Consider the following 72,089-nt stretch of genomic DNA (forward strand, 5'->3'; position numbering starts at 1 on the left):
CTCCACCCTATCCCCATAACCCAGTAACCCCACCCAACACTAAGGACAATTTTGGACACTAAGGGCAATTTATCATGGCCAATCCACCTAACCTGCACATCTTTGGACTGTGGGAGGAAACCGGAGCACCCGGAGGAAACCCACGCACACACGGGGAGGATGTGCAGACTCCGCACAGACAGTGACCCAATCGAACCTGGGACCCTGGAGCTGTGAAGCAATTGTGCTATCCACAATGTGACCGTGCTGCCCTGCCTGCTATATAACACCTGCTATACAGAGATTTTCTTTTAGAAAGAAAGATCTTGTGCCACTGCTTTGAGGAAAAGATCTGACTCCTGTCAGAACCATGCAGAAACTCTGGCTGTATGACTGTAACTTAAGAATCTGCTTCTGCTCTCCTAATAAGACAAGTCAGAACTGCTTTAAAAGACTGAAAATTTCGACATATCTTTAACTGAACTGCAGAGAGCAATCTGCTTGAATTCTTTTCACAGCTTCATCTAAAACTAACTGACCCGCTTTCCCTGCAAAAAAAAAAGCCTTAGCTCCACCCAGTAATGACATTGTGTAAAAATCGTTGAGCTGTCAATCAGAGGCTAGTTAAAGGCACTGGACTGTGAAATTGAATTAAAACAAATGATTTCAAAAGTCTTGAGCTTTCTAGGAAGGCTCAGATACGTGAAATACATGCAGTGTTAAAGCATGGGGCTGAGTGCGTTGCTGTGAAGAAAGGAAAGTATGTGATGCTTCTAGGCTTGTATCAACAATGAGCACAGCAGTTCAAAGTGGCAAGGCTGCACCTGCTGCCCATACAGACTACAAAAGGGAACCCCCCCCCCCAGTGAAACTGACTTCTCCTGTCAGTCAGAGGGCTTCAAAGAGATCTTCTCATACCTGCAGTTTCTGAGATGGAGAAAGGGGATCCCCTTCTGCAGAAAAGAGTTCTGCAGTGATTCTGAATGTCCAGATGTCCAGGTGGGATGGAGATTAAAGTGGCGAGGCCACATCAACGTTTTCACAGTACACAGACAAGAATGAAGATTTTTATCAGAGATTCCTGAATTCACCATGCCAAGAGTGCTCTTCAGGTTTCCCAGGGCTAGAAGGAGCAACCCAACCACGTTACCCCATCCTGAGGAAGAGGCCCGAAGTCAACCCTTACCCCTAAACTGAGCCCACCCAACCCTCAGGATCCTTGGTGAACTTCCCTCTGCAGCCTGGTAGTGGCAGAGGGGCACATAAGCACTGGACCTACTTCCTTGATCCCCTTGGGGTCCAACGCACCTGGTGCACACTTGTCAGGACCTGCACCAAAGCATGCCCAAAGCAATTCCCATTGGAGAGGGTGGGAGCTCATGGGAAGGCTTTGAATCAGGCTTCAAACTGTTAATGACATGTAAAAATGGGGTTTTGCATAATAATCGGGTTCCTGCCCACCCTGGGTGGGAAGCCCGTTATCGGCAAGGGGGCGAGTCGAGAGATGCGCGACGGGTCTGACACCAGGGGCGAAATTCTCCGGAAACGGCGCGATGTCCAGTGACTGGCGCCCAAAACGGCGCAAATCAGACGGGCATCGCGCCGCCCCAAAGGTGCGGAATGCTCTGCATCTTTGGGGGCCGAGCCCCAACCTTGAGGGGCTAGGCCCGCGCCGGACGAATTTCCGCCCCGCCAGCTGGCGGAAAAGGCCTTTCGTGCCCCGCCAGCTGGCGTGGAAATGACATGTCCGGGCAGCACATGCGCGGGAGCGTTAGCGGCCGCTGACAGCTTCCCACGCATGCGCAGTGGAGAGAGTCTCTTCCGCCTCTGCCATGGTGGAGACCATGGCGGAGGCGGAAGGGAAAGAGTGCCCCCACGGCACAGGCCCGCCCGCGGATTGGTGGGCCCCGATCGCGGGCCAGGCCACCATGGGAGCACCTCCCGGGGCCAGATCGCCCCGCGCCCCCCCAGACCCCGGAGCCTGCCCGCCACCTTGTCCCGCCGGTAAGGTCGGTGGTTTAATTTACGCCGGCGGGACAGGCATTTTAGCGGCGGGACTTCGGCCCAATCGGGCCGGAGAATCGAGCGGGGTGGCCCGGCAACCGGCGCGGCGCAATTCCCGCCCCCGCCGAATCTCCGGTGCCGGAGACTTCGGCAACCGGCGGGGGCGGGATTCACGCCAGCCCCCGGCGATTCTCCGACCCAGCGGGGGGTTGGAGAATCTCGCCCCAGGTATCCAATTATCCAATCATTCAATTCCCTATTGAAAGCAACAATTGAATCTTCCTCCACCACTTTCAGCTGTTAGCTCACTTACTAGCAATACCTTAAAGATTAGTCTAGTCAAGGTCTTCCTGCAGTGAGACACCAGGCATTAATTGGCTGGGGCCATTACAGGGGAATAGATCTGTTTAAGTGTAAATTCCCTGGAGCAGGAGCTCACACACCAGTTCTGGTGCAGGGATCTCAGATGTGGACTTCATTGAGGTGAATTACAGGAGAAAACTAATGAACATACACATTGTCTCCAGTCACTGATTAGGAACATATTGGGATCTGGCTCCACCATGGCACAGGGCAGAACCCAACCTTTCCATCATAGACGTGGTGCGTATCTCCATGGCAATGCCACCAAACTGACCCATGATGAAGCAGCAGATAGCTACTGCCTCAGCTTCCACTTAGCTTAGACAGTGTCTCAGTTCTGGAGTAGAACCTCAGTCAGAGATCACAAAGATTCCTGGCTGCAGCCATGGGGGCAGAAACAGCTGCTAGTTAGTCTAATTAGAGTCCAACATACCAAGAGGACCAGGGAGGCCCTCATCATCTCTCGATTCTCTTGAGGTGGGTCTGTGTGAATCAACTCAACAGCCCCCCCAATACCCTATCCCCCCACCATCACACTGTTCCCTCCCCAACCCTCCTGTCCCCCCCTCCAAGGGTCCATGTAACATCACTCCAGGGCGATGGGCCTGTGTTGGCACTGTCAGCGGGTCCCTGTACAAGGCAGGAGAGTGATGACCACTTGTTGTGCCGAAAGCTCTGGTGCTCCTCAGGATCTAACTAAGACTTTCGGCTGACAGTGAGCTCATTCCCTTCCTCATGATGGATTCTGCAATGGGAGCTTTTGATCTTAAACCACTATGGGAGGAGTGGGGGAGACGGGGAGTGGGGGTGCGGGCAGGCCTGCTGTGAAGATTAAAGTGACAGTGGCTTGACATGTATCAGGTGTGAAATGATTTAATGCTCAATATTTTAATGTGACAGATTTCCATTCCCCCTATCAATGGATAATGACCCTGAACAGGGCTCCTCACTCCTCTTGATTGTCCGTAGTCTGCTGTTACATCTAGGTGGCTCCCCAGGTTGCACATCAGAGGTGGAGGCAATCTTCTGCTGTCAACGCTCTGCGGCCTTCGATTCCCTTGGCATATGTCCTCTGGAGGGCCTGGAATCGGAGGGCCCCGACCGAAGTACCGGTGTGACAGGCGTTGCCATGCCACCCTGGTCTGCCCGCTACCCTTGAGATGCGTCGGTGTCAGGAGGGGGAGATTCAGAAGAACTGGAGACTATCATAATATCCACGCATGTATATAATGAAGTGCAGACAGGCAGTGATTGACATACAGGATGACCAGTAAGCACACAGCACAATGCAGCCAATCACCAATGTGGTACCCTCAATAACGACGCTTAGAGTGTAAACAGTAAAGAAGGCTTTAATAAACTAAGAACTAGGCTAGAGCCGAGACGTGTGCTAACTGCTGCACTTCCCACAAGGCGGCCCCTTATATACGGCTCCAAGATGGGCGGAGCCAGAGGCGGAGTTCCCAGGGTTCCAAGCCCGGTCTTAAAGGGGACATCACCTTACATGATGACAAGGGTACAGTGTGACAGTAACCGTTCATCACATTCACCCCCTGTTTAAAAAAAGAGTCCGGCGGGAGTGAAGTGCCATCATAGGTCCATCCGTCTCAGTGGCCGGATCGTCCTCAACGACCTCCTCAGTTCGGGCGGTGGTGCGGCAGGCACGGTCATCCTGGTCGAGGGTACATCCGGGAGCACAGCGGTCGGAGCTTTGGTCCGGGTCGGGGCAGGGAGACTAGGCAGGGCTAGGGGTAGCGGTGCTGGTGTCAGCGGGGTGTGTAAAGGGGGGGCGCTAGGGGGAGGCGCGCGGTAGGTGCTCACCAACGGGGGGGTAGAGCCGGGAGGGGGTGTGTTGTAGGGGGCGCCGGGTCCTGCAGGGGAGCGGCGCAGGAAGGGGCGTCTGTAGTGGGGAATCCAGCGGGTGCCAGATCCCGGAGGGAAACCGTATCTTGCCTGCCGTTGGGGTACTCAACGTAGGCGTAACTGGGGTTGGCGTGGAGCAGTCGGACCGATTCAACCAGGGGGTCCGTTTTAAGGCTCCTCGTGTGCCTCCGGAGAAGAACAGGTCCCGGAGCCATCAGCTAAGGTGGAAGCGAAACCCCGGAGGTAGACTTCCTGGGGAAGACAAACAATCGGTTGTGAGGGGTCTCATTCGTGGCCGTGCAGAGGAGCGGCCTAATGGAGTGTAGGGCATTGGATAGGACCTCCTGCCAGCAGGTAGTTGGGAGACTTCTCGACCGTAGGGCCAGAAGGACAGCCTTCCACACTGTCGCATTCTCCCTCTCCACTTGCCCGTTTCCCCGCGGGTTATAACTGGTCATTCTGCTCGAGGTGATGCCTTTGCTGAGCAGATACTGACGCAGTTCATCGCTCATGAACGATGTACCCCAGTCGCTGTGGATATAAGCAGGGAAACCGAACAGAGTGAAGTTGCTGTGCGGTGCCTTAATCACGGTGGCTGAGGTCATGTCGGGGCAGGGAATGGCGAATGGGAAATGGGAGAACTCATCGATAATGGTGAGGAAATAGGCATAACGATTGGTGGACGGGAGGGGCCCCTTGAAGTCCACGCTCAGTGTCTCAAAGGGGCCCGAGGCCTTCACAAGCCGAACCTTGTCTGGCCGGTAGAAGTGCGGTTTGCACTCCGCACAGATCTGGCAGGCCCTGACCACGGCCTTGACCTCCTTGGTTGAGTTAGGTAGGTTGCGGGACTTGATAAAATGGATGAGCCGGGTAACCCCCGGGTGGCAGAGGCCATTGTGGATGGCTTGCAGGTGGTCCACCTGCGCGTTGGCGCATGTGCCGCGGGGACAGGGCATCTGGGGGCTTATTCAGCTCCCCTGGACGTTATTGATATTCGTACGTGTAGGTGGAGAATTCAATCCTCCACCTCAAAATTTTATCATTTTTTATTTTGCCCCATGGCGTGTTATCGAACATATAGGCGACCGACCATTGGTCGGTGATGAGGGTGAACCTCCTACCGGCTAGGTAGTGTCTCCAGCGCCACACATCCTCCACAATGGCTTGTGCCTCCTTTTCGACTGCAGAGTGTCGAACCTCGGAGGCGGTGAGGGTCCGGGAGAAGAACGCTACTGGTCTGCCTGCCTGATTGAGGGTAGCAGCAGGGCGATGTCTGATGCATCGCTCTCTACCTGGAAGGGGATAGTTTTGTCCACCGCGCGCATAGCGGCCTTGACGATATCAGCCTTGATGCGGTTGAAGGCCAATTGAGCCTCAGCCGAGAGGGGAAAAGTGGTGGTCTTTATGAGTGGGCGGGTTTTGTCCGCATACTTGGGGACCCACTGGGCGAAGTAGGAGAAGAGCCCCAAGCACCGTTTGAGGGCCTTGAGGCTGCGGGGGAGGGGGAGTTCCTTAAGGGGGCGAATGCGGTCAGGGTCGGGACCTATGGCCCCATCTTCCATGACATAGCCGAGGATGGCTAGCCGGGTTGTGTGGAAAACGCATTTTTCCTCATTATAGGTCAGGTTAAGGGCTCAGGCAGTCTGGAGGAACTTTTTGAGGTTAGCGTCATGGTCCTGCTGGTCATGGCCGTAGATGGTGACATTGTCCAAGTACGGGTATGTAGCCCGCAAACCGCACTGATCCACCATTTGATCCATCGCCCTTTGAAAGACGGAGACCCCATTTATGACACCGAAGGGGACCCTGAGGAAGTGGAAGAGCCGGCCGACTGCTTCGAAGGCAGTATGGGGCGGTCTTTTGGTTGGATGGGGACTGGTGGTAGGTGGATTTGAGGTCGACCGTGGAGAATACTCGGTATTGGGCGATCCGATTTACCATTTCCGCGATGCGAGGAAGGGGGTACGCATCAAGCTGCGTGAATCGGTTTATGATCTGGCTATAATCCATGACCATCCGTTTCTTATACCCGGACCGGACTACCACCACTTGCGCTCTCCAAGGGATGTTGCTAGCCTCGAAGACCCCCTCTCCCAGTAAACGCTGGACCTCTGACTTGATAAAAGTCATATCTTGGCCACTGTAGAGCCGGCTCCTGGTGGCAACTGGCTTACAGTCGGGAGTGAGGTTCGCGAATAGCGAGGGGGGTGCGACTTTCAGTGTCGCAAGGCAGCATACTGTGAGGGGGGGGCAAGGGTCCACCGGACTTCGGTGTCAGGCTTCAGTGGCTGCACTGGAAATCCAGTCCGAGCAGCAGGGGGGCACAGAGATGGGGAAGGATATGAAATTTGAAACGGGTGTGCTTGGCGCCCGGGATCGAGAGATCCGCGATACAGTACCCCTTGATTTGTACCGAGTGGGACGCAGATGCGAGGGCTATGGTTTGGGATGCGGGATGGGTGCGCAGGGAGCAGCGCCTTACCGTTTCAGGATGGATAAAGCTCTCCGTGCTCCCGGAGTCGAAGAGGCATGCAGTGTCGCGCCTGTTGACCTGGACCTGCATCATGGAGTTCTGCAGGTATTTTGGCCGAGCTTGGTCGAGGGTGATCGCTCCCACTCGCGGGTAGTCGGAGTCCTCAGCCAAGTCGGACTCGTAAAATGGCCGCCACCGCCGTCTGCGCGTGTCGGGTCGGGAAGATGGCCACCGCCAAGATGGTCGCTCCCATGATTCGCACGAGGCTGATGACGCGTCAGAAGGAGACGTGTCGGGTCGGCGTGCAGCCGCATTGCGAGGCCTGCGGGCCTGAGAGCCTGAGTTTTGGGCCGGCTGTTCGTTGTTCTTCTGGCCCCTGGGTCTGGCCAGACAGACCCTCACAAAATGCCCCTTCTTCCCGCAGTCGCTGCAGATCGCGGAGCGGGCTGGGCAGTGTGGGCGTGGGTGCTGGCCCTGCCCGCATAAGTAGCACGGTGTGCTTCCATGATGAGCGGGTCGCCACATGGCGCAGGCCTGTAATACGGCTGAGTCTGAGGAAGTCCGGGGGGGCGGTTCGCAGGGTCCATGGGGTACGTACCCAAGTTATGTCGGGCCACTTCCAGCGAGGCGGCGAGCGTTAGCGTGTCCTGGAGGTCTTTTGCCCCATTTTTGAGCAGCCGCTGCCGGATGTAGGTCGAGCGAATGCCGGACACGAAAGCGTCTCTGATGTGCAGGTTCATATAGACTTCCCCTGTCACATCCTGGTGGTCACAGTCCCTGGCAAGCGCGGTGAGTTTCTCGATGAATTCGTCTAGCGATTGCCCCGAGCGCTGCCAGCAGGTAGAGAGCAGGGGCGTCATTCTCCGCCGGCGGGAGTCTCCGTTCTGCCGGCGCCCGGGGGTTTCCCGACGGCGTGGGGCTGCCCCACAATGGGAAACACCATTGACCGGCCGGTGTTACGGAGACTCCCGCCGGCCGGTCGGCGCAGAAATGTGGCGGGGCGGGTAGGAGAATTTCGCCCCAGATGCCTGGCGTGCACCTCGTTGATGGGTTTGACGAACCGCTTGCGGAGTAGCTCGACCGCCTCTTCATAAGTCGTCACCTTTTCGAGCGTGGCGGAGATTCTGTGACTCACCCGGGCGTGGAGTAGGCACAGCTTGCGTGGCCCCAGGATGGGAGTCTCTGAGGAGTCCAGGTAGGCCTCGAAGCATCGGAGCCAGTATTTAAAAATGTCCTTTGCCTCCGGTGTTCGTGCTTCCAGGTTGAACTTCTCTGGTTTTAGGCCTGCGTCCATCCTGATGTAGTTTCGTTTATTAAATTGTGGTACCCTCAATAACGACGCTTAGAGTGTAAACAGTAAAGAAGGCTTTAATAAACTAAGAACTAGGCTAGAGCCGAGACGTGTGCTAACTGCTGCACTGCCCACAAGGCGGCCCCTTATATACGGCTCACAGATGGGCGGAGCCAGAGGCGGAGTTCCCAGGGTTCCAAGCCCGGTCTTAAAGGGGACATCACCTTACATGATGACAAGGGGACAGTGTTACAGTAGCCGTTCATCACAACCAGACAGGACACTACCACTGTAAACCCAGAGGGCACTAGGTTTCCCGCTCTCTCTGGACCACTGGACCACTGAGACAGTCGAGCCCACGAGCTAGCACAGTGCAAACACCATGCGGTAGCTAGTACGTCTGGTCAGGCTAGTACAAGGTCTCCAGTCAGTTCAGTATAGTGTCGACCCACAGTTAAATATGTATGTTCGTTCTATCGTTCAATAAAACCGTGTTGGATCTTCTACAGTGTTAGAGGTCTGTTTCTCGCATCGCTGCATCAAGTGCAGTCCACACTGAACCGACCTGCCTAACACATCAGAGACCACGTTAGGCTCCTTGGTGAAAGACCCCAGGGTGGGCTCCAGCGCTTCCTCCTCCTTGAAGGTGCCTGTAGGGCTCTGGGTGTATCCGTGGGACTGAAGGACAGCCGGTGTGAGCCCCAGAAGCCTCTGAATCATCTGGCACTGTCAGTCCTGGAGGCTGCTCATTGTGTGCACCATGATGTCTGTCGTGTTATGTACTCTGGGACAACACAGGCTGCAACTGGATGCAGCTTTAACCAAAAGATACTCCAGACCTTGAAGTTAGTTCAATCTGATTTATTGAACCAGTAGCACAGTTAACACAGTTCTCTATGAGTTCGACTCTCTGCTAACCTAAATGTGGTTACTCTGTCTGACTGAACCAGACTAGCTCTTAGCTACGTGCTGGAGGTGTGATACTGTACATACACCCTGACTCACTCTGCAGATGTTCATAAGTGGAATGAGGCAGAGTGTGAGTGCCTCATGCCTTTTATAGTGAGATACCACCCTTGAGTATCCTGCCTGCTCATTGGTCATGTCCTGTTCTCTGTGTTCATTAGCTGCCTGTCTGTGCCTGTCTGTATATCATGCCAATGTCAACTCCCTTAGCAATCATTCTCAGTGACTGGGCCACGCTCTGGAATGCCTCAGCAATGTTCACCTGTGTCTGGGACTCGTCCCTCATCGACTATGATGTTGAGCCCCTCAGGCATAGTCGTCACAGACTGAGCAACGCCTGGACATGTGCGCCAGGCTTTCCACTGTGGTCGCCACCCTAGCAGTGTTAATCTGGGTGCCTCACAATGCTAGCACCATCTCTGCGCTGAAGGCATTGGGACTCCTCCAATCGACCTTGCAGTCACTGGAATGTCACTGGCACCCCATCCTGAATGTCATGCCTGTGTCCTATCATCTGCATCAACTGTGGGAGAACCTTGTCCAGAGGCTCAACCTCTGTGACCCAGCTGAGTCCTGGGATCCAGCAGAACTCTGACTGCTGCCTCCACCTGATGTGCATCAGGAACTGTGTGGTGCTCACCACATAGTTTCCCTGAAACCTGTCCACTAATGTCACCCACTGATGTTTGTGTCTCTGCGCTGGTGGAAGGCGGGGGTGACAGCTATGACGCCTCGCCAGTGTTCTCCTCGAAACTCCCCTCTGACGTGTTCTCTTGAGTGGCAGTGGGATGGGGGGGTATGACTCCGGATGGCCTGGCTTCATCGGATGGCGATCCTGCGAGACAATGAACATGTGGTCAGTGAGAGGGAGGGATCATTTTGTGGGACATCAACAACTCACTCAGGCAGATCATCTGGATGAAGGAGCAATGGCTCCTCACTTCCGTGGTGCAGGCTGACCTCACTGTCAGCCATTGCTCTCTCCTTGAGCAGCCCCATGATCTCCAGTGCCCTTTCCTCATAGGGGATGAGGATTCGGATTTCTGGTATTCCACGCCACAACTTCACCCTTTTCCTCTTATTACGGGCTATCTTCTCCTGTTGGTACAAAGTGAAGACATTGTGAGCTGCATGGTTAGTCAGAGGGTCTCTAGCAGGTGACAAGTGTGGGCACCGCACCTAGACATGAATGGGTTGTGCTGGTGGGTGCCAGGGTGTACAGAGGAAAAAGCTTGATGATTGGATGTTGGGAGAGTACGAGGTGTCACCCAGTGGTTTAGTTGGGGTGGGTGGGTTTGGGAAATTGAAGGGTGTCAGGTGGGACTGATGCCAGGTGAGAGGCATAACTTAACCTTACAGCTCATAGGAGGTTGTCCTTCTTCCTACATTGGATGGTGGTCCTCCTGGTCAGGCTGCCCGCACTCACTGCAGCTGCCACTGCCTCCCAGGTGGCATTGCTGACCCTGATGCTGGTACTCCGACCCCGGTGCCCCACCCCTTATCTACGGCGTCAAGAAGCTTGGTCAGGCGGCATCCCCAAAGCGATGAGCAGGTCTGCACAGTGCCATCCTTGTATCTTGACTGGAGAATGAATGTTAAGGGAGCGTTTAAAAGTTGCTTCTCCATGTTAGCGGCGAGCAGCTGAGGCAGGAATGGGGGAATCAGGGGCGTCATTCTCCGACCCCCCACCGGGTCGGAGAATGGCCGTAGGCCGCCGTGAATCCCGCCCCCGCCCCCGCTGAAGTCTCCGGTACCGGAGATTGGGCGGGGGCGGGAATCGGGCCGCGCCGGTTGGCAGGACCCCCCGCTGGATTCTCCGGCCCGGATGGGCCGAAGTCCCGCCTAGAAATTGCCTGTCCCGCCGGCATAAATCAAACCTGGTATTTACCGGCGGGACCAGGCAGCATGGGCGGGGTCCTGGGGGGGGGCGCGGGGCGATCTGACCCCGGGGGGTACCCCCACGGTGGCCTGGCCCGCGATTGTGACCCACCGATCCGCGGGCGGGCCTGTGCCGTGGGGGCACTCTTTCCCTTCCGCCTCCGCCACGGCCTCCACCATGGCGGAGGCGGAAGAGACTCTCCCCACTGCGCATGCGCAGGAAACTGACAGCGGCCGCTAACGCTCCCGCGCATGCGCCGGGAAACTGACAGCGGCCGCTGGCGCTCCCGCGCATGCGCCGCATTTCCGCGCCAGCTGGCGGGCAACAAACGCCATTTCCGCCAGCTGGCGGTGCGGAAATCCCTCCGGCGTCGGCCTAGCCCCTCAATGTTGGGGCTAGGCCGCCAAAGATGCGGAGCATTCCGCACCTTTGGGCCGGCGCGATGCCCGTCTGATTGGCGCCGTTTTTGGCGCCAGTCGGCGGACATCGCGCCGTTGGGGGAGAATTTCGCCCCAGACGTCAACGGAGTCAGGCATGGCGAGATTCACGTGGGGGTCATTTTTTGCACTAAGTGCGGAATAATACAGCACGTGATCTCGGCATTACAGCCGATGCGAAACACCCCGCAAAACTCGCCCAAAGTGACATTTTGTCATTTTCTGGGTGAATCACGCCCTTTGTGTGAAATATTTGAACAACCTCAGTCTATGTTCAATGGTTTCCATGCTGATCAAGATAATGCAGATTACAATGCATAATTATACAAGTAATTAAGCTTAATTAGGGTGATATGTAGGGGCATTTACTGTAAAAATACCATCAAACGAATGACGCTAAAGGTTATTTATGGTGTTAAGAAGGCTGGATTTTCAAGACCGGTTATTTTTCAAAATGTCCCCTGTAACATTGCCACCGTTCCTATTTTACAACTCCTCCAACCTGCCAGTCCACTCACAGGGCATTGTAAAATCGAAAACCTTGGGCTGGATTCTCCACTGGCGGGACGCAGCCCGGGAGTTTACCGATGGCGTGGAACTGTCCCACAATGGGAAAACCCATTGACCAGCCAGCGGCGGGGTGAAACAGAAATCTGGCACGGCGGGGCGGAGAATCCTGCCCCTTGTCATTACAACTTTGGCGTGACAAATATTAATGACTGTCCAACAATCGCTCTGCAAATGAAATGCTACAAGTGTAGAACTCCCTCCTTCAGATTTTGAATTTTCTCGAGAGAATGAACAAATTTTAAAATTAATTTTATTTGTCCCTTTTCCTTTCTGCGTCGGATGCAGCACACAGGATAGGGATAGGGGCGAGGGCACAAATCTGTAGAAACGTGTTCCCCTGTTCATAATAAACACCTGTTTACAAACGTTTCCACCTGCCTTGGTGCTCTGTCAGTAAGGGTGTGAGGGATGGGCAGCCATTGGAGGTGGTATCAGGCGTAGATGTGCATGATGTGCATCTTGTGGTCGCAAACCAGCTGCACATTCATGGGGTAAAACCCCTTTCGGTTTGTGAAGAACACCCCATCTTGCGCCGGTGCTCGTGGTGGCTACCTTGCTGGCAGCAGCAATGGCGGCCCGTGCCTGGTCCCGGTGGTCATCCTCATGCCATGGCTCATCCCCTGGTCACCCCTTGCTGCTCCCCCAGTCCTGGCAGATGCTTCCCTCCACCTCCAACTCCCCCCCTCCCCCCCTCCCCCCCCACCCCCTACACACACACCAGCCCGCTGTAAAGGCACTGGAGAATGGCATTCCCGTCGGCACTACGACGGCCTCGATTTTCGTCTGCCACGTGATTCTCCGTCCGATTGCATTTCCTGATTCCGCCGTCAGCTGACAAAGAACCCCGCCCCAAATAGTTAAAATCTTCAAAATCAAATCAAAATTACTCCGGGTTTTCGGCTATGTAATGTTCAACTTCCAGTTTTTAGACAGGAATATCAAAACTCCCACTTAATATTAGATCTGTACGTCGAGAAAGAAACACTAGAGTGCGCTGCTGCATCATTAAGACGACACACAGCTTTTGTAATCCTCTGCTGCCCACTACAGATCTGACAAGGTAAATAGCAAATTCATTGTGAGTGCTTCATTTCTGATTAGACTTAAAATAAGGGTGGTATGGTGGCAGAGTGGTTAGCACTGCTGCTTCACAGCACCAGGGACCCAGGTTCAATCCCGGTCTTGGGTGACTGTGCAGAGTTTACAAAGTCTCCCTGTGTCTGCGTGGGTTTCCTCCGGGTGCTCCGGTTTCCTCCCACAGTCCAAAGATGTGCAGGTTAGGTGCATTGGCCACGATTAATGCAAGGGGTTACTGGGAGGAGTGGGCCTAGGTAGAGTTTTCTTGTAGATGCTCAGTGCAGAAACGATGGGCCGAATGGCCTTCTTCTGCACTGTAGGGATTCTATGGAAAATCATTAGGACCCAAGTAAAGGTTAAAAAAAAGTAAGATCAAACATTGATGAAAATCTAAACCTGTTTTTCATTTTGCTGCTCAACATTGCCATTTCACCTTTTGGATCTATTCGCACAGAAGGTGTATTTACATATTTCCGAGAACAAATATGCCTCGCTTGTGGAAGCCCAATGTAATCAACAGACCTATTGCGATTAATTCTGGTCATTTGTTTAGACGGTTAACAGATGCTTAATGCAGTCAGGATACTGAGGGTTTCAGGGACATACATTAAACCTGACTTTCCTTTTGGGAAATAGTTTAAACGATTAAAACGGCGTTTTTCTAACTGCCGTCGGTTGTGTCATTTTGAAACTTGGGGCTGTGTCAGGGTGGAATTGATAATCAAGAATTTGAAAAACAAGCATCAAGTGTGCTGAGTTGAGAGGAATGGATCATCCTGAGTTGAGAGGAACGGAGGGCAGCACGGCAGCCCAGTGGTTGACACAGTTGCTTCACAGCTGTGTGGAGTCTGCACGTTCTCCCCGTGTCTGCGTGGGTTTCCTCCGGGTGCTCCGGTTTCCTCCCACAGCCCAAAGATGTGCAGGTTAGGTGGATTGGACATTCATTTTCCTTAGTGTCCAAAAAGGTTAGGTGGGGTTGGTTGGTTATGGGGATAAAGGGGATAGGGTGGAGGCGTGGGGTTTAGATAGGGTGGAGGCGTGGGGTTTAAGTAGGGTGCTCTTTCCAAGGGCCGATGCAGAGTCGATGGGCCGAATGGCCTCCTTCTGCACTCTATGATGATTCTATCTAATTTTCATTCCAGTTCTTCTTTTTCATCGATAATATTACCAATATCACAAGAATTTACCTGTGCACCTATCTAATCTAACACCATTGAAGCGATATCTGGGACGTAGCTCCTGGAAACACAGCAGGATACTTGAAATACTCCCTAGAAATTCCATTGAGGAAAATAGAACACTTCTTCAATGTGGCACCCCAATGGAGCCAGTTCCGTCTGATGATTCCCCCAACACTGACTCATGGTACAGCACAAGGTATGTTTTTTTCATTTGCGCACCCTTTGCCAAGACTAAATGCACGGGAGTCGTGTCCTTGGGCAATAGAAACTCCTGGCATGGAGCTGCTGCTGGATGTGTCCCTGAATGGAGATCTGTGCAGCCTGGACCTAATGTTCCATGTAGTGATCTAATAATAATAATCTTTATTAGTGTCACAAGTAGGCTCACTAACACTGCAATGAAGTTACTGTAAAAATCGCCTAGTCTCCACATTCCGACGCCTGTTCAGGAACACTGAGGGAGAATTCAGAATGTCCAAATTAACTAACAGCCTGGGTGAAATTCTCCGGTATCGGCGCGCTGTTCGCCGACCGGCGCCAAAAACGGCGCAAATCAGTCCGGCATGGCGCCGCCCCAAAGGTACGGAATCCTCCGCCCCTTGAGCGGCCGAGCCCTCGCCTTGAGGGGCTAGGCCTGAGCCAGACTGATTTCCGCCCTGCCAGCTGGCGGAAAAGGCCTTTGGTACCCCGCCAGCTGGCGCGGAAATGACATTGCCGGGCGGCGCATGCGCGGGAGCGTTTGTGACCGCTCACGGCATCCCCGCGCATGCGCTGTGGAGGGAGTCTCTTCCGCCTCCGCCATGGTGGAGATCGTGGCGAAGGCAGAAGGAAAAGAGTGCCCCCGTGGCACAGGCCCGCCCGCGGATCGGTGGGCCCCGATTGCGGGCCAGGCCACCGTGGGGGCACCCACCGGGGCCAGATCGCCCCGCGTTCCCCCAGGACCCCGGAGCCCGCCCGCGCCACCTTGTCCTGCCAGTAAGAGAGGTGGTTTAATCCACGCCGGCAGGACAGGCATTCTAGCAGCGGGACCTCGGCCCATCCGGGCCGGAGAATCGCGGGGGGGCGCCAACCGGTGTGGCGCGATTCCCGCCTCAGCCGAATCTCCGGTGCCGGAGAATTCGGCAACCGGCGGGGGCGGGATTCACGCCAGCCCCCGGCGATTCTCCGACCCGGCGGGAGGTCGGAGAATCTCGCCCCCCATCTTTCAAGACTTGTGGGAGGAAACCGGAGCATCCGGAGGAAACCCATGCAGACATGGGGTGAACATGCATTCTGCCCCTATTTCCTTGGTCCCATATTTTTTATATTGAAATTACGCGTCTTTATGCCAGTTTTCACACACCAGCAGAGTTAATAGAGACGCACAAGAAATTTGCACATAAATTCCCATTGGTGGATCAATGCAGGAAATGACATAAATATCTGTAAGATTTCTGTGTAAATATGACTGAAGAGATTTCAAGCTTTATTGTTCTGCCTTTCTGTAGTTGAGACTATTTTCAGGGTATGTCGATTGGAAAATTACTTTATTTTTTATTCATTTTTTTTATATACAACTGAAACCAAAGTTTCATCAAGTTATTTGATACACTCCCAGAAGGATGCACTCATCTGTGGCTAACTAAGTAAGTACCAAATTGAAAGAAAAGGCATACAATCGGTGGGATTCTTCGGCCGCACATGCTCGGCAACGGGAGATTCCCAACCGAGGTCAACAGACCTTTACATGGTCCCCGTCCCGTCCGTGGCGATCTTGCAGCAGGCCGAAGAATCCAGCCCAATGTTTCAAAGATTAATTGTAGGCCAGTAGATTAGGAAGGTTTCGAAACCGGCAAAGGGTGGCAAAATAATAAGAAAGAGGGAGAAATTATATCAAGCAAGAAATATACAAATAGACAGTAAAAGCTTCTAAAAGTACACTAAAAGGAAAAAAGTTGCTCAAGTGAGCATTGGTCCCTTAGAGGCTGAGACTGGGGAATTCATAATCGGAAATGAGGAAATGGCAGAGGCTTTGAAGAAGTATTTTGCATCCATCTTCACAGTGGAAGACACAAAAAGCATCCCAGGAAGAGTTTAAAAAATCAAGAGGGAAAGGGAGAGAGGAATTTAAAACAATCAATATCCCCAAAGAAAATTGTCACATCACTCTGGGCTACTGTGCTGTCAATTCCAGCTCCACTTGACCCAGAACCACAGCAGAGGTGAAATTTGATTTTATTAAAAATACCAGATTTCCTTGGCAGAACTCAATAAACTGCAGTCACCATGTTTGTAACTGTAGCACAAGTAACCTTTTATTATGTACAGTATTATAATTACATGGACAGAAAATGTAACTGGCTATCTACTACCCCTTTCCTAACCTCCCCTTCCTAACTACCCCCACTGTCTACACACACAAACAGCTGTAACCATCTGGGATGGCCACTTCCCGATTACAAAATGGACACTTTGCAAAGATTGCAGGGAAAATGGACAATACTGAGAAAACAAGCAGGTTCAGGGTTTGTCTGTATATTGGAGCCGCAGCTCCCAGACAAGACCAAAACTGCAAACCATTAGTATACTAATAGGCCATCTCTGGGGACAAACGAGTAGCATTTGAGTAAACGATACTAAGGCAGACACCCCGGCACCAGAGGAGACCAGAACAAAGCAGGCCAACAGCCACCTAGGACACGCCCCGCCATCAGGGCAACCACCCCTTTATTGGAGGAAATCGATAGGAACGATTGAGAAACATAGAACATAGAACATAGAACAATACAGCGCAGTACAGGCCCTTCGGCCCACGATGTTGCACCGAAACAAAAGCCATCTAACCTACACTATACCATTATCATCCATATGTTTATCCAATAAACTTTTAAATGCCCTCAATGTTGGCGAGTTCACTACTGTTGCAGTTAGGGCATTCCACGGCCTCACTACTCTTTGCGTAAAGAACCTACCCCTGACCTCTGTCCTATATCTATTACCCCTCAGTTTAAGGCTATGTCCCCTCGTGCTAGCCATTTCCATCCGCGGGAGAAGGCTCTCACTGTCCACCCTATCTAACCCTCTGATCATTTTGTATGCCTCTATTAAGTCTCCTCTTAACCTTCTTCTCTCTAACGAAAACAACCTCAAGTCCATCAGCCTTTCCTCATAAGATTTTCCCTCCATACCAGGCAACATCCTGGTAAATCTCCTCTGCACCCGTTCCAAAGCCTCCACGTCCTTCCTATAATGCGGTGACCAGAACTGTACGCAATACTCCAAATGCGGCCGTACCAGAGTTCTGTACAGCTGCAACATGACCTCCTGACTCCGGAACTCAATCCCTCTACCAATAAAGGCCAACACTCCATAGGCCTTCTTCACCACCCTATCAACCTGGGTGGCAACTTTCAGGGATCTATGTACATGGACACCTAGATCCCTCTGCTCATCCACACTTCCAAGAACTTTTCCATTAGCCAAATATTCCACATTCCTGTTTTTCCTTCCAAAGTGAATCACCTCACACTTCTCTACATTAAACTCCATTTGCCACCTCTCAGCCCAGCACTGCAGCTTATCTATATCCCTCTGTAACCTGCTACTTCCTTCCACACTATCGACAACACCACCGACTTTAGTATCGTCTGCAAATTTACTCACCCACCCTTCTGCGCCTTCCTCTAGGTCATTGATAAAAATGACAAACAGCAACGGCCCCAGAACAGATCCTTGTGGTACTCCACTTGTGACAGAACTCCATTCTGAACATTTCCCATCAACCACCACCTTCTGTCTTCTTTCAGCTAGACAATTTCTGATCCACATCTCTAAATCACCCTCAATCCCCAGCCTCCGTATTTTCTGCAATAGCCTACCGTGGGGAACCATATCAAACGCTTTGCTGAAATCCATATACACCACATCAACTGCTCTACCCTCGTCTACCTGTTCAGTCACCTTCTCAAAGAACTCAATAAGGTTTGTGAGGCATGACCTACCCTTCACAAAGCCATGCTGACTATCCCTGATCATATTATTCCTATCTAGATGATTATAAATCTTGTCTCTTATAATCCCCTCCAAGACTTTACCCACTACAGACGTGAGGCTCACCAGTCTATAGTTGCCGGGGTTGTCTCTGCTCCCCTTTTTGAACAAAGGACCACATTTGCTATCCTCCAGTCCTCTGGCACTATTCCTGTATCCAATAATGACATAAAAATCAAAGCCAATGGTCCAGCAATCTCTTCCCTGGCCTCCCAGGGACTCCTAGGATAAATCCCATCAGGTCCCGGGGACTTATCTATTTTCAGCCTGTCCAGAATTGCCAACACCTCTTCCCTACGTACCTCAATGCCATCTAATCTATTTACCTGGAGCTCAGCATTCTCCTCCACAACATTATCTTTTTCCTGAGTGAATACTGACAAAAAATATTCATTTAGTATCTCGCCTATCCCTTCAGACTCTACACACAACTTCCCATCCCTGTCCTTGACTGGTCCTACTCTTTCCCTAGTCATTCGCTTATTCCTGACATACCTATAGAAAGCTTTTGGGTTTTCCTTGATCCTTCCTGCCAAATACTTCTCATGCCCCTCCTTGCTCGTCTTAGCTCTCTCTTTAGATCCTTCCTCGCTACCTTGTAACTATCCATCGCCCCAACTGAAACTTCACACCTCATCTTCACATAGGCCTCCTTCTTCCTCTTAACAAGAGATTCCACTTCTTTGGTAAACCACGGTTCCCTCGCTCGGCACCTTCCTCCCTGCCTGACCGGTACATACTTATCAAGAACACGCAGTAGCTGATCCTTGAACAAGCTCCACTTATCCAGTGTGTCCAACACTTGCAGCCTACTTCTCCACCTTATCCCCCCCAAGTCACGTCTAATGGCATCATAATTTCCCTTCCCCCAGCTATAACTCTTGCCCTGCGGTGTATACTTATCCCTTTCCATCCTTAACGTAAACGTCACCGAATTGTGGTCACTGTCCCCAAAGTGCTCACCTACCTTCAAATCCAACACCTGGCCTGGTTCATTACCCAAAACCAAATCCAATGTGGCCTCGCCTCTTGTTGGCCTGTCAACAAACTGTGTCAGGAAACCCTCCTGCACACACTGTACAAAAAACGACCCATCTAATGTACTTGAACTATATCTTTTCCAGTCAATATTTGGAAAGTTAAAGTCTCCCATAATAACTACCCTGTTACTTTCGCTCTTATCCAGGATCATCCTCGCCATCCTTTCCTCTACATCCCTAGAACTATTTGGAGGCCTATAGAAGACTCCCAACAGTGTGACCTCTCCTTTCATGTTTCTAACCTCAGCCCATACTACCTCGGAAGATGAGTCCCCATCTAGCATCCTCTCCGCCACCGTAATACTGCTCTTGACTAGCAGCGCCACACCTCCCCCTCTTTTGCCTCCTTCTCTGAGCTTACTAAAACACCTAAACCCCGGAACCTGCAACATCCATTCCTGTCCCTGCTCTATCCATGTCTCCGAAATGGCCACAACATCGAAGTCCCAGGTACCAACCCATGCTGCCAATTCCCCTACCTTATTTCGTATACTCCTGGCATTGAAGTAGACACACTTCAAACCACCTACCTGAACACTGGCCCCCTCCTGCGACGTCAAATCTGAGCTCCTGACCTCTGTACTCTCATTCTCCCTTCCCCTAAAACTACAATCCAGGTTCCCATGCCCCTGCTGCATGAGTTTAAACCCCCCCAAAGAGCACTAACAAATCTCCCCCCAGGATATTTGTGCCCCTCAGGTTCAGATGTAGACCATCCTGTCTGTAGAGGTCCCACCTTCCCCAGAAAGAGCCCCAGTTATCCAGAAATCTGAATCCCTCCCGCCTGCACCATCCCTGTAGCCACGTGTTTAATTGCTCTCTCTCCCTATTCCTCATCTCACTATCACGTGGCACGGGCAACAACCCAGAGATAACAACTCTGTTTGTTCTAGTTCTGAGCTTCCATCCTAGCTCCCTGAAAGCCTGCCTGACATCCTTATCCCCTTTCCTACCTATGTCGTTAGTGCCAATGTGGACCACGACTTGGGGCTGCTCCCCCTCCCCCTTAAGGACCCGGAAAACACGATCCGAGACATCACGTACCCTTGCACCTGGGAGGCAACATACCAAACGTGAGTCTCTCACGCTCCCACAAAATCTCCTATCTGTGCCCCTGACTATAGAGTCCCCAATTACTAATGCTCTGCTCCTCTCCCCCCTTCCCTTCTGAGCAACAGGGACAGACTCTGTGTCAGAGGCCTGTACCCCATGGCTTACCCCTGGTAAGTCGTCCCCCCCAATTACGGCCCAATTAATTGGGGCCAAGTTCAAGGCCCGCCCAAAAGCGCTCAAAGCCCCTTTTGGGTACAAGAAGGATCCCCCAAGAGAGAATCGCTCTCGTGGCTCCGGCTCTCACCGAGGAGAGACCTGTCCAACAGCTGCACCAGAACAAGTAAGTCCAAGGTCAACGCACGCTACCAGACAGATGACTTTAGCTGTTCCCCTTCACCACCTCGACCCCAGCAGCCTCAGAACCGAACAACTGCCATTGTTCCTCTGACTGAGTGGGCGCCCGAAGCTAAGTCTAGGCTTTAGCAGCAGTGATAGTTTAGTCTGTAGTATTTGTGCATGAGTATATTTAACTGTGTGTGTAAATAAATAAGCATTTGACTTTGAACTAACCAACTGGTGTATCGAGTCTTTGAGCAGTATTCGGTTTGAACCTTGTGGCGGTATCGAAAGATACCTGGCGACTGTAGAGCAAACGTAATTAGAATTAAGGAAGGCGACCATATTGACCGCCATATTCAGAGCCAAATAAAGAGAGAAACATTTAGCAACATTTACTGGCGACTCCACCGGGACTTGACTTAGAAGTGGCCTAGTCACTCCGAGAGAACCCAAGTTTGAATTGGAATCCAATTGGAAACAGAAAAACCACAGTATCGTGAGAACGATACTGATCAAACCTCTGAGATTCGGAAGTGTGTTAATGCATACGTACCAACAGGGATATAAGGTAAACCTGAGAGATTTTGTTGTGTAAAACTGTCAGGAGTTTTGTAGGCTGGAAATTAGCATAATTTAAATACCCGTGTTTACATCACCACTTTATCACCCCCTGTTCCAATTCAGTAGAGAACCCAGATAGAGAAAATAGCAATGAAGGCAATGGAACACCTTATGAACCCCCAGGAATTCGAGGTCGCAGCGACCAGTGGAGTAGGACAGTGTCCCGTATGGGAAGAGGAAATCAGAAAGTACCTCAAAGAGAAAAGCGCCCCAACCCCCGACTGAACAGGCAGAACACACCCCCATGAACCCTGTGACCACACACCCCAGGGCCGCAGCAGAAGGAAACGCAGATTTCCTATATACAACCTCGTTACCATAACCCAATTACGGGACTCGTGTGGAAACATTACACCGTTCCTTCCCACACCAGACCCCCACCAGTTTTTCGCTAGAGTTAAACAGCAGGCTGCCATGTACGGCCTGGACGAAAAGGAGCAAGTGAAGCTCACGGTTTTAAGCCTCGACCCTTCAGTCGTGGCAGCCCTTCCCGACCCACAGAATATAGGAGGAGGCACACTTCAAGAAATACACACAGCGATCCTGGATGCGATCGGCTATAACAGAGGAGACCCCGTAGAAGGCTTAAACAAGTGTAGGCAAAAGAAAACAGAGCACCCCACAGCGTTTGCTGGATGCTTGTGGATACATTTCACAGCAGTATTCAGAGAGTTAGCCCGCGCCCATTTGTCCGCGGATAATATGGCCAAATGGACTCGAATCCTAGTCTCTCATGCGGCAGAGCTTGCGCAAACTATGATTCCTCAGACGAGGCCCACAACGAGAAATGGGTTTTGAAAAGTTTGTCCCGCTCTTGGGAACAATCCGTCCAAGGCAAAACCGCATTTGCAAAACCAGACGAAGAGCAGGCAGACATGCATCCAGTTAGGACGCACCAGAACCCCGCATGGGTAAATGAGGGCAGAAACAGCCCACCACAGCCTAAATCCCAGGAATGCTACAATTGTGGACAATTAGGACACTATGCACGAGAAACCCCAACAGACAGGCACCCTGAATAAGAATAGGGCAAAGCCAATCCATAGCATTAGCACCCGTTCAGATAACGCAGACATGAACGGCACCGACTGACAGTGTTCAGGCTCCCCAACTTGGGTCTGCAACACCCTTTGGGACAAGTCCGGTAGACCGGTAGTAACAGGCAAAGTCCGGGGACACCCCGTAGAATTTCTTTGGGACACAGGAAGGTCCCGCACCACGCTCAATTCCTCCACGGTGTTTCAACGAGACATGTGGCTCACAACAGACACCATCACACTCAGCGGCTTTACAGGTCATTTACAACAAGGACACATCACAGCCCTTGTAGTGATACAAATAGGGAACGTTACGACTAAACACCCTGTAGTTTTGGTCGATCTACCCCAGACAGCTGAACACATCCTAGGAATCGATTTTATGAGCTCCCACAAGCTCTCTTTTGATCCGGTTAATAAATGTGTTTGGAGAATGGTAAAGGCAGCACGAGCCCCCGCCACGCTCACAGTTGGAGACTATGAAAACAGAATTAGCTCAGTAGGAGACTTCTGGCTCGACCCCCGAGCCATTAGTCAGGACAAACAGGTTACGGAAGTCCAGCAGCAACACAAAGCAGCGTTTGCACAGCACAAGCACGACTGTGGCAAAATAGTTGGCTTGGTGAACATTGCAAGTCCCGACCCCAGACCCCAAAAGCAGTATGGTTTTCCCCAAGAGGCAGAGGGAGAAATCTCCAAAGTAATAGAGAGTTTGCTTGATCAAGGCGTACTCAGATCAGTAGTCTCCACAAACAATGCACCAATTTGGCCCGTCAGGAAACCCGGTGGATCGTGGCTACTGACCATTGATTACCGGGAACTGAACAAAGTAAACCCAGTAGCAGCCCCCACCGCCGTAGCCACGAGTCCCGAGTACATGCTCAAACAGGGACTCCAGTCAAATCTTTTTTTGGTTTTGGACATTAGCAACGGCTTTTGGTCCATTCCATTGGATAAAGCGTGCCAATATAAATTCGCCTTTACATTCCAGGGACAACAATATACGTGGATGTGCCTTCCATAAGGCTTCTACAACTCCCCCTCCATTTTCCACCGACAGCTGGCAAATGGACTAGCAAAACTTTCCCGCTCTGATTGTCTGGTCCAGTATGTAGATGACTTGCTACTACAGACAGACACAAAGGGAGAGCACATTTCACTTCTCGCCGAATTTCTAGGACTCCTAAAAGAAATTGAATGTAAAGTCAACCCCAAGAAGGCCCAGACTTTGCAAGAAAAAGTGATTTACTTGGGTACAGTAATCACACATGGTAAACACGAGATCGAGCAAAAGAGAATTGACTCGATCGTCAAATTGCCCCTTCCCCATAATGTCTTAGCCCTCCGGTCATTTTTAGGACTGGTTGGCTACTGCCAAAACCATATCAACGGTTTCACCACAAAAGCAGCGCCCCTATCCGAACTTCTCAAGAAGCAGGCACCTTGGGAATGGCTTCCACAGCACTCGGATGCTGTGGATGCTTTAAAAAGAGCCCTCAGCACAGCCCCCGCACAGGTCCCAGATACACTTTCCCCGTAGGCAATCGAAGTTGCAAGCACCGACCGAACCCTTTTGGCCGTGCTCCTCCAGGAACGCCACAACCAATTATGCCCCGTGGCACACGCCTCACGCATGTTAGATCCTGTCGAGCAAGGATTTTCCACCTGCGAAAGGCACCTGCTCTGTTTTTTAGGCAGAACAGTACTTTGCCTACATTACAGGACTCACCATTCACCATTCTCACTGAACACACCCCAACACAGCTATTATTGGACGGTCGACTTAAGGATGGCACAGTCAGCCAAATCCGTGCAGCCCGTTGGACCCTTCTTTTACAGGAACGGGACATTACAGTAAAAAGAACCAAGACCCACACTTTCCTAGCCGATAATTTGCAATATGCAGGCACCCCTCATGAGTGTGAGATCATCACCACAAAACACAACACAGGCCCATTTATACCTAAGTCAGCTCCCAGAAAAGCAGGTAATACACCCCAGAGACCCCAGCCCACAGACACGTGTGCACCCCTGAAAATTTATGTGGATGGCTCCTCCACAGTTTTGAATAGAAAGAGAATCACCATTTGCGGCATTTACGTAGAGGACGCGTCCTAGATGAGATGTCACTAAAGTTGCCACGACATCTAGGCTCGCAGGCAGCAGAACTGGCAGCCATAGCGTACATTGTTGATCACCCTGACTCGTTTCCGACCCCAGCAGACATATATTCGGTCAGTTTATATGTCTGTAACAGTTTAATGGAATTCCTTCCCCTGTGGGCAACTAGAGGATTCGTTTCTGCAGACGGAAAGCCCCTACCCTCAGCCCCATTACTCCGACATATCCTCGAGACAGCTAAAAATAGGAAATATGGCATAATTAAGGTTCACAGTCATCACCGTTCTTCCCCCCCTGGTAACATTAAAGCAGACGCCCTAGCGAAGGCAGGTTCCAGACATGGTTACTTTTGGAACCCCCCCAAGAGCACCCCAGTACACGCGGTTCAGGTCTCACAGACCAACATTCAGGATCTAGCAAAGGCCCAGAAGTAAGACAAAAAACTCAGGTAAGTTTTAAAAGGAATCTTCCCAGCCCCGTATGACAAGTTTAAGAACACGATTACCACACATGACGGTGTGATTTTGAAAGACGGCATTTATGTAGTTCCCAGCCAGGACAGGAACCATATTATTTGTCAGTTCCATGACAATCATGGACACCAAGGCATTGAACCCACCCTAACCCACCTCAGACCTCTCTGCTGGTGGCCTGATTTAAAAGCCAATGTTACTCACTACATTGAAAATTGCTTGATCTGTGTCCAGAACAATCCGGACAGATATGCAAGAAAGGCTCAGCTTAGTCACACCCGCCCCGTTAATGGCCCCTGGACGAATTTGCAGATAGATTACATAGGACCCCTACCCGCCTGCAGAAATGGTTTTACGTATGTGTTGGTGGTCATCGACACCTTCACAAAATAGGTGGAAGCTTTTCCATCCAGAACGAATACGGCCAAAACAACAGCTAAAATCCTAACACAGCACATCTTTATAAGATGGGGCCTCCCACGCAGTATTTTCGGAATTAGGCAGAAGTTTCACATAGCCTACCACCCCCAGTCAAGCAGCATTGTAGAGAGGATGAACAGGACTTTCAAAGCCACTCTCAGGAAAATGGTGCAACAGAACAACAGCACCTGGGACTCAGTTCTCCCCTTTGCACAGATGTTCATAAGAAACATGGTATCCATGTCCACAAGATACACCCCCCACACCCTCATGACCGGACACCCCATGAAAGGGACAGAGTATTTATTAGGACTGGATTTGGCCAGCCCCGCAGTCACCGCTCTCACGCATGAAAATGCTGTACAGCAGCATATTGAGAATATAAAGGTAGCCCAGCTCGCAGCAGCTGTGAGACTTGGGACCAGGAGGAAACAAAGCAAAGCTTGTTTCGACAAAAAGGTACACGCCACCGAGTTTGTAGTAGGGCAGCAAGTGATGCTTTCCCTATACAACCCCAGTTCATTCCTTTCCCCAAAATTTTCTGGACCGTACTCCATTTCGGACAAAGTAAGCCCCTCGGTATACAAGATCACATATCCCAATGGCAAGTCTGCGTGGTTCCACATAAGCCAGCTTAAGGCTTATGGCTCGCAGAACAACCATGCACACCACATCTCACTCGCAGCAGCAGACGAGCACGCCACGCCCACAGATGACATATTCCTACCCTCCCCCAGCCAGTCCAGCCCGTCCTCAGACACATCTTCAACTCCACCCCCAGAGCCTCGACTCCACCTCTCCCTTCCTTCAACCAGCAGCGACAGCGATAGCGATAGCGACAGCGATGACGACAGCCACGTTACGATTATATCCCTGCACCAGGCCCCACTCCCAGCGAATCCGAGCATGATTCCAGTGACCCCTTCGAAATCACATACATCAAAGCCCCTGACCCAGACCCACCGCCCGACGATTACGGATTGAAGCACAGTAGCTCCAACCTCGACACACGATTTTGGCACCGCGACAATTCATTCAGACTCATCCGGAATGATGAGATGGACGCCAATTCACCCCAAGCAGCTTTAGCCAAACTACTCCAGTCAAGAGTATGGCAGCCGGGAGAAGATGATGACATTAGAGTCTGACTCCCACCAAACGAATCCCTTCGCGACCCTGTTCACGACTGAGCAACGAGGTGTCCACATGATGGAAAAAAAGGAACCGATGGAGAGATACGGTGTCCTTTCTGATGGAACCTGCACCATGTTTGTTGTATGTTTGTTCGTTTAATGTACATGTTTGTTGTTTGTGAATTTCAAAGTTTTCATGGCCCCACGCCACTCCCCCTTTGACACCCAATGGCTGTTAATGGAACAAGTTTGTCAACAGAGAACCGTTCAGAGGAGCTAGTTTGTCGGCGGATACCACTCATAGCTACTCTCCTGATTCGATCACGAGAGGCAGCCCCCACGATGACCACATTCTTACCCGTTCTTGCCGGTCGCTCAGGCAGTGGAGAAACAGCACTGGTCCCCGCCCTGCCTGAGGACCCCCCTCTGGTCAACCACGCTCTTGTAGAGCACACATGGCGCTGATCACCATCCTACCCGGGGATTCCACCCATTTCTTACCCGTACGCACGCCATTTTGGCTCGTTAAGTTCAAACTTCTTTTGTTTGTTTTTGGCAACCATTAGGTTGCTTCCGTATGCTATTTACATCCTCAAACACTAGGATAATAGATTGCACAGGCTGCGAGATGGCTCGCACTGTGTCAGTATTTTTCGCGGATGTCTTGTCCCAAATATTTGGTTTAAAAAAAAATGAGGGAGTCACAGATGGTGACCAATTATAATGGGTAATTGGCAACAAAGGACAGACAGACAGGCATACGAGATCTTAAGCAAGATAATAACAGATATTATATTTGTGTCCATAGAACTCCGGAACCTCAGGAACCCCAGAGGAAGAAAAAGAAAAAGATAGAAAGACGGAAAGATGAAGACAACCTTCATGTTCTACACCTGGATCTTAGCGGGATCTCTTCAGTTGCCTGCGGACGCTACCCCCCTGACCCCTACCACACAGGCCGTGAATGATTCCCCCCCCCCCACCATACACTGTACCCCGAGATAGTTAACCCCGAGACAGTTACTGACACCCCAACCTGGTGTGACAAGTTTATAACCTGGTATTCACTATCGTACATAGTAGAATCAGTCTTACTACTGGCGATAATCTGCAGTGTCGTGGAGACACTTAGACTCAGAAAATGGCGAAGGAGAGCCTACCGCTCTCGCACCCCGGTATACACGTATAGGTTCCCTATTTTCAGACTTCACCAAACCCCCAACCCCTTGAGAGAATTAAAGTGCATCCATTTTTCTTTGTGTGTGTTTTCTTCAATAACGAAATGTAAATCTCTGAGCTTGACTGCCAAGCCAGAGAAACTTGTGTTGCTGCTATTTGTACATGTAAAGTGTTGTAGAATTATTGTTGATTGTTTGAGTGAGGATAGTTTATTGAGGATAGTTAGAGGTTCCAGTTTTTTAAATTTTGTAATGCATGCCTGAATGTCATAGCGCCCCGTAGAGTTCTATAATGATGTATGTAAGTAAAATGATTTTAGGTAAAAATTGCGTTTCATAGGATAGGGCAGTAGGGCAGTGTAGAGCCCGTGAAGTGCTTATGGGTGCCCCGCTTGGTCAGAGAACGAAGACGACGCGGTAATGTGATCCTTCACGCTTCGCATTGAGGGTCACAAGGAGGGTGTGTAGCCATCTGGGATGGCCACTTCCCGATTACAAAATGGACACTTTGCAAAGATTGCAGGAAAAATGGGCAATACTGAGAAAACAAGCAGGTGTAGGGTTTGTCTGTTGATTGGTGCCGCAGCTCCCAGGCAAGACCAAAACTGCAAACCATTAGCATACTAATGAGCCATCTCCGGGGACAAAAGAGTAACATTTGAGTAAACGATACTAAGGCAGACACCCCGGCGCCAGAGGAGACCAGAACAAAGCAGGCCAACGGCCACCTAGGACATGCCCAACCATCAGGGCACCCACCCCTTTATTGGAGGAAATCGATAGGAACGATTGAGAAATGGCCCAATTAATTGGGGCCAAGTTCAAGGCCCGCCCAAAAATGATCGAAGCCCCTTTTGGGTATAAGAAGGATCCCCCAAGAGAGAATCGCTCCCTTGGCTCCGGCTCTCACTGAGGAGAGACCTGTCCAACAGCTGCACCAGAACAAGTAAGTCCAAGGTCAACGCACGCTACCAGGCAGATGACCTTAGCTGTTCCCTTTCATCACTGTGACCCCAGCAGCCTCAGAACTGAACAACAGCCATTGTTCCTGGGCACCCAAAGCTAAGTATAGGCTTTAGCAGTAGTGATAGTTTAGTCTGTAGTATTTGTGCACGAGTATATTTAACTGTGTGTGTAAATAAATAAGCATTTGACTTTGAACTAACTAACTGGTGTATCAAGTCTTTGATCAGTATTCGGTTTGAACCTTGTGGCGGTATCGAGAGATACCTGGCGACTCTAGAGCAAACGTAATTAGAATTAAGGAAGGCGACCATATTGACTGCCATATTCAGAGCCAAATAAAGAGAGAAACATTTAGCAACACAGCTTAGAGGGGAAAGGGTGGTGTAAAGGGAAATAAAATATGAATTAAAATAAAAGGATAAAGATCATTAATGCCTTTGGATGACTTCCAATTAGCGTCTTTCTGAAGTTCAGCTTTCATTTTGGTGCTTCTTCCTTCTAAGTTTTTTCTGACAAAGTTGTCCACTTTCTCAGCAGACTCAGCATAATTCCAAGTTCACAATGAAGGATGTATTTCAGAACAATAAAGCAGTTCTTTCACTTCAGCAAGCTGGAGAGAAAATGTTCCTTCCACTTCCAAGGGCTAAACCCTTTTGCCCAGTTCTCTGAGAAAGCATCACGCAAGAGCCAATCACTGACCGTTGTCAGGCAGGACACTGTCCCTGGCCAACCTACTGATTGCCAGCTACCCGATCGGTCTGACTCCCTCTAAACCTGGTTTCTAAGATCCACTCGGGGCTGAAGAGTCTGGCTACATCAGTGTCCTGGGAACACAGTGTCCAGCCAAACAGGCTGCTTCATACTTGAGTACTCTGCTTAAAGGTACACTCCAATTATGGGTCCATGGACCAAAATAATAAAACAACATAAACAAATGGGAACAAAGGAAATAAACAGGAAAAATTCTGACAAAATGTAATTGAAAATTAATGGAACTTAAAGCTGACAAGTCTCCTGGAATTGATTGACTGCATCCTAGGGTCTTAAAAGAAGTAGCTGCAGAGATAGTGAATGTATTGATTATAATTTTCTTGAATTCTCTTTATTCTGGAAAGATCCCAGCAGATATAAAAGCTGCAATGGAACAAATCTGTTCAATAAAGGAGGGAACAGAAAGCAGAGAACTATAGGCCAGTTAGCAATTGGTGGAGATGCAGAGTTGCGGATAGTGAGAGGATTGTCAGAGGAAACAGCAGGATATAAACTGGCTGGAGTTTTGGGCGGAGAAATGGCAGATGGAGTTTAATCCGGACACATGTGAGGTAATGCACTTTGGAAGGTCCAAAGCATGTAAGAATTACACAATAAATGGTAGAACTCTTGCGAATATTGACAGGCAGAGTGATCTGGACGTGCATGTCCACCGATCACTGAAAGTGGCAATGCCTGTGGATAAGGTGGTCAAGAAGGCATTCGGTATGCTGGCCTTCATCGGTTGGGGCATTGAATATAAAAATTCAAAGTCATGTTGCAGCTGTGCAGGTACTTAGTTAGGCCTCCTTTGGAATATTGTGTAAAATTCTGGTTGCCACACTGCCAGAAGGATGTGGATGCTTTGGAGAGGGTACAGAAGTGGTTGACTAGGATGTTGCCTGGTATGGAGGGCATTAGCTATGAGGAGAGGTTAGATAAACTTGGTCTGTTCTCACTGGAATGACAGATGTTGAGAGGCGATCTGATAGAGGTCTACAAGATTATGAATGGCATGGACAGAGTGGATAGTCAGATGCTCTTTGCTAGGGTAGGAGAGTCATGTACTAGGGAACATAGGTTTAAAGTGCGTGGGAAAAGTTTAGAACAGATGTGCAAGGCAACTTTTGCAAAGTGGGTGGTAAATATATGGAACGCGCTGCCTGGGGAGGTGGTGAGAGCAGGTACGAAAGTGGCATTTAAGGGACATCTAAATAAATATATGAATACTGTGGTAATGGAAGGATACGGACTCCGTAAGTGCAGGCGGTTTTAGTTTAGGGAGGTACCATGGTCTGCACAGGCTTGGAGGGCCGAAGGGCCTGTTCCTGTGCTGTATTGTCCTTTGTTCTTTGTTCTTAATTCCTATCATTGGAACAATGCTGGAATCCATTATTAAAGAGGTAGTAGCAGGACATTTTGTAAATGATAATGAGAGTTTGGCTCAAGATAGAATAGAGGTTGATGGGAAATGGAATGTCAAATAGAGCTTGATGGGAAATAGAATGTCAAAGCTTTGTGTAAACTGTGTACTTGACTTTCGAGATGAATCACTTCTGCTTTTGCACTAGACAGCCTGCAATAACAGGACACAGCTGAGATGTGCAGTTAAAGAGTGCAGAAAAGATTTACTAGGATGTTGCCGGGACTTGATGGTTTGAGTTATAAGGAGAGGCTGGATAGACGGGGACTTTTTTCCCTGGAGCGTAGGAGGCTTAGGGGTGATCTTATAGAGGTCTATAAAATAATGAGGGGCATAGATAAGGTAGATTGTCAACATCTTTTCCCAAAGGTAGGGGAGTCTAAAACTAGAGGGCATAGGTTTAAGGTGAGAGGGGAGAGATTCAGAAGGGCCCAGAGGGGCAATTTCTTCACTCAGAGGGTAGTGAGTGTCTGGAATGGGCTGCCAGAGGTAGTAGTAGAAGCGGGTACAATTGTGTCTTTCAAAAAGCATTTAGATGGTTACATGGGTAAGATGGGTATAGAGGGTTATGGGCCAAGTGCGGGCAACTGGGACTAGCTTAATGGTAAAAAACTGGGCGGCATGGACTGGTTGGGCCGAAGGGCCTGTTTCCATGCTGTAAACTTCTATGATTCTATGATTCTATGTGTTCCTCATTCTAAAGATAACAATAACAATTTAGCTGAGAGCATAATAATTTAGCTGAGAGCATAATAATTTAGCTGAGAGCAGCAGAATGTGTCCCTAACTTGGGCCTCTAAGGGGGGCCGTCCTCAGAAAAGGGACAGTGTTATACTGTATATAAGCTACTGTCGAATGTACTAATATTGGCTTGCTGCTGTGCTCCCCCGAAGTACAGTGGTGCAGCCCCGGCCGTGAATAAATGTACGTTGAAGTGACTTGGTGTTCGATTGACCATTTAATCCGTACTGAGACGAATTCACAATAGTACTATCAGGCAGAGCCAATATGGTTTTATGAAAGGGAAATCATGTTTGACTGCAATTAGCAAGGCGAATAAAGGGAAACCATTTGATGGAGTGCATTTGGATTTCCAAAAGGCAGTTGGTAAAGTGCTAGATAACGGAATAAGAGCTTATGCTGTTGGGGGTGATATATAAGCATGGATAGAGGACTGGCTAACTAACAGGAAACAAAAGAGTTGGGATAAATAGATTATTTTCTGGATGGCAAACTGTAACTAGTTGAGTGCCACACGGATCAGTGCTGGGGCCTCAACTATTTATGATCTATATAAATTACTTGAATGGAGGGACCAACTGTATTGTAACAAAATTTGTTGATGGTATGGTGTAGATTGACAGGAAAGTAAGTTGTGAGGAGGATACAAAGAGCCTGCAGAGCCATATAAACATGTTACGTGAGGGGGCAAAAATTTGGCAGATGGAATGTAATGTATAGTTAGCCTGAAGAATATATAAGCAGAATATTATTTAAATTGCAAGAGACAGGGCAGGATGTGGCGCACTGGTTAGCACTGGGACTGCGGCGCTGCGGACCTGGGTTTGAATCCTGGCCCTGGATCACTGTCTGTGTGGAGTTTGCACATTCTCCCCATGTCTGCGTGGGTTTCACCCCCACAACCCAAAGATGTGCAGGTTAGGTGGATTGGCCACGCTAAATTGCCCCTTATTTGGAAGAAAAAATAATTGGGTACTCTACATTTATATATATTTTTTAATTACAAGAGACTACAGGATGCTTCAGGTACAGAGGGATCTAGGTATCCTTGCACATGAATCACAAAAATGTCAGCATGCAGGTACAGAAAGTAATTGGGAAGGCAAACAGAATATTGGCCTTTGTTGAAAGGGCACTGGGTTAAGAGAGTAGTGAAGTCTTGCTACAATTGCACAGGGCATTAGTGAAATTGTACCTGAAATACTGTGCACAATTTGGTCACCTAATTTAAGGAAGGACATACTTGCATTGGAAAGTAGTTCAGAAAAGGTTCACAGATTTTGGGAATTAGGGTTTTGTCTAGTGAGAAAAGATTTAGCAATGTGGGTCTATACACACTGGAGTTTAGAAGAATCTAAGGTGCTCTTTTTGAAAAATATAAGATTCTGAGTGGGTTTGAGAGAGTAGGTGTTGAGATGCTGCTTTCACTCATTGAGGAATCTAGGAATCTAGAATAGCTCCAAAATAAGGGATCCCCCATTTAAGATGGAGATGAGGAGGAATTGTTTTTCTCAGAGGGATTTTAGTGTTTGCAATTATCTGCCACAAAGAGCAGTGGAAACTGGGCCATTGAATATATTCAAGACGGAGTTAGATTATCGAGGGAGCAAGGGTTATGCAAGGACAGGCAGTAAACCAGAGTTAAGATCACAATAAGATTAGCCATGATTTATTGAATGGTGGAGCAGGCTTGAGGGGGCAAATTGCCTGCACCTATTTCTTATGTTCTGAACCAAAGATTCAGACTGATGATCCACTATTGAACTCACCCCAGTGTAAATTATGGGGTCTATTCATTTTCTTATCCACTAATATTGGGTGGCAAGGTCATTTGAGACCTCAGGGGTTGGTCATGCCTGACTTTTGGCAAATCGCCCCAGCTAAGCCTTCCCTGTTGAGAGATATGAGCCACAACCAACAGCAGAACCAGTAAAGTTTCCATGATGATGGTGAAAGAGCTAGAATCTCGAGGGGCAACAGTTGGTCACATCTGAGCATCCTTCAGCAAGAGGACTTGTGTTTCCTATTAGCACACAAGAGGAAGCAACAAGAAGCTACCTCATGAATTGTTTTCCCCAGTTATATTGCTCTTTGCTCATTGAAGTAACTAAAGAGGGAAGTGCAGGGTTGGGAGATGTGGGAGGAATGAACAGAGTACCTGTCCTTAGGCAAATTGCCATTCCACTAATTAGTGACTGAATACAAAACCCATGTAACATGGAGTGCTCATGTTGTTGACAAAGGTTGGGTGGGGTGGGGGAGTTTTACTTAAATGGAGACTGTCTGTATTTTAAAACGGTGCCCCCTAGTTCTGGACTAACCCATAAGAGGAAACATCCTTTCAACATCCACCTTGTCAAGACCATTCAGGATCTTACACACTTCAATCAAGTCAACCCTCCTTCTTTATCACCAGTGGAAACAAGCCCAGCCTTTTGAGCCTATCCTGATAAGACAGCTCTTATTCCAGGTATCAATCTGGTAAACATCCTCTGAACCACGACAACAGCATTTACTTCCTTCTGTAAATAAGGTGTTCGAGATGTGGTCTCACCAATGCCCGAAAACTGAAGCACAACATCCTTATTATTTTGTTCAATTCCTCTCATAATAAAGGATAGTATTCCATGAGCCTTCTTGTTACTTGCATATTAACTTTGTGACTCATCCACGAGAACACCTAAATCCCTCAGCTCATCGGAATTCTGCAGTCATTCGCCATTTAAGTAATACTCTGCTAATTTTATTCTGTTTATGGTTTAGTGGAGAAAGATTCCCTGTATCCATTTCAGCCGTGGTTTTTGCTGACTTGGTTACTTCAACAATCAAACAGAGAAATGGAGATATACCTGAGAAAAGCTTGTATAGGGGCCCTTCTGCTGCTGACGTCTTCTTTGGTGTCACACACATTCTAGCACCCTAGCACTGGCTCATACACAAACATGCACACACACACACACTTGGGGCGGCTTTTCAGCTGACTATTATCCTGGGAGGTGAAATCCACAAATCCTTCTGGACGTTTCTCATGGGACATTTAAAAAATATTTTTATGAAAGGCATTTAAAAAAAAAAAATTTAGAGTACCCAATTATTTTTTTTCCAATTAAGGGGCAATTTAGTGTGGCCAATCCACCTAACCTGCACATCTTTGGGTTGTGGGGGTGAAACCCACGCAGACACGGGGAGAAAGTGCAAACTCCACACGGACAGTGACCCGGGGTTAGGATCGAACCCAGGTCCTCAGCGCCATAGGCAGCAGTGCGAACCACTGGGCCACCGTGCTGCCCTCTATGAAAGGCATTTTGACATGTAGATAGAAATATCAGAAAACAACAGACACATAAACACAAACCACCCGCAGCAAATGATAACAAGGCCGCAACTCACCTCGCCTGTTTATTTTTTTCCCCCTTATCTCCCCACCCCCAAAACAAAGAAAATACATAAAATCCATAACCGCACCCCGCCCTTCCCGTGCTGATGCCTTAATTCACTTGGAAGAAGTTCATAAACTGCTTCTACCTCAGGGTGAACCCCTCTCCGCTCCCCGTAAGGCGAACTTAATCTTTTCCAAGTGCAGGAATTCCGCCAGGTCGCTCACCCAAACCCCCGTCTTTGGCGGCTCTGAACCCCGCCAGCTCAACAAAATCCATCTCCAGGCTGTCAGGGAGGTAAAGGCCAAAACATTCTGAGGTCACGATTTTAGAGTCCATTGTTAATTATGAGATTGCGGAGTATTTGGAAGTGCATGACAAAATAGGACTGAGTCAGCACGGCCTCATCAAGGGGAGGCCATGTCTGACAAATCTGTTAGAGTTCTTTGAGGAGGTAACAAGGAAGTTAGACAAAGGAGAACCAGTGGGCGTGATTTATTTAGATTTCCAGAAGGCCCTTTGACAAGGTGCTGCATAGGAGACTGTTAAATAAGTTAAGAGCCCATGGTGTTAAGGGTAAGATCCTGGCATGGATAGAGGATTGGCTGACTGGCAGAAGGCAGAGAGTGGGGATAAAGGGGTCTTTTTTAGGATGGCAGCCGTTGACTAGTGGTGTGTCTCGGTGCTGGGACACAACTTTTCACAATATACATTAATGATCTGGAAGAAGGAACTGAAGGCACTGTTGCTAAGTTTGCAGATGGTACAAAGATCTGCAGGACAGGTAGTATTGAGGAAGCAGTGGGGGCTTCAGAAGGACTTGGACAGGCTAGGAGAGTGGGCAAAGAAGTGGCAGATGGAATACAATGTGGAAAAGTGTGAGGTTATGCATTTTGGAAGAAGCAATGGAGGCATAGACTATTTTCTAAATGGGGAAATGCTTGGGAAATCAGAAGCACAAAGGGACTTGGGAGTCCTTGTTCAAGATTCTCTTAAGATTAAACATGCAGGTTCAGTAGGCAGTCAGGAAGGCAAATGCAATGTTAGAATTCATGCCGAGAGGACTAGAATACAAGACCATGGATGTACTTCTGAGGCTGCATCAGACCCCATTTGGAGTATTGTGAGCAGTGCTGGACCCCACATCTCAGGAAGGATGTGCTGGCCTTGGAAAGGGTCCAGAGGAGATTCAGAACAATGATCCTTGGAATGAAGAGCTTAACTAACCCAACCAGCTAGCATGGTGGCCCCTGCCCAGGGACTCTCTATCCCTCGTCCCCTCAAGCCGCCTTTCAACCTCCATCCCCCAAATAACAAGCATACAAGAAAAAAGGCTCTACTCCCATCACCATAATCTTCACCAATCCTCCCACCTGGTGTGCCCACAACTCCAAAGTTCAATGTCCTCACACTCCTTCCAGTCCATGGTCCTTCTTAAAGTCCTTTGTCTCCTCCAACAAGTCAAAATAGAACTTTTGGTTCTGGTGCGTGACACACAGACAAGTGGGGTACAGAACCCTAAACCTCACCTCTTTCCTGTAGAGTGCAGCCCTGGCCCAATTGTAACTGGCCCTCCGCTCAGCCAGCTCTGCTCCCAGGTCCTGATATACACGCAACTTGCTGTCCTCCCTGGTGCACTTCTTCGTCTGCCTCGCCCACCTCATATAATCTTCTTTTTGTCGAGAAAATGAAGAAGCATCACCTCCCTCGGTGGTTCTCCTGCTTGCGGTCTACTCCCTATGCACTTGGTCCACCTCGAGATGATAACCCCTCCCTCATCAGCTTCTCCAACATGTTTGCCACATACTTGGCAGCCTGCACTCCTTCTCGACAGGTCATAAGAACATAAGAACTAGGAGCAGGAGTAGGCCACCTGGCCCCTCGAGCCGTCTCCGCCATTCAATGAGATCATGGCTGATCTTTTGTGGACTCAGCTCCACTTTCCGGCCCAAACCCCATAACCCTTAATCCCTTTATTCTTCAAAAAACTATCTGTCTTTATCTTGAAAACATTTAATGAAGGAGCCTCTACTGCTTCATGGGCAAGGAATTCCACAGATTCATAACCCTTTGGGTGAAGAAGTTTCTCCTAAACTCAGTCCTAAGTCTACTTCCCCTTATTTTGAGGCTCTGCCCCCTAGTTCTTCTTTCACCCGCCAGTGGAAACAACCTGCCCGCATCTATCCTATCTATTCCCTTCATAATTTTATATGTTTCTATAATATCCCCCCCTCATCCTTCTAAATTCCAACGAGTACAGTCCCAGTCTACTCAACCTCTCCTCGTAATCCAACCCCTTCAGCTCTGGGATTAACCTAGTGAATCTCCTCTGCACACCCTCCAGCGCCAGTACGTCCTTTCTCAGGTAAGGAGACCAAAACTGAACACAATACTCCAGGTGTGGCCTCACGAATACCTTATGCAATTGCAGCATAACCTCCCTAGTCTTAAACTCCATCCCTCTAGCAATGAAGGACAAAATTCCATTTGCCTTCTTAATCACCTGTCGCACCTGTAAACCAACTTTTTGCGACTCATGCATTATCACACCCAGGTCTCTCTGCACAGCAGCATGTTTTAATATTTTATCATTTAAATAATAATTCCTTTTGCTGTTATTCTTACCAAAATGGATAACCTCACATTTGTCAATATTGTATTCCATCTGCCAGACCCTAGCCCATTCACTTAACCTATCCAAATCCCTCTGCAGACTTCCAGTATCCTCTGCACTTTTTGCTTTACGACTCATCTTAGTGTCGTCTGCAAACTTGGACACATTGCCCTTGGTCCCCAACTCCAAATCATCAATGTAAATTGTGAACTGTTGTGGGCCCAACACTGATCCCTGAGAGACACCACTAGCTACTGATTGCCAACCAGAGAAACACCCATTAATCCCCACTCTTTGCTTTCTATTAATTAACCAATCCTCTATCCATCTGGGTGAAGGAGCAGTGTATCCTCACCTCTGTGGTGCAGTCCAACCTCGCTGTCAGTGACTGCTCTCTCCTCGAACAACCCCACGATTTCCAGGGCCTGTTCCTCATTGGGGGTGAGGACTCGAATCTCTGGTACTTCGTTCCCCGTCTTGGCCCTTTCCCGCGTATTATGGGTTATCTTCTCCTATGGGGACAAATAGAGGGCATGATGGGGTTCTGCTAATGGGTGCCAGTGGGTTCTGAGGAGCAAGCACAAAAAGTGGATGTGGGGAGGGTGTGAGGTGTCAGCCAGTGATTTGGGAATGGGGGCGGTTGGGAATTTGAGGGGTGGCAGGTGGAATTTACCCTTGCAGCTAAGTTGAGGTTGTTGGTCTTCTTTCTAGATTGGACACCGGTCCTGCTGGTCATGTTGCCCTCACTGACAGCCGCTACCACTGCCTCCCAGGCAGTATTGGTGACCCTGCTGCTGGTCCTCCAACCCCTTTGGGAGAACAGGATCTCCTGCCTCGTATCCACAGCATCGAGAAGCCTGGCCAGGTCGGCTTCACCAAAGCGAGGAGCATGTCTATGTGCTGCCATGCTTCTGTGTTGACTGGGAGTGAGTGGTGAGGGACCATTTAAAAGCAGCTACCCCTTGTTAGTGGCAAGACACTGAGGCACAAGTCTGGCAAATCAGATGGCGAGACAGCCCGTAGATTTAGATTTATTGTCATGTGTACCGAGGTACAGTGAAAAGTACTGTTCTGCTTACAGTCCAGACAGTAATGACGAGAAGCTCGTGGGGACTCATTTCCGGCACCAATTGCCGTTAAATATGGGCTGCATTCTTGCCAATGGCGGCATCGGGAAATACTCTGTCAATCGTGCCGAAAATGATACTTAGACATTTTTCCGTTAAATCGCGCCCCAGAGACAGAATTTAGGCAGCAGAATGATGCTTATCGGAAATTTTGGACATGAATGTAATGGGAGTTATTTGCTGAAAATGATCCTTTATTATTAATGTATGTTTTGTATTTTTGAGTCCTCTGTAACAGTATTGAGAAGCCACATGCATTTATTTGCCATGTTTCATTGCCGCATGCTTTGCGTCTCTGCCCTGAGCAAATGCATTCAGGCAGATGAAGTGCATGTCATGTCGCCTGAGATGTTATTGTTAGCTCAGAATGGTTTTTGTAGGGAAAGCAGCAAGAATATATTAATGCCTCCTGACACCCTTCTTCCTGCATTTGGATGTAGTGACCTTCTGTAAATCTCTCTAATGTCAGCTAGACTGTGAAAGGAAAAGAAAACAATAAATAAAGGCAGTCCAAAGTGCAAACCCAAAATGTTGCATCATGAGTGGCAAATCAATCAGCATCTGAGAGAAAAATCAATTTCCATTCCACGTGGAACCTCTGCATAGAGTGGGCCGTTTGATGGAGCTATCAAAGCCAGAACAACAGAGTACAGAGTAAGTCTCTCGCCTTGATTAATTAGCTTAACATAAAATACCTAATGAATAATTGCCCTCATGTGAAGGAAAAGAATATTCATTCACCTGTATTTCATGTTTCAAAATAGGGGCATTGAATTCCTGCTGTCCTTCATACTGTCATTGCTCTGTTTCTCCAGGATTTCTGCAGATTTTTTAACCGAAGTTACAATCAGAAAAATCCCCCTGAAATTCAACTCTACTGTACTTGGATATTAAGTAGTTTTCTCAATAACGATTATGCAAAGAATAAGTTTTGGGTGCAACAGTTTGAAATAAATTCCTGCACCCATAATTTCCTCCAATGCTGGGTTTCGGTCACACTTATTTGCGCCTGAAGCATGACATGGGGCAGGATTCTCCGGCCGCATCCTCCCGGCTTCCGGAGAATCCTGCCCAAGGCCTGTAACAATATGTATATTGTAGGAATGCAAAGGGTTAACAATATGAGGTTAATATTTCTCACCACCAGATGGAGAAAGGGAGCAATCATATAAATATCATGTGACTCCTGGGATTCTGGGCGAAGGTGTTTAGGCGTGAGATAGATTAATTGCATAGTATAGAGTTCTGTAGTTCGAGATATCGTATAGTTTAATTTAATAACTTACACCTTGTTGACATGTTCAAATCTTATTTAAGTAGTGTAAATAAATCAGCTTTGTTCAGTAACATAGCTTGATGTTCTTTGTTAACACTATGTTCCCAAGACATCCTGGTAGACACCACAGAGAACATCACCAGATCAATGGACTTCTCCATTGTCCGGCCTGGCCCATGGCATTCTTGCGGCAAGTGGGGCGGAAGAATCCAGTCCATGATCTGCAGCACGGTGGCGCAGTGGGTTAGCCCTGTTGCCTCACGCGCGAGCTCCCAGGTTCGATCCCGGCTCTGGGTCACTGTCCGTGTGGAGTTTGCACATTCTCCCCGTGTTTGTGTGGGTTTCACCCCCACAACCCAAAGATGTACAGGCTAGGTGGATTGGCCATGCTAAATTTCCCCTTAATTGGAAAAAAAATGAATTGGGTACTCTAAATTTTTTAAAAAACTTACAACCTCTACCTCCAATTGGAACTCAAGTGCAGGCAGCCCCATAAAAATTGATCACTGAGGCTGCATTTCACTTTCGAGAGGAGATGCACATGTAGTGAAAAATGTTTTTGGACAATTTTGTAGCTGCTTTTTGAAAATTGCTGAAGAATTATTTCTTAATAGCAGTTAATAATGTTGAACTCATTTTGGTAGAAATTGAAGTGCATGTGTAAACAATTATCCTATTACAGTGGAGACCTTGGATGGAATCTTGTGCTCGCACTGGAAGTGAGCTTAAAAGTGGGAAGAGTATGTAATTTGACAGGATGATGGGAGACCCAATGCTTTCCCGCCTTGCCCAAAATTATGTGCTGGTGGGAAGGCCCATGGTCGACCTTCCCTGTGATTGCTGTTTGTCATTTCTGAGGGGAGGGCGTGGGGGGGAGGGGGGGATGAGGGGGGTCCTTCAGAAACACAGTGCCTGATCAAAGAACTGAACATCGGGAACCCTCTGTTCTTGCTGCCAGCCCTACCCACACCCCTCTCCCCATCACCTCCATCCTGCGAGCTAGTCCCTCCCACCCTGCCCACATTACTTACCACTGGTCTGAGTCACTCTGCAACCTGGGACTCTGGTGCCTATCCTTCCAGCAGCATCTACAGCCCACCCCAGTGGTGCTACTGAGCATAAGAGCTACTGTCCCCTGATTAGCCAACATCTCTCGATAGGTGAGATTTCCATCCGCAGGGGTCTTGGTTCCATGGGTGGGTCCATTGCTGGCCGAGCCACAGCCTGATTGGCTTGTTTGTCGCCTTTTGGAAAAGATGTATCACTGGTTCTCCAGTTGGCAGGCAAGATTTCCCACACCTGAACAAGATTCTATCATTCTTTTGGGAAAACACTCTACCTGATTTAATTGGAAAAAGAAATGGATTTATATGATACACTTCTGGATCCTAGGGAGTGAAGTCATCATGGCAGGTGGAGAGCACCTACCTGTCCGTGGCTTTTCAGAAGAGTGTAGCAGTGACTTTGATTGTTCCTGGATCTTAAAAACGAGCAACTCTTTTGAATGTTTTGATTTGTGAGGGAGTGAGATGAAAGATTTGGGTGAACTGCTGCTAGATGTCCTGCAGCCACAGTCCAAGACTTTTTTTATGGTGGCTGGGATGTGGCAGGCAAGGTTTTCACTGTTCTAATTTTTTTATCTCGTAATTTTCCCAGGGGCTTCCTTGTGCTCTCTGACCTATGTTGGCTCTCAGTTAATCAACACTTCAATTTTCACGTTCTCATCCTTATTTCCAAATCTCTTCATAGCCTCTCCCCTCTGCATATCTGTAATCTTCACAAGTCTGACAACCCTCAAAGATAAAAGCAAATTACTGAGGATGCTGGAAATCTGAAATAAAAACACATAATGCTGGATGAACTCAGCGGGTCTTGCACCATCTGTGGATAGAGAAACAGAGTTAACATTTCGAGTCCATTTGACTCTTCTTCAAAGGTATCTGTGCTAATCCATTCTTAAACACGCTGGACGCGATCCTCCCCTTCGCCAACAGCGCACTCACGCCTGGGGATTTCCCGACGGAGGACCCCGCTGCCGGCGGGGGGGGGGGGGGGGGGGGGGGGGGGCCAACCATAAAAAGGTTATGGCGGGATGAAGAATCCCACCCCCCCTGACTTCAATCACTCCAACGTTGATGGTCATTCCTTCAACTATCTGGGCTTAAACTTAGCAATTCCCTTTCTAAATCTTAACCTCACTGTCCTCCTTTACGATCCTCCTTGAAACTTACCTTTTTGTCCAAGGTTTTAGTCATCTCCCCTACGAGGCTCAGTGTCTTATCTTGTTTTATAATGTGCCTATGATGTGTCTTGGGATAACTTGTCGCATTGGAGATGCTGTATAAATGCAAGTTGTGGTTATGGGACAGCAGCACACCACCAAATTAAAAAGATGACTGGAGTTTTGTTATAAGAACAAACAAATATATTTAGTTGCTTACGAGGACTGCCCTGTTTGACACATCATTTCAACCTGTTCCTGCTACACTCAACTGATTTATTTTCCTTTCCCACCTCCATTTCTTTTCCTCTTACCAGTCTCTACCTCCCTACGTCTGTGACTATTCCAATACCCTATGTACTGCGACTTATTCCAGTTTCCTGGCCCAAACCATCTCATCTTCACCATGGACTTCCAATCTGTCTGCAGCTCCATCTCCCTCCAGTATAGCCTGAGAGCTGACTGCTTCTTCTTTGAATGGATGGCCAACCTGTCCCCATCCACTACCCTTTCCTCTACTTTGCTAAACGTGTTCCCGTATTAAGCAACTTCTCCTTCAACTCCACTCATTTAATCCAAATAGAACATGCTGCAAGGGCTGCCGGTATGGGTCCTAGCAAAGTTCCTTTTTGTGGGATATGTGCAACATTCCTTCTTCCAGCCTTAATCAAGCTCCCTCCCTCTTTTCTGTTCAGTACAGTGAATGAATATCGCTTACTGTCACAAGTAGGCTTCAAATGAAGTTACTGTGAAAAGCCCCTAGTCGCCACATTCCGGCGCCTGTTCGGGGAGGCTGTTACGGGAATCGAACCGTGCTGCTGGCCTGCCTTGGTCTGCTTTCAAAGCCAGCGATTTAGCCCTCTCGTGGCACTTCCATTGGGTTGAATGGCGGGTGGGAGAATTCGGCAAAGGTCAAAAAATCGGGTTTATAACACCATGAATTTCCCGCAAGGATCTTCGGTTGTCCCGCCATGGCAGATTGGAAAACCTTCCAGAGGCCAGTGTAAAGCACTGGGCAGCACGGTAGAATACTGGTTAGCACAATTGCTTCACAGCTCCAGGGTCCCGGGTTCAATTCCCGGCTTGGGTCACTGTCTGTGCAGAGTCTGCACATTCTCCCCGTGTGTGCGTGGGTTTCCTCCGGGTGCTCCGGTTTCCTCCCACAGTCCAAAGATGAGCAGGTTAGGTGGATTGGCCATGCTAAATTGCCCTTAGTGTCCAAAATTGCCCTTAGTGTTGGGTGGGGTTACTGGGTTATGGGGATAGGGTGGAGGTGTGGGCTTGGGTAGGGTGCTCTTTCAAAGAGCTGGTGCAGACTCGATGAGCCAAATGGCCCCCTTCAGCACTGTAAATTCCATGAAATTATCTATGAAGCTGACTTGCATATCGCTAATGGGATGCAAATGAAGGCCTGACTGGAATCTTCCACCCATGCCCGATTCTCTGCCATGCCAGTGGAAAAACAGTCCAGTCGAGAACACATCTGGAACAACATGGCGTGCGGAAGTTGGGACACATCTGAACAATGGCTGGGGCTGCTTCAGGAGTTTAGGGCGAAGGCTGCCAGGAACCCTGGACCCAGGAACACCACAGCAACAGGTGGGGGAAGCACCGATAGGTGGGTCTTCTAGCTTCAGTGTCATCGAAGAGGTCCATCTCCCAGCCTCAGAATGTTCCTGGAGATCCATCCTCTTTTGCAGGATGCCCATCTTCCTTCTTCAGTGATGTTGGGAAATCTGCCAATGTGGCACCCAGATATAATGGCGGGACCCACGTCACAAGGTGCTGCTAAATCCCGGTGCATAATTATTGAGGTCGGGGTGGAACATATTGCAAATTTTCCCGTCAGTCTCTGCAGCGGGAAACAATTCCCATTCCTGCCCCCGCCACTGCATGGGAGAATTCCACCTAATGTATCGACGCCATTTCCGTTCTCACCCTGAAATGGAAATTTGAAATCAGGGACCATTTAAAGGCCTCATCCTGACCTCACCCCTATTTTACCCACAGCATGTGGAAAGCCTAGCAGCTTTACCTGAGCAGGTTGGTGTCAGGCAGGCCCCCTGTGCTCCCCCATCCCCCCCCCCCCCCCCCCCGCCCCCCCCATCCCCCCCCCCCCCCCCCACCCCTTGGCCTTCCAACACCTTCCCATTCACACCACACACCCCAAACGCCTCCCTGCCAGACAGGTCCTGGCAATACCCCGGGTCCATCTTTGTCGGCACTGCCGGCAATCCCAGCTGTGACCACAAGCCCGGCACGGCTGGGACTACAGAGCTGCCAGTGATCCGATTGGTCAGCAGCTCTCTAAGACCGGATTTCTCCCACGATAGGAACAGAATTATCACCTTAAAGCAATTAACTCTGCTCCCAGCATACAATTGTTGATGGGCCATCACTATAGTGGGCAGGCTCATCACTGACGTTTTAGCCAGTTAATCGGGCACTGTGGATTAATATCTTAATCTCCTGACTTTGTTTTCTCATTTCCACCTTTGCCTCACCTTTACCTCGTCCATCATTGACTCTTCCCTTCGCTTCCTTGACTTCTCTCTGGGCTGGATTATCTGCCCCGCCGCACCAGATTTCTGGTTCAGCATGCCGGTGGGATGCCCCGCTTCGCTGGCTGGTCAATGGGGTTTTCCCATTGTGGGGCAGCCCCGCGCCGTCGGGAAACCCCCGGGCTGCTAGCAAACTGGAGCATCCCGCCGGCGGACAATCCAGCCCTCTGTCTCCCTTTCTGGGGATAGACTATCAACAAGTATTCGTGACACAGCCCAGAAACTCCCACAACTACCTTGTGTACATTTCCTCACTCCACTTCCTGTATAGTCTACTCATTTCTCCCAGTTCCTCGGTCACTGTTTCATCTGTTCAGATGGTGAGCCATTCCATACTACTGCTCCTTTTCTCCTCAACTAAGGTCTCCATGCCCACACACACACCCCCGCGCTCCCCCCACCAGCATGGTTAACAGTGCCCTCCACCTTCTCCAAACTATTTCCCGCACTTCTGCTCTCACTCCTGCTCCTCTTCACCCAAAGCCAAATAGGGTTGTCCTTAATTCTCTCCTTCCACCCCACCAGCCATGTCCACCACCTCCAGCATGATGCTACCACCAAATACATTTTGCCCTCCCTTCCCTTTCAGTATTCCAAAGGAACCATTCCCTCCACAAAACCCGAACCCACTCCTCAATCATGCCCAACCCCTTCCCACAGCACCTTTCCATGCAAATGTCTGTTCATTTATCTGATCGCTGTCATGATATTTAGATCAGCATATCATGGTGCAATCACACACACACTGATGGACATGCAGTAGGACCAACCAACACACACACATCGCAGCCAATCACCAGTGAGAGCACACGCACTATAAAAACAGGGGACACGACAGTTCCCGCTCATTCCAGCAGCAGCCAGCTCAGAGCACCAAGCTCAGAGCCTGCCACTCAAACATTCATCATGTGCTGAGTGCCTCACCCAGATAGTAATAGGACAGGGTCCACAGATTAGCTGGTAATGCACGTACCCAAGTTAGCAGTGTGCTGTTATAGTTAAGTAGTAAATAAAATTGAGTTACACCATCTCCAGCCGTGTTGGATCATTTGTACACAAGAACACCCAACACAACATGGTACCAGATGGTTTTCGGAGTCATGTCGGACACCCTGCACCAGCAGCTCCTTCGGGTCATGCAACTCACCCTGGCGACTGCCGTTGAGACCTGCGTCCTCCATGAGAATGCCACCAGCCGGTACTCAAACAGCCAGGCGGCCGAAACGGCGCGGCACGGGCAGCACGAGGCGGAGCGGGTCCAGACGATCGAGTACCTCCCGGGCCGCGGCCTGGAGGAGGCCGGCCATTTTGCACGCTTTCCGAGGACTCCCGCGCTTGTACGCGCCAAAAGAGGGGACGCTGATGCAGAGGAACGCGATGCGCAGGCATGCACTACGCAAGACCGCACCACGCATGCGCAGTGGCGCAACGAACGTAGTGACGTCACAACGTGCGGCAACCGTGGCTCTGCCCATTTAAAGCGGCAATGTCCTGCCAAAGCGCGACAATGCCTACGCTGTGGCAAGTTGGGCCACTGCGCTGCCTGCTGTCGAGCAGCTCACCCTGCCAACTCGTACCCATTTAACCAGATCGCAGAAACATTCGGGCAATTCAACCCACATTCACCGAGTCCGATCCCGACATCACACAGACCAATGACACTGAGGACAGGGAGCCCTTCCGTGTTGCTGTCGTCAACAAGAACAAGCTGTCCCCGAGTCGAATGCACCAGCTGCTGTCAGTGCACAGCATTGATCCGGACAACGAGTGGTGTGCCACCCTGACGGTCAACCCGAATTCGTCGCCCACCTGAGAGACTTAATTTATGAACCTTTTCATATTGGACTCACTGACTTGTTCTGACATACTGTTTTTGACTTTATGCCATACTGTTTAAGATTTTGTTATTGTTTGTTAATGACATTGGTTTCGTTCTTGGTGTAACATAGTTAGTTTCTGCACCTGGCACCTTCCTGTGTATATAGTATAGCCACATGTACGTATTGTTGTAAATGTTGCACACACATGATTAGATGCACTCACCACGCTTCTTTATTTATTGTCATGTAGGCACATATTCTTTGCGAAAAGGGGGGAAGTCATGATATTTAGATCAGCATATCATGGTGCAATCAAACACACAATGATGGACATGCAGTAGGACCAACCAACACACACACAACATCGCAGCCAATCACCAGTGAAAGTACACGCACTATAAAAACAGGGGACACTACAGTTCCTGTTCATTCCAGATGCAGCCAGCTCAGAGCACCGAGCTCAGAGCCTGCCACTCAAACATTCACCATGTGCTGAGTGCCTCACCCAGATAGTAATAGGACAGGGTCCACAGATTAGCTGGTAATGCACGTACCCAAGTTAGCAGTGTGCTGTTATAGTTAAGTAGTAAATAAAATTGAGTTACACCATCTCCAGCCGTGTTGGATCGTTTGTACACCAGAACACCCAACACAACAATCGCTACTTACCGAAATACTCATTCCAATTGAGAAAGCAATTTACTTGTACTTCCTTCAATTTAGCATACTGTACTCACTGCTCACAATGTGATCTCCCCTACATTGTGGAGACCTAACACAGACTGGGTGACTGCTTTGCGAAACTCCTCCTTTCAGTCTGTCAGTATGACCCCGAGCTTCCTGTCACTTCAATTCTCCACTTTGCTCCCTCGCTGACCCCTCTGTCCTTGACTTACTAAAATGTTTTAATGAAGCTCAGCGTGCGCTCGAGGAACAAAACTTCATCATTCAACTCAGCACTCTCCAGCCTTCTGGAATCAACATTAAGTTCAACAATTTTAGATCATAAACTCGGCCTCCATTTTGGTTCTTTTTTTTACTGCTTTGTTATTTTTCTGTTTTTTTTTATTCCTAAACTTTGCTTTTGGACAGCTGTTGTCCAGCTCACATGCTCAAAAGCTATTCGGCCGCATTTAAGGACGCCACTCCCCACACACACTCGACCCAGCCACCAAGATGGCAGCAAGACGAGCGGCATGCGTGGGGAGGCAATTGCCACCCGCCGCTGTGCACTGGGCCTGGGCGCAGGTGGGCGAGGTCGTGAGCGCCATGGGCAATACCGCTAGGACTGGCCAGCAGTGCTGCAAGAAACTGCACGACCAAGGTGAGTAGGCAGCACTGTGCCCATGGCATTAATGCCCACCCCACACACTGAGTCACCTGAGGAAGGAGCTGCACTCCGAAAGCTAGTGATTCCAAACAAACCAGTTGGACTTTAACCTAGTGTTGTAAGACTTCTTACTGTGCCCACCCCAGTCCAATGCCGGCATCTCCACATTATATTTATTCACATGGAACACCTGTGCACAATTTTACAACCTGCCTCAGCACTCTGAGAGAAGGGTGCAAGGGTTGGGCTGGTCTGGGCTGGCCACAGAGGGAGCGCAGCGGGTGGGGGTGGGAGGGGGGATTGGGTGCTCACTGCCCTTGTGTCTCACCACCATTCCCCCCCCCCCCCACCACTGTCCCCACCTCCGGGATTCAATGGGGCCATGTGATGGAATGGCCAGTTTGCATGCAGGGGACACCCATGTCTCCAGAGGAAAGTGCTACTGTGGGCAAGCATCAGTCATTGTGGGGCGATGCTCATCTCAGAGCAGTTTGTCATCACCCTCCATTCCATGGGCCAGACCCGCTGTTACTGCCAACCCAAGGCCCTCACCCCATAGTGAGGTAGTTAAGTTTTCAGAGGGAGTTGCAAAGGGGGGGGGGGGGGGTGCGCAGGGAGGGTGTTCATGGGAGAGGGTGACCGGCTGGGGAGGAGGTGGGGGTGGGACGGGATCTTCGTGCCGCTGGCCAGTCCCCCTAATCGATGAACTTGGAGGAGATTAGAGAGTCCCGTGCATGTTGTCCATGGCTGCCACAGACTAATGAGAAACCTCTACATCAATACCCATGCAGCGACCAGGGTCGTGATTGAGCAGTGCTTCGGCATCCTGATGATGCAGTTCAGGTGCCTGGACCGCTCTGGAGGGGGTCATGAAGAATATTATATAAATGCAAGTCTGTCTTTCTTTCTGATGCTGGATTGTGCTAATAGTGTTTGTTTGCTGGTAGCAGCTGTCAATGCTGACAAAAGCTATTACCGTGCTTCTTGTTGTTCAAGCATGAAAAGTATGTTCAGACTGAAGGATAACTGAATGCAATTAAGTTACATATTATAGAGCAGGAGGTGCTGTAGGTATTAAAGTGCATCAACATAGACAAGTCCCTGGGATGTGGTGAAATGTATCCCAGGACGTTTCAAGGAAAAAAGTCCCAGCCTATCCAGCCTCTCCTTGTAACTCAGACCATTGTCCTGGTAGCATCCTCGTAGCACTCCTCCCTAGGAGTGATCTTGTAGAGATCTGTAAAATAATGAGGAGCATCGATAAGGTAGCTAGTCGACATCTTTTCCCAAAGGTAGAGGAGTCTAGAACTAGAGGGCATAGGTTTAAGGTGAGAGGAGAGAGATACAAAAGAGACCAGAGGGGAAATTTCTTCACACAGAGGGTGGTGAACATCTAGAATGGACTGCCAGAGGCATTAGAGGCGGGTACAATTTTGTCCTTTAAAAAGCAGTTAGACAGTTACATGGGCAGGATAGGTATAGAGGGATATGGGCCAAATGCAGGTAAGTGGGACTAGCTTAGTGACAGAAACTGGATAGCATGGACGAGCTGGGCCGATGGACCTGCTTCTATGCTGTAAACAGCTATGACTCGATGACTCTACTGTAATTTTATGAAAATAACTTTTCTTAGTTAATTGCCAGGAAGTGTTATACCTGGTGTATTTTGTACAAATGACTTACATTAATCATCTGAAGCTGCCTGTAGCTATTAATCATCATCGTAAATTAAGAGGGTGGTTTTCACTGGGCTGCTGCTCATAAACGACAAGTTCAGTGGAAAAGCTGTAGAAACCCTCGCGATATGACATAAACACAATGGGCACGATTCAACCAATTTGGAACAATGGCCCACAGCAAGGGCGTTTAGCTGTGCAACGTGACTTGCGTTGAATAACGGGCCTCAATACCCAGGCCGCACATAGCCCCGTGCACTGAGGTATTGCCAGGCTTGGCACCCTGGCAATACACCTGGCAGCTGACAGTGCTGGGCTAGTGTCCAGGTGGCACTGCCAAGGTGCCACCAACAGTGCCAGTGTACCACTGTGCCCAAAGGGCATGCAGCTGGGTACCTCCAATCCCCTAGAAGACACCCACTAGTGCTGTTCCATCTGGTCCCCGTTTGTGGAGACCAGCACTGAATGATTTCCTAGGCAAAGGTGCTAGATCCCAAAAGCCTCAGGGACCTCGGGAATCTGCCCATTAAAATGAGGCTAGCTGTCTCACTTTAATGTGCATATTTGCCAAAAGGTGTTTCCGCCCACAATGAGCAGGATTTTCATTGCAACGTCTCGCGAGATCGCATTCAATCTCGCGAGGAGCTGTGAGCCGGGTGGATCCCACGAGCAGAGTCTTCCAGCTTTTATCAGCCAAGCTGTGCAGTGGTGAGTTGCTTTGCAGGCGCAGTGTAGCCATTGACACTCAGGAGGCTGACAAGCTGCAGCTGCATATGCACACTTCACTCCCCACACACACCATCCCAGCCAACAGGATGTGCTATGATGTTCTCAATAGGCCACAGGGCGGAGTCCCCACCCAGTGACGGCAGAATCCTGGTATGCGATTGGACAAAGATTCTCAGGTGAGCTAGAAATCATGGCCGGAGCTGGATGGAATGCCATGCTCCCGTGCCTCGACAGCGGTGTCAATGCGTTCTACTCTGCACCGACAGTAAACGCCGTTGGCATATCATTAATGGGCCCAATCTGGTACTCTCCGAGTCCTCCGCGATGCTCCACCTCCACAGGAGACATTACCGACAGCGAGCTTCACTTGTGGTTCTGAACATTGGTAAACAGGCACCCTGGCTGTTGAGAGAGAAGGGGGGGTCATGTTTCCAGAGGCGCGACCGTGGGCTGCTGGTCTAGTCACTGGCAGGGCTGAGGGGAGAGTAGCGGGGTTGGGGTGGGGAGCGGTCAGGGCATGTGGTCGATTTAGGACTACCTGACTCAAATGATTAATCTTACAAATCTATATCTGACTAAATCAGCAGAGGAGGGCAAACTATTTTCCTTCAAGACACAGAATCAGCTCTCACTAGGGGACATTACTGGTCCAGTGCTTGAACAGTTAAGCAGATTTCAGCTATGCCCATAGGAAGATTTGTTTGGGTAAGTCACCCAGAACTAAACCGTCTGCCTCTTTCGGTCGTGGAGCCTTGTTATTTAAGACATCTTAATTGAGTGTCTCGGATCTAATACTTATTCAAAGTAAAATGCACAGTTTATATTTTTTAGTGGGAATTTATGAAAATATTTCAAAGTATAAAATTCAAAGTTACAAAGTTTAAAAATAGGAATCTGTTAACAGTCCTTTGTTATCTGCTAACAGATAATCGTCCTTAAGAGGAAAATATATTTAAACATGGAAATCCGAAAGTATCTATAAAACACCTACCTAATACATTTCTTAAAAAAGTAATAGGTACACACTCACAAAGCCGCAAGGGTCTTTGTTCGACGAAACAGGCTGGGAAGAGGACAGTTTGTCTGCCTCTCCTCGCAGGAGGGAGAAAGAATGCCAAGTCTGTCAACTCTGTCCTTTTTTATCATATTTCTTTCTATTCTGTGAATAGCCTGTTTTGTGTCTTATCTCCATAACGAGTGCTTCCTTTACAATTTTGTAGTTTCACTCGGCCCTATTGACAGTTTACTTTTCAAAGCTGATTAATGCTTCTTTTAATATTGGTTTGAGTGCCAAATGTTTAAACATATAGTCGGTCATTCTAAAAGTGACAATTTTGTTATCCCTCAGGTGTCAAGAGTTTTCAAATATATAGTTGAACAGAAAGTTATTTATTTGGTTTTATTCGTTACTTGTTGTAAAGTCCCTCTTTCTCTTGTTACAGCTTGTGGCCACAGTTTCAATTGAATCATTAAAAGGGATTTATGTTCTGTCAAATCAAGGATCCTAAGTGTCTTCTTTGTCCGAGGTGACTCAATAGGTTTAAGGGTGAGGTACATGTGGATTCACCTGGGTCTAATGGCTTCCAAAGAGACATGTCTGCTATAATCATTTTACTCTACTTGCTTAAACACAAATTTCTGATTCTAAAAAGCTTCTTTATTTTAATACAAATCTCATGGTCAGTGTGATATTCATCACACCCCCATCTCTGATGTGCATCCTATGAATACACGGAGATGTAGTGGAGGATGCGCACAATTCTAGTCACCACACTACCAGAAGGATGTGGAGGCTTTGGAGAGGGTGTAGAGGATGTTTACCAGGATGTTGCCTGGTCTGGAGGGTGTTAGCTATGTGGAGAGGCTGAATAGACTTGGACTGTTTTCATTAGAAAGACGGAGGTTGAGGGGTGACCTGATAGAGGTCTATAAGATTATGAGGAGCATGGGTAGAGTGGATGGACAGGCACTCTTTCCCAGGGTGGAGGGGTCCGTCACCAGCGGGCATAGGTTTAAGGTCCAAGGGACAAAGTTTAAAGGAGATGTGCGAGGCAAGTTTTTTATGCAGAGGGTGGAGGGTGCCTGGAACGGGTTGCCAGGGGAGGTTGTGGAAGCAGATATTTTAACAGCATTCAAAAGGCATCTTGCCAAACACATGGATAGGTTAGGTAAAGAGAGATATGGCACAAGGAAGTGCTGAGGGTTTTGGCAAAGGTTGGTATCATGACCGGTGCAGGCTTGGAGGCTGAAGGGCCTGTTCCTGTGCTGTATTGTTCTTTGTTCTTTTTTCTTTGTTCTTTGATACGCTCGTCTAAGAAATTGAAGGGGCAAAGGTTGGCATGGGTGAAGCATGGAGCATTGTCACTTGTTAAATTTGGAAATGGCACTGACTTAAATATTATTGTCCATCACCACCTAATGCCTCAAAATCTTTAGCTCTCCTCCCAGTAGCGTGGCACCTATCCCCATTGGGACACAGTTGTTCTCACTGGTCCTCAAAATCTGTCAGACAGTTAGGAACTCTCAGTGCAAATGTTTCATTCGCAGTGATAGAACTCAGGCATGAATCAGTGAATCCTCACCCCTAATCCCCCTCTATAATAATAATCTTTATTGTCAGAAGTAAGCTTACATTAACACTGCAATGAAGTTACTGTGAAAAGTCCCTGTCGCCACATTCCGGCGCCTGTTCGGGCACACTGAGGGAGAATTCAGAATGTCCAATTCACCTAACAGCACGTCTTTCGGGACTTTGTGGGAGGAAACCAGAGCACCCGGAGGAAACCCACGCAGATGCAGGGAAAATGTGCAGACTCCACACAGACAGTGACGCAAGCTGGGAATCGAATCTGGGACTCTGGAGCTGTGAAGCAACGGTGCTACCCATTATGCTACTGTGTTGCCCCTCTAGAGGAAAGGAAAAAAATAATATAGCGTAAAACCTCACTCAGACACAAGCCGGGGAGTCAGCATGCTGGCAGCAGACAGACAGAAGTCAGACATAAGCAGTAGCTGAGGAATATCACAGACCATTCCTCGCTGCGAGTCGTCACCGCCCTCCTGTTTCGATCGGGCAAAAGGCACTCGAGGACTCCCCAGCCCCAACACCCTAATGTTCAGTTTCTTGGTCCACATCATCTCTTGATCGCAAAAAGATCACAAGCCCTGGGGGAGCGGGGGTGGGAGGGATGGGCCGGGGGGGGGGGGGGGGAGGTGATCACGCTGTTGGACATTGAGTTAGTCCTCCTCCATGAGGCAGGAGGCATGGAGGGCTTCACTAGTCCTCCTGCTCATGAACACATTTACCCCTTCCTCTGGATCCTCAGCAGGTTCTTCCTCAATACCCTCCTGCACGTCGTCCTCATCCAATGATAAGCGCCACTCCTCAGGGTCATCCTCAGGAAAGTCACCCTGCAGAGCCAAGTTAGGGAGAGCACGCCAGACCACAACAATGTGGGAAACCCCCAAGGAGCTGTATTGGAGGTCTCCACTGGATTTTCTTGCAGCGGAACTGCAAAGGACAGGATTGCAGAGAAAGATAATTTGAATTGTGACTGGCTACAGCAGTCTCAGTGCTGAACAGAATAAAAGCCAAACTGAAGGGTTTCAAGCTGGGAGTTTTGGTAGAGATGGTGTGGAGTGAGGAAGTGTCATCAACTTCAAGGACCTTGGGAGGAAACAAAAAGGTTGGAAATGAAACAGTAGTTGGAAAAGATAGACAGATTAAGAGTGTTGCTGATGAAAGTCATTTTAAAAGGAAGAGAAATACTACTTGAGCAAAGGGAGCCATTTGAAAGCCAGAAAAGTTCTTCGAGTGGTGAGGTGTTGGGTGGGCATCACCGGAACAAGAAGTGAATCTCATGAGAATTTTCAGCAAATGAGGAAAGGAGTTTGTTGCAAAGTGCAGATGGTTCTCAGTATCCGTGGAGCCATATTGCAGCATAAGTGGCCATTTTGAGAGAATGAAGGAGATATGCTAAATGAGGTATGAAAAACTAAAGAATTAAATCCTTTCAACTGAATGTCATCATGTCAGTGGATGATATAATCATTTTAATGGCCATGCTTTCCTCAAGGGTTTAAAATTAAAATGTACATTTGAATTACACTGACCTAGATATTGCATTCATGGTTTCATGTCTTTTAACTATACCATTTTCTGATGCATATGTTACACTCCGAATTCATTTATTTAGTGTACTCTTTTATGATGTTATGTGGATATTTTACTGGTAGAATGTAGAAAATAATTTTCTGACTGAGAAATCATTCTTAAATACTTATTTTAACAGAATTTTCAAAAGATATCTATTTTTTAATCAAACATTGACTTTTAAGTTTTTTGGGAGATCTGAATGAAATAATCATATACACAGAATCGATGCGCTAGACTTTTCTTTTACTAGTCCTGGGTCTGTTCTGTACTACCAGTTGGACACACCCTCCAGAGGTGTGGGCACAATGATGCAGTTTTGTTGGGAGTGAAGATGTCCTGGGAGCTATCAACATCAACATGTCCTGAAGGCTGAAGGATTTAGGTCAAACGTAGACCAGGAAATTTCCTGCAGATTATTCCCTGCTGCCATATTCGTCTGGTGAATCACATTCTGAGGAAGTGATTTTGAGGCAGCGCAAGGATAGCAAGGACTCTCGAAAAGGAAGTCCAATATCCATCAGCAAGACATCCCAGTAACAGCATCTGTCTAGGACAGTATTGCTACCACCTCACAATCTTTGTGGAAGCATAAGTCCTGCCTCCACACTGAGGACCAAGCAACTCCAATAAAACTGAAGTCAAGGAAGGCCAGTCAGCAAACTCTCCGCATAGTGTCACAATCTTGTACAAACGAAGATGGTTGAGGCTGTTGGTGGACGATCAATTCAACTCTAAGGAAAGGAAAAAAATAATATAGCGTAAAACCTCACTCAGACACAAGCCGGGGAGTCAGCATGCTTCGTCTAAGTGCCAGATAATGACCATCTCCAAACAGCGAGAACCTAAACCCCCTCCCTCGATTTTCAATGTCATTACCATGGCCATAACCCCATTCATCAACATCCTGGAGATCGTCATTGACCAGAGACTCAACTGGATCAACCACTTAGTGCCTGCACTATTAGAGAAGGTCAGAGACAGGGAAATCCTGAAGTGTGTGGTTCACTTTTTCATTCTCAAAGTCTTTCCATCACATATACAGCATACGCCATGAATATGATTGAATGCCTGTCACTTGCCTGCATGTATGCAGCTGCAACAACATTCTAGGAAGCTCAATCACTGAGTATGTTTCAGGTTAGAGATTTATCGATTTCAGATTAACAATAATGTAAAGGGTTATGGAGATAATGGTAGGGATTCTCCGCCCCCCCCCCGCCATGTCGGAGAATCACCGGGGAGGCGACGTGAATCCCGCACCAGCCGGCTGCCGAATTCTCCGGCGCCGGGGATTTGGCGGGGGCAGGAATCGCGCCGCTCCGGTCCCCTGGTGATTTCGCAGCCCGCGATGGGCCGAGTGGCCGCCCGTTTTTTTTTTGCCAGTCCCGCTGACGTAAATTAGAGTAGGTCCTTACCGGCGGGACCTGGCAGCGCGGGTGGCCTCCGGTGTCCTCGGGGAGATCTAGCCCCGGGAGGTGCCCCCACGGTGGCCTGGCCTGCGATCAGGGCCCACTGATCCGCGGGCGGGCCTGTGCCATGGGGGCACTCTATTCCTCCGCGTCGGCCGCTGTAACAGTCCGCGATGGCCGACGCGGAGATGAACCCCCCCCTGCGCATGTGCTGGGATGACACCAGCACATGCTGGCGCTCCTGCGCAGGCGCCAACTCGCGCCAGCTGGCGGAGTCCCTTCGGCGTTGGTTGGCGTGGCACCATGTCCCTTCCCCGCCGCGGCGCAAACCACTCTGGGGCCGGCCTAGCCCCTAAAAGTGCGGAAGATTCCGCACCTTTGGGGCGGCCCGACGCCGGAGTGGTTCACGCCACTCTTCGGTGCCGGGACCCCCCGCCCCGCCGGGTAGGGGAGAATCCCGCCCAATATGTGTAAAAGGCATTGAAGTGTCTGATCAGCCATGATTGTATTGATGCGGAGCAGGCTAGATGGGCTGAATGGCCTGCTCCTATTCTATTGGGCGGGATTTAGATTTAGTGGCTGTGTTGGCTTCAATCGCAAATCCCGTAATGGCAGCTAAATCTCGCGAGTGGTCAAATATGTGCCAGTGAAATTTTGAAACGCAATCTTCCCAGGCCTGCCCTAATAATGTGATCAGGTTCATGCCCAGAAAGTGCATGAATTTGAATCCATTATAATGTACCTGGCATGGTTAATGTTGCATCTTTTGCCCTCATTGAATCTTCCCACCCACCAGGCATGACGTCACACTGACATGAATTACTACTGTTTTATAAAAACAGGAACAAAACACGATGGGATGTCTGGGATGGGGTTGCTGCTGGTCCTGAAGTCTGCTGCCTGTGTTGTTTAAAAGTTCTTACAGGGCTCTGTTAGTCTGCTGTTTGTGGCATAGGGGTACGGGGTGGCTGTGGCCGTGGGCCACGTGGGTTACGGTGTGAGGTGTGATGAGAGTCAAGGGGCGGGATTCTCCAATCCTCCGCGCCAAAATCGCGCTCGGCGCGGGGGTGGAGACGGGGCGTCAGACCCGCGTTTGGGTCCGCCACCTTCCCGCAATTCTCCGCGGACCGGAGAATCGCCACCAATCGCGCTTGTGCGGTCGACGCGGCGCTTGTCGGGGGTCATTGAAAGAGGCCCCCGCGGCGATTCTCAGTCGGCAGCTGGCCGAGTTCCCGCCGGCGTGGTTTACTCACCGTTCCACCCAGCGGGAGCTCGAAGTGGCGGCTGCGGACCAAGTCCGTGGCCTCCGTGGTGGGGGGGCGGGAGAATCCATCACAGGATTCCAGGACGACAAGGCTCACGATCGGGGGCCTATATTGTTGAGGCCGGCTTGCTGTGTGGGTCCACCATGTTGCGCTGTCCAGGAGTCTTAAGTGCAGAGGCATGATATCAATGAGACCTTGGAATAATGCAGCCTGAGTAAGGAAGGTGCCTATTAGCTTTCTTTATCCCTCCAATAATTGTGTCCTCCAACATTCCTGAGACGCATGCTCATCACACTAATGGGCCATCAAGAGTAAGCTCTTAACAATGTCTCCTCCCCACAGCCTTAAAGTCAAGGAACTCTTCCGCGGCTTAATTTGCGATCGGGTGCCCGTGGCGAGGGAGCTTGGGTGTCTACTGGTATCATCAAGGCCTTCCATGCTCGATGGTAGACTTGGGGGCTTTAGTGACCCTTTTAATCACCTTTTGGTTTTTCAAGTTTCCTTTACTCTTTGTTTTTATTTAGGGAAATGCCCCTTTAAGGAGCATCTCCTTTCAATTTATCACCTAATTTGTTTAATTTTGTTTAATTTGTTGAACATAAAATAGGTCAAAGTCAAGGAACTCTTTGCAGCTGCATTCGTGGCCAGGTGTCCCTGGAGAGGGAGCGTGCGGTATCCATCGAGGCCTTCCATGCCCCGTGGGCACTAGGGGTTTGGGGTGCTTTATTGACCACATTTTGTTTTGATATATTTTATGTTTGATTTTCTCTTTGTCTTTGTTTCGGGAAGTGTATCTTTAAGGAGCTGCCCCTTTTAATTTGTCCCCCAGTTTGTTCATTTTAGTTTAATTAGTTGAACTTAAAGTAGTTCAAAATCAAGGAATGGAATGAATATTCAGGGTTCAGGGCTTAACTCTTGGTTGCACAGATAGCTCATTAGGTAGCACTGATGCCTCACAGTTCTAGGGTCCCAGGTTCAATTCCTGGCTTGGGTCACTGTCTGTGTGGAGTCTGCACGTTCTTCCTGTGTCTGCATGGGTTTCCTCCGGGTACTCTGGTTTTCTCCCACAAGTCCAAAAGACATGCTGTTAGGTAATTTAGACATTTTGAATTCTCCCTCGGTGTACCCGAACAGGCGCCGGAATGTGGCGACTAGGGGCTTTTCACAGTAATTTCATTGCAGCGTTAAGCCTATTTGTGACAATAAAGATTTTTTTTAAAGAGGCACTGGACTTGCTTCTCTGCTGGGACCCAGTCAGAATCCAGGACCCTCAAGCCAGACATGACCTTTCAGGATGAGCGAGTATGTACCCCTCCTGCAGAATTCCCAATATTAGAGAGCCTAATGGAGGAGAGAACCAGACAGGTGGTTAAAGGCGGGTCTAAGTGGGCCGGGGATAGTCTGGGGCCAGTCCTGTTCTGGAAATGGGAGGGCACCTGAGCTGCAAGTAAGCAGTCACCGCCATCTACGGGCTGGGACTAGCTGCCTCCAGAAGGTCCGGAAGGCCATTGGGTCAGGGGAGGTAATGATGGCCAGCAGCTGTTACACCAACCTGACTCCCTCTCCTCCTCATACCTCATACGATTCCGCTCGATGTTGGTATGGAGCCAGTGGAGCTGGCCATCCAATGTATGACAGTGCTGGAGGAGCACTGACTCCAGCAGCAACATGCGATATCCTGAGGGAAGATGCTGCAGAACAACACCAGGAGGCCACAGGGCAGGCTCATGGACGTGAGGCCACTGCTGCTGTGCAGGGGGCATGAAGGAGACCGAGTGTGGACAGATGTCCTTCATGGAGCTGTCCGACAATATGTCCACCTCACAAGAGAGACTGTGTGGCACCTGTGCAACGTCCTTGCGGACTTGGCGCCATGTGGCGACACAGGACACTCGCTCCCTGTGGCCATGAATGTCACGGCAGCCCTAAATATCTATGCAACAGGTTTTCCCAGGGCTCACAGTTGACCTTTGTGGACACCCCAGCTGCAGGGATGGCTCATCGGGAACAAGGATACCCCCTCAAGTCATGCCTGACGACGTAGTGCAGAGACCGCAGACTACAGTGGCTGGAGGTACAGTGAGGCTCACAGTGCCACCAGATCATCGAGCGGTGCATCGGTCCTTTGCAGTATTGAACAGGTTCAAGCACATTACTTTCTTCCATTACCTCTTCCCAGTTGTCCAACCTGAGACTATCTTTTATCGCTTAACTCCCACAATTTTAATTCAGGGTGTACGTGCATCGTGTAGGAACTAAAGTGAACTACAAGCCACATATTCATTGCGATTGAAATCAGACTTGTGCACCGTGGCAGGAGATAATACCTGACCGATGGGCAAGCGGGCACAATCTGAACATAACAGCCCCCAGAACAAGGTAAGAGTGCAGAGGGGAAGTCCAGAGGCAATTCTGTTTGAGACAGGGTGATTGTAAAGCTATTGGTATCTCCTAGTTCACAGAAAAACCTACAAAATAATACAAATTTAAACTTTCCCAGCCTTCCAGGTTTCATGAGAGGGCCAACTACTGAGTGGCACAGAGTGATTTGTATCAGAGTTAAGATTGTATTAGGGCCCGAGCAGCATCAGCAGACCCCAAATTTAAATGAAACGAGATGCTGGGAATGCTGAGTGGATGAGGCAGCACCTGTGGAGAGAGAAATAGTTAATGCTGCAGGTCAATAACTTTTGTCAGAACTTAAATAGGTTATCGATGTAATACCCGAGGTCAAAAGTGCTTAAGAAGAGCTTAAATAAAGTGAGGTTAAGGGGAGATTGAATAAAGGTGTTCAAAAATTATGAGGGTGTTTTGACAGAAGAGATAGGGAGAAATTGCTTCCACAAGCATGAGGCAAATTACACAGATTTGAGATAAATTCAAAAAAGCCAGGGAGATATTTTTACTCAATGAGATGGTCCGGAGCTCGTTGCCTGAAAGGGTGGAGGAGGCAGATTCAAGAATACCTTTCAAATGGAAAGCGAATATCTACTGAAAAGAAAAAAAACGTTGCATGCCTCTGGAAAAAGAACAGGGAAGTGGGACTAATTGGATAGCTCTTTCTGATTAACCTCACAGTGCGAGGGTCCCAGGATCAATTCCTGCATAGGGTGCCTGAGTGGCATTTGCACTTTCTCGCCATGTCTGCGTGGATTACCTCCGAGTGCTCCGATTTCCTCCCACAGTCCAAAGATGTGCAGGTTAGGTGGGGCCATGCTAAAATTGCCCCTTAGGTTAGGTGGAATTGCTGGGTTACCGGGATAAGGTGCTCTTTCAGAGGGTCGGTGCAGACCCACTGGGCTGAATGGCGTTCTCCTTCACTGTAGGGATTTTATGATCCTATGAACAAAAGATTTGAACAAGGGGGTTTGCTTCACGGTCTCGTTTTGCTTACTCACCACGTGTAGAAGCACCATGAGGCACATCCAGCTAGAAATTTAAGATGGATGGTCCTGAAGCATCCTCATAGGCACAATACACCCTCACTGATCTTGTAAATGAATTTGGAATTGTGTCCTCAGGACTGCTGAAAGCTTTTCCCGCATTCACTGACCATAAGATAAATATAGAGTTACAGCAGTTGAAGAGTCCCTGCTTTGTGGAACAAGTGGGAGCAGTTTTAAGGCCTGTGTATTGAGTCAGCTTCCACATGGGCTTTTCTCCTGTGGCTCAACTCAGTACAAAGAGCAGCAGACCCTCAACAATCTGAAGACGGTTTTATTTTCTACAAGCTTGCATTCATGTACATGAGAGATAAGACCTGGTAAGCTGTCAAGATGCTTCCACAGAACAAAGACACAAACTTAGCACATATACAACTTTCAAAAATCAATAGCCCTCCCCAGTTGGACGCGATCCAATACCTGAAGCTGCTATGTTTAAACTTATCCAATAGAATCGCAAGCAATGTTCAAACTTTACCCAATAGAATTGCAAGCAATGTTTAAAACTTCACCCAATAGAATTGCAAGCAATGTTTAAAACTTCACCCAATAGAATTGCAAGCAACCCATGATAAATCCTCATCCTGACAGCTATGTACAATCTCAGCATCCTGTGTTGATTGTTCGTGAGAAATAGAACAACAGAACCAGCATCCTGGATTGTTTCACAAAGACAGGATGTCAGAAGCAATGTCCTTTTGGTCAAGTAGCTATCCTCAATCCCATTTGATTACTTATTACTGCTATGTCCTAAAAATACATGTTTAATGGTTAATAATGATTATTCAGTACTCTTCCTATAATTCATCTCAATCCTAATAGAACAACTTATGTAAAACTACTCCAGTGGCGTGCTAACTATTCAGTTTTAACAGGTATCATCGCTGAATCCCCCCCTTCAGAACAGCCCTTGTCTGGTTCCATATCCACTTATCCAGTCATAGCCAGAACATACTCTGCATTTACTTCTCTTCTCACTCCTGCACCCTTACATCTAGGATTCTCCTAAGGATCTATCCTTTTACTCCTGCCCCCCTCCCCAATATATTTCTCACCATCAGACTACCTTGTAACAACACAAACACCATTGTCAAAACTTTATCAGCGAGTGGAGGGCACAAAATCCTGTTGTCAGAACCATAACGTGGATCCAGGGCCCACATAGAAAGGCAGCAGTACCACATTGGCATTTTTCCCAGAGTTGGTCACCTAATGGCTCCCACTGTATTTACCATCCAATTAGGGATGACAGACGGTCTCACCACACTATTCCCTCGCATTTTACCTGCCTACCAAACTGCCAGTTCATTTCCCCGTGGCCAATAAAATCTTGCACAATGTCAGATTCACATGTACACATTCTACTTCACCACCACTCTCAACCATACCATTTGTCACACTGCGTGTCCCACGTACAGTATTGACTGAGCAGAAAATTTCCTCTAATTTAATATTGGGGAAAACAAAGCCACCGACCTTGATTTTAAAATTCTCATCCTTGTTTTCAGATCTCTTCATGGCCTTACCCCCTTTCTATGTTTGTAACCTTCTCCAATCCCACAACCCTTTGAGAGCTCATCGCTCCACCAATTTTAGCCTCTTAAACATTCCTGATTTTCTTCACAGCCCTTTTATGGCTGTACTTTCAGCTGGCCGGGCCTTAAGGTCTGGAATCACCCCGCTACATTGCTCTTTAACCAACCTTTGGGTCACCTGTCCTAATATTTACTTATGCGGTGAGGTGTCAAAGTTTACAAGGACCTTAGCATAATTCCTGAATGCACTGAATAAGAGACACAAATTGCTTGAATCATCTTATGAATGCTTTCAATCCACCTAAAAATTGGATAATCCATAGAATCCCTACAGTGCAGAAGGAGGCGATTTGGCCCATCAAGCCTGAACCAACCCTCCGAAAGAGCACTCTAACTAGGCCCACTTCCCCACCCTATCCTCACAACCCCGTGCCTTGATCACAGCTAATCCACCTACCCTGCACATCTTTGAACAATAAGGGGCAATTTAGCATGGCCGAATCCACCTAACCTGAGCAACTTTGGACTGTGGGGGGAAACCGCTGCCCGCAGAGGAAACCCACACAGACATGGGGAGAACATGCAAAATCCAAACAGATAGTCACCCAAGGCCAGAATTGAACCCAGGCTACTGATACTGTAAGGCAGATGTGCTGACCACTGTGCCACCTTGCCACCAATATTTTGGCAGCAAGGTAATTTCAGTGGCTTTGTATTGCATTATAACGCATCAACATGCAATATTCATGGGCAGAATGTAAAGCTGGCCTATAGATCATGATTCAAGGTGGGTGGGGGTGGTGTTGAATCATGCGGGAGCCGCATTAAGGTCATTTCAATGGATTTGTATAGCATTGTAATTCATCAACATGTAACATTTTGTAATTTACCTTTGAAATTAAGCATGAGACACAGGGATCACAAACCTTCAGTATTTGGTAAGCAGGCTAGCCAATCAATGAGGGGAAGGTGAATCAGGTGAAGCTGTCTACCGCCACTCAGAAATTTTCTTTGGAGGGAGGAGAGGAGACTGCTCTTCTTGGGAGGACAAGAGTCATAGCAGGGAATTCAAGTGTCATTGTGGGAGGTTGAGAGTCATTGCAGAGAGGACAGGGTAATCTCGGGAAGGACATGATGATCTAAAGGAGGTTGCGGGTGAACGCAGTGAAATTTGAGGGTTGTTTTGGGGAGGTCACATGTCATAGTGGTGAGGGCAAGGGAAGATGGCTGCAGGAGCTAGGTGACAATGGAAGAGGTGCTCTTAACACAGATGTCAGGTGTTTCCTGAAGACAAGGAACCCAGTGGAGGACATACATTTGCCAGGATCTTGACATCTGTGGAGCACTTGAAACCAACATGGGCCTCATCCACCCATTTTTCTTGAAGCCTCGAGCAGGGCAGGCATGATGCAGTGGAAGGATAGAACTGTGCCACCACACACAAAGGGCGGGAGACTATCAAGAGACCTGGCCGGCGGCTGGTCCAAATGATGAGGATGGTCTAGAGGGGGCCAACCAGGTGGCATTCACAAAATGGCAAGCTACCCCCCTGCCCACGGGGCATGCACTTGGGGGCCTCAAATCCCTGGGAGACCCCCACAAGTGCCATTCCGTCTGGTCCCCCTTTGTGGGGACCTGTGCTAAACAATACTCGCCCAAGGTCTCCGAGGTGAAGGGGTTGAATCCCAAAGCCTCGGGTACCTCAGGAATCTGCACATTGGAGTGAGACTTACCATCTTGTTCTAATCTGCAGATTTGCCAAAAAGTGATCCCGCCCACAATGAGCAGGGTTTACATTGCAACGTCTCATGAGGTCGCATTGGATTGCGCCCATCATTTCAAGCTGACTGTAATCAATGCTTATGGTTATAAACATTCAGAATTTCAAGGATTCATAAATTCATAATTTAAGCATCAGCTTAAAAAAATAATAAACCATAGATTTAGAGATGCAAGATAAATGTTTTAGGTTCATCTGGACTAGTTCTGGTTCATAACGAGCTTCAGAACATTGAAAACAGTGTGGTTACCCTAATAGCCTCTTGCATCATTTCAGCACTGCTGCTAATGAACCACAGGATAAATGTAAAAGTGGTTTGAGATGCTAGCTGCTTAACTTGCAAGCCCAGAGTCCCTGTGTGATCTTGGTCTTTTTTAAAATTCAGTTATGGGATGTGGGCTGCGCCGGTTCGGCCAGCATTTATTGCCCATCTCTCGTTGCCCTCCAGAAGATGATGGTCAGTTGCCTTCTTGAACATCTGTAGTCCCTGAGGTTTAGGCACACCCACTGTGCTGTTAGAGAGGGAGTTCTAGGATGTTGCCCCAGCGACAGTGAAGGAACGATGATATATTTCCAAGTCAGGATGGTGAGTCTGCTCAAGGATGTGTTACAGGAGCTGGCCAATCCATCACAAGAGCCTTCAACCCATTCCATGATGTTACCTCGTGTAGAACATTTAACTAACGTAGGTCATAGATCTTGGGGGCGATTCTCCAATGTGGAGCCCAAGTGTTCGCGCCGTCGTGAACGCCGTCGCGTTTCACGACGCCGCGAACTGGGCCCGGGTACAATCGATTCTGGCCCTCACAGCATGGCGCTGGAGCGGTTCATGCCGCTCCAGCCTCCTTTCGCGGCGCCAAATGGGCGTAGTGCCGACCCGCGCATGCGCAGTTGGGCCGCGATAACCTGCGCATGCGCGGGGGACTTCTTTAGCGCGCCGGCCCAGACTCAACATGGAGTTCAGGGGCCGGCCGCGCCAGAAAGTAGGCCCGGTGGGGGGGAGAGGCCGGCCCACCAATCGGTGTGCCGCAATCGCAGGCCAGACCCCATTGGAGGCACCCCTCCCCCCAGTGAAGGAGCCCCCTCCCCCACCCACAGGCCGCCCCCCCGACCGTTAGCACCGAGTTCCCATCGGCAGCGACCAGGGGTGAACGGCGCCGGCGGGACTCTGTCGTATTGAACCGGTGAATCGGCAGCCCCGCTGATTCCAGCGGCCGGCGCCGTGCCAAACGAGCGGGCGCAAATGGCGTCAATTCTCCGCATCTCGGAGAATCGCGCGCCGGCGTCGTGGCGCGGTTCCGGCGATTCTCTGGTCCGGCACGGGGCTCGGAGAATCGCCCCCATAGATTATAAAATTTACAGTGCAGAAGGAGGCCATTCAGCCCATCAGGTCTACACCAGCCCTTGAAAGAGCACCCTACTTAAGCCGAAGCCTCCACCCTATTCTCGTAACCCAGTAACACCACCTAACCTCCTTGGATGCTAAGGGGCAATTGATCATGGCCAATCCACTAAACATGCACATCCTTGGACTGTGAAAGGAAACCAAAGCACCCGGAGGGAACCCACGCAGACACGGGGAGAAAGTTCAAACTCCACACAGGCAGTCACCCGAGGCTGGCATTAAACCCGGGTCCCTGGAGCTGTGAGCAGTGCTAACCACTGTGCCACCATGCCTCCCCTAAGTAATGTGAGAATTTTGAATTCCTTTAAGAATAAACCAGGAACAAGTCTGAGAAGGCTTATATTTGGTGAATAACAGTTATCTTTCACTCAGGTTAAACTGTGAACTAAGGGACTTTGATGAAGGACAGTTCCTATGAAGTCTCAAAAACGACACAAAGCAGCAGCTGACTTTCTCCAGCAATGTTCACACTGGGATTTCCTGCAGACCTGAAGATAAAGGAGCCCAGAAAATGGATATTTGGCCCAGGCATCTTGTGGTAAAGTGGGTAGCATCCTTGCTGCTGAGCCAGAAACTCCATGTGTTTGAGTCCCAGCCCAGGACTTCATGGCCCAGGAAGGCACGTCCATAATACAATCAAATGGATTGAGTGTGTCAACCTGCATATCTTTTCAACAGGCCAATGGCTGGCACTACGAGCGGGAAAGGCTTTTGGTCAGCCATGATTGATGCGGACTGGTGCCCCTCAAGCTATAAGCCTCTTGGTGGCAGATTTGCTTCTTGTTCCACGAATTACTATCGAAGAAACAGTTGAAAGTCTGCCTTAATGCAGCGCTAGGTGCGGGAGGAGATTTGGAATGGCATCTGACATGGTAATAAAGAAACAGTCCCACATTCATTGTGGTTTTGGCTTAGCTACTGGGTGAGACACCAGCGGTATCTGGAACTTTATACAGAACATACAACAGTGATTTAAAACCTGTCCTGACACTGCCAATAACCTGATATGCAGCACAGCTGAACCTTAAACCTTTGTCAAGCATCAAAACATCACCTTTGATTTCAAATATAGCAAGTTTTACTTTGTAAATCTGATTGACACCACTTTCCCTTCAACTGATTGATTGATTTGATTTATTGTCACATGTACCGAAGTACAGTGAAAAATATTTTTCTGCGGCTGAGGGAACGTACACAGTAGGTACATAGTAGACAAAAGAATAATCAACAGAGAACATTGACAAATGGTACATCTGATGCACGATCAATTAGACTCAAAGACGAGGTTATATCATAACTGAAGGCTTTAATGGACTCGATCTGTTCCCCAGCAGCTTTGTTACAGAATGAGGGCTGCTGGGACGGCATCTGTTCTTATACCCCGCCTGTCAGCGCGGAGCCACATACCAACATCCAATGGCAAGCTGCTAGGCTTACCCAATGGTCTACAGCCTCTTGGGTACCGCAATACCTGATACTACCACAACATCGACAAACAGTGATTGGTTACAGTGCGGAACAAGGGGCCAAACAAAGCAAACAAAGCAAAAACATGAGCAAAAGCAGCATAGGGCGTTGTGAATAGTGTTCTTACAGGGAACAGATCAGTCCAAAGGGGAGTCGTTGAGGAGTCTTGTAGCTGTGGGGGAAGAAGCTCTTCCTATGTCTGGATGTGCGAGTCTTCAGACTTCTGTACCTTCTGCCTGATGGAAGGGTCTGGAAGAAGGCAATGCCTGTGTGGGAGGGGTCTCTGATAAAACTGTCTGCCTTCCTGAGGCAGCAGGAGGTGTATACAGAATCAATGTGGGGGTGGAAAGCTTGTGTGATGCGTTGGGCTGAGTTCACCACATTCTGCAGTTTCTTGCGATCTTGGACCGAGCATTTGCCATACCAGGCTGTGATAGAACATAGAACATAGAAAAATACAGCACAGAACAGGCCCTTCGGCCCACGATGTTGTGCCGAACCTTTGTCCTAGATTAATCATAGATTAACATTGAATTTACAGTGCAGAAGGAGGCCATTCGGCCCTTTGAGTCTGCACCGGCTCTTGGAAAGAGCACCCTACCCAAACTCAACACTTCCACCCAACACCAAGGGCAATTTGGACATTAAGGGCAATTTATCATTGGCCAATTCACCTAACCCGCACATCTTTGGACTGTGGGAGGAAACCGGAGCACCCGGAGGAAACCCACGCAGACATGGGGAGGACGTGCAGACTCCGCACAGACAGTGACCCAAGCCGGAATCGAACCTGGGACCCTGGAGCTGTGAAGCAATTGTGCTATCCACAATGCTACCGTGCTGCCCTTGAGAACAAATAAATCTACACTATCATTTTACTGTAATCCATATACCTATCCAATAGCTGCTTGAAGGTCCCTAATGTTTCCGACTCAACTACTTCCACAGGCAGTGCATTCCATGCCCCCACTACTCTCTGGGTAAAGAACCTACCTATGATATCCCTCCTATATCTTCCACCTTTCACCTTAAATTTATGTCCCCTTGTAATGGTTTGTTTCACCCGGGGAAAAAGTCTCTGACTGTCTACTCTATCTATTCCCCTGATCATCTTATAAACCTCTATCAAGTCGCCCCTCATCCTTCTCCGTTCTAATGAGAAAAGGCCTAGCACCCTCAACCTTTCCTCGTAAGACCTACTCTCCATTCCAGGCAACATCCTGGTAAATCTTCTTTGCACCTTTTCCAAAGCTTCCACATCCTTCCTAAAATGAGGCAACCAGAACTGTACACAGTACTCCAAATGTGGCCTTACCAAAGTTTTGTACAGCTGCATCATCACCTCACAGCTCTTAAATTCAATCCCTCTGTTAATGAACGCGAGCACACCATAGGCCTTCTTCACAGCTCTATCCACTTGAGTGGCAACTTTCAAAGATGTATGAACATAGACCCCAAGATCTCTCTGCTCCTCCACATTGCCAAGAACTCTACCGTTAACCCTGTATTCCGCATTCATATTTGTCCTTCCAAAATGGACAACCTCACACTTTTCAGGGTTAAACTCCATCTGCCACTTCTCAGCCCAGCTCTGCATCCTATCTCTGTCTCTTTGCAGCCGACAACAGCCCTCCTTACTATCCACAACTCCACCAATCTTCGTATCGTCTGCAAATTTACTGACCCACCCTTCAACTCCCTCATCCAAGTCATTAATGAAAATCACAAACAGCAGAGGACCCAGAACTGATCCCTGCGGTACACCACTGGTAACTGGGATCCAGGCTGAATATTTGCCATCCACCACCACTCTCTGACTTCTATCGGTTAGCCAGTTCGTTATCCAACTGGCCAAATTTCCCACTATCCCATGCCTCCTTACTTTCTGCATAAGCCTACCATGGGGAACTTTATCAAATGCCTTACTAAAATCCATGTACACTACATCCACTGCTTTACCTTCATCCACATGCTTGGTCACCTCCTCAAAGAATTCAATAAGATTTGTAAGGCAAGACCTATCCCTCACAAATCCGTGCTGACTATCCCTAATCAAGCAGTGTCTTTCCAGATGCTCAGAAATCCTATCCTTCAGTACCCTTTCCATTACTTTGCCTACCACCGAAGTAAGACTAACTGGCCTGTAATTCCCAGGGTTATCCCTAGTCCCTTTTTTGAACAGGGGCACGACATTCGCCACTCTCCAATCCCCTGGTACCACCCCTGTTGACAGTGAGGACGAAAAGATCATTGCCAACGGCTCTGCAATTTCATCTCTTGCTTCCCATAGAATCCTTGGATATATCCCGTCAGGCCCGGGGGACTTGTCTATCCTCAAGTTTTTCAAAATGCCCAACACATCTTCCTTCCTAACAAGTATTTCCTCGAGCTTACCAATCTGTTTCACACTGTCCTCTCCAACAATATCGCCCCTCTCATTTGTGAATACAGAAGAAAAGTACTCGTTCAAGACCTCTCCTATCTCTTCAGACTCAATACACAATCTCCCGCTACTGTCCTTGATCGGACCTACCCTCGCTCTAGTCATTCTCATATTTCTCACATATGTGTAAAAGGCCTTGGGGTTTTCCTTGATCCTACCCGCCAAAGATTGTTCATGCCCTCTCTTAGCTCTCCTAATCCCTTTCTTCAGTTCCCTCCTGGCTATCTTGTATCCCTCCAATGCCCTGTCTGAACCTTGTTTCCTCAGCCTTACATAAGTCACCTTTTTCCTCTTAACAAGACATTCAACCTCTCTTGTCAACCATGGTTCCCTCACTCGACCATCTCTTCCCTGCCTGACAGGGACATGCATATCAAGGACACGCAGCACCTGTTCCTTGAACAAGTTCCACATTTCACTTGTGTCCTTCCCTGCCAGCCTATGTTCCCAACTTATGCACTTCAATTCTTGTCTGACAACATCGTACTTACCCTTCCCCCAATTGTAAACCTTGCCCTGTTGCACGTACCTATCCCTCTCCATTACTAAAGTGAAAGTCACAGAATTGTGGTCACTATCTCCAAAATGCTCCCCCACTAACAAATCTATCACTTACCCTGGCTCATTACCCAGTACTAAATCCAATATTGCCCCTCCTCTGGTCGGACAATCTACATACTGTGTTAGAAAAGCTTCCTGGACACACTGCACAAACACCACCCCAACCAAACTATTTGATCTGAAGAGTTTCCACTCAATATTTGGGAAGTTAAAGTCGCCCATGACTACTACCCTATGACTTCTGCACCTTTCCAAAATCTGTTTCCCAATCTGTTCCTCCACATCTCTGCTACTATTGGGGGGCCTATAGAAAACTCCTAACAAGGTGACTGCTCCTTTCCTATTTCTGACTTCAACCCATACTACCTCAATAGGGTGATACTCCTCGAACTGCCTTTCTGCAGCTGTTATACTATCTCTAATTAATAATGCCACCCCCCCCCCCCCCCACCTCTGCAGCCGGATAGGATGCTCTCTATCGCACATCTGTAGAAGTTTGTAGAAGACACCCAATGAAATAAAAATAATTATTTTTATATTTTTTCTTTCAAAATTTAGAGTTCTCAATTCTTTTTTTTCCAATTAAGGGGCAATTTAGTGTGGCCAATCCACCTACCCTGTACATGTTAGGGTTGTGGGAGTGAAACCCACGTAAATGTGCAAACTCCACACGGACAGTGACCCAGAGCCAGGATTGAACCTGGGACCTCGGCACCGTGAGGCAACTGTGCTAACCACTGCGTCACTGTGCTGCCTTGAAATAAAAGTAATTTGTGTCTCAAAAACACGGTCAAAAGATGACAGAAGGCGAAGATGATGCAGTCAGCTGTCTTATGATGAAGACTAAGATCTTGTGGCAGCTGCTATCAAAAGGTTTTTAATCTGAACTGATTTAGTCGATAGATTTTTTTAAAAAACTAAAGTAAATTTATTGAAATATTCTCCGCTGTCGGGGTTCTCCGTTGCGCCGGCAGCGCACCCACGCCCGGGGATTTCCCGACAGCATAAGGCTGCCACAATGGGAAACCCCATTGGCTGGCGGGCTAGACGGAGAATCCCGCTGCTGGTGGGGGCAAGCCTATTAGAAAACTGGTGTGGCAGCGCGGAGAATCCCGCCCCACATTTCTTTAACATATTAGATGAGGGGAAATTATAAACTGATTCATTAGCAGCATCTTGCATTTGTATAGAATTCAGTCACCCCCAAACAAGGGTTGATGATGGTAGCACATTTGATGTAGTCTGCTTGTTTTTTAGGGAGGCTTTTGACAGGGTTCAACATAGCATACTGATCAGTAAATTATAAGATCATGAGATTCAAGAGAGTGTAGCAAGTTGGATCACGCCTTGTGGCGTGTAGCAAAGGATTGCCGGTGCTTCTGTGAGTGGAAGGATCTTTCCATTAGCGTTCCACAAGGCTCGATAGTCCTTGTTATTTCTGGTATATATCAATGATTTCAACCTAAATATAGGGATATGATTCGGATGTTTGCAGATGATAAAATGATTGGCTATGCGGTTGATAATGAGGAAGAAAGCGTGGGCTACAAGAAGATATGAATGGACTTGTCAAGTGGTAAAGAAAATCAGTAAGGAGAAGGGTTGGAAAATAAAATTCCACCCTTGGGGACAACAATGAAAAGTAATACACAATACCTGGTAGAATACATCTGCTAACCGCCACTACCCTCTGGGTGAAAACAGATTCCTACTGAACTCCTCCAGTCCTTCCACCATTGCCCTTTGATTCGTGACCTCTCTGCAAACAGAAATAGGTTTGTCCTTTCCACCCTCTCTGCCCCACATAATTTTCTTCTATGTCCCACATAATTTTCGATAACACAACTAAATCTCCTCTTAGTCTCCTTTATATAAAAGAAAACAAACACAGCCAATTCAATTTTCCCTCATAGCTCAATTTGCTGTCCTCGGCAATGTTCTTGTGAATCTTCTTTACCCTCACTAATCACATCCTTCCTGTAATGCTATGACTAAAAGAGTATGCCAAACTCTAGCTGCTGTCTCGCTGGTGCTATATACTATCGAAACATGGGTATTTTGATGACCCATGTGCTTTTGGGGGACAAACTATACTTTATGTGGGGTGGTGGTCATTTTCAGAACCACAATCCGATTTCTGGTTAAAAAAGATACAGCTGGGTTCCTGTAAATGATCATGAGAGCAAGTTGCCTAGAAGATGAACACCGGGAAATAGGTGTCAACAAGTTAATTGTAGGGGTGAGCAGATTCTTAGGGATGCTTCTCATTTCATGCAGTTTAATTTGACAGTTTAGAACTAGCTGGAGTGTCGGAATCACCTTTCAGCAGAGTTCAATTAAAATTCTTGATTTTGGCAAAGTTGTTAATTGACAACTTTTCAGTAGTTGGTGTGGTGTTCTTTGCGTTGTTAATACTAGGATGGTTGGCGTTGTGTTCACAAAGACCACAAATAGCTTTTAACTTGAACAAAGCTATAATTTTATTAA

Source organism: Scyliorhinus torazame, chromosome 11 (genome assembly GCF_047496885.1).
Source record: "Scyliorhinus torazame isolate Kashiwa2021f chromosome 11, sScyTor2.1, whole genome shotgun sequence".
NCBI lineage: Eukaryota > Metazoa > Chordata > Chondrichthyes > Carcharhiniformes > Scyliorhinidae > Scyliorhinus > Scyliorhinus torazame.